The sequence below is a fragment of the Diceros bicornis genome, chromosome 31 (genome assembly GCF_020826845.1).
Source record: "Diceros bicornis minor isolate mBicDic1 chromosome 31, mDicBic1.mat.cur, whole genome shotgun sequence".
NCBI classification, from domain to species: Eukaryota; Metazoa; Chordata; class Mammalia; order Perissodactyla; family Rhinocerotidae; genus Diceros; species Diceros bicornis.
In genome coordinates, this window is record NC_080770.1 from 25,415,371 (window position 1) to 25,485,434 (window position 70,064).

At 56.8% G+C, this 70,064-nt stretch overlaps 1 protein-coding gene and 1 long non-coding RNA gene across 2 annotated transcripts; one reads left to right on the forward strand and one right to left on the reverse strand.

Annotated features, from left to right (window-relative positions):
• Window positions 1-3,051: 3,051 nt before the first annotated feature.
• On the reverse strand, window positions 3,052-53,394 carry CD82 (CD82 molecule). Its single transcript, XM_058527103.1, has 10 exons — window positions 53,305-53,394; window positions 31,819-31,878; window positions 25,691-25,773; window positions 20,585-20,657; window positions 15,679-15,803; window positions 15,444-15,518; window positions 7,128-7,229; window positions 4,555-4,755; window positions 4,223-4,306; window positions 3,052-3,957 (listed from the first exon to the last, which is right to left on the reverse strand). The coding sequence occupies exons 3-10, from the start codon at window positions 25,751-25,753 to the stop codon at window positions 3,880-3,882; spliced, it is 801 nt and encodes a 266-aa protein (XP_058383086.1). The 5' UTR covers window positions 25,754-25,773; window positions 31,819-31,878; window positions 53,305-53,394; the 3' UTR covers window positions 3,052-3,879.
• Window positions 53,395-54,062: 668 nt separating this feature from the next.
• On the forward strand, window positions 54,063-55,921 carry LOC131395206 (uncharacterized). The gene is made up of 2 exons (XR_009216287.1): window positions 54,063-54,354; window positions 55,282-55,921. It is a non-coding gene; the product is annotated as an uncharacterized LOC131395206 (long non-coding RNA).
• The last annotated feature ends 14,143 nt before the right edge of the window (window positions 55,922-70,064 follow it).

The window sequence follows — 70,064 nt, forward strand, 5'->3', positions numbered from 1 at the left end:
AGGAGGAGGGAGGGGGAGCTGGGCTCAACCCCAGGCCCCTGGCTCCTGATGACAAGAAACCGATGAAGAGCCACCCTGAGGACTCCCTGAACCCTCCCTGAGGGTGCAGCTGGGAGGGGCCCCCACACGAGGACAGGACCGTGAAGACAGGCCAGGGAGAACCTTCCATACTCCCCTCCCGGCCCTCTGCCTGCCCGAGACGGAGGTGGCCAAGGCCCTGGAGGGGACCTGCAGCTGACACCCCTCCCTGGTCCCACGTCAGCTGGAGGTCAACAGGTGGCTGGGACAGCAGTTACCTCAGGTCTCCCTGGCCGCACACCTTCTCAGATCCCTAGCCTCAGCCCAGCGGCCCGCGCATCGGGGCCTGACCCACCGGATTTCACCCTTGGTTCTTGCCCAGCTAGCACCTACTGCTGCTGTCTGGGGAGAGGGCTTTCGGCTTCTTGGACCATCCCGGCCCCCCATTCTTCCCACCTCCAAGGCCTCGGGGGGTTGCGGAGGAGAAGTGTGCATGGGGGAGAAAGGGGCCCCCAGTTTCTCTGTGCTCATCTGATTGCTGGCCCTGCCCAGGGTACTGTCCCCAACTCCAGGGCCTGATGGAACCTCAGGGATGGCCAGGCAGAAACCCGTCTGGAGCACCCAAGGCCCCTCCTGCCTACTTCTCCCCGGGTGCCACGCTGGGGGCTCCCAGCTGCAGGTGTCACTGAATGGGATGAAGGCTCCGCCATGCGGCAGCCAGACTCTCCTGCCACCCACCCCGCAGGGCCCTGTGCTCCTCAGTCCCCACCTCCTGTATGACCCTCATGCCCTCCGCTGCCACGGACAGAGACCGGAAAGATGTCTGCTCAGCTGGGAGCACTGTGAGATGGGCAGAGCCAAGGGGAACAGCTGCTCACTCTGGTTTGGGGTTCCTGGGGGGCCGGGCACCTAGCTGAGGGCTCCACATCCTCCACGTCACCTGAGTCTCACCAGGCCTGTCAACGTCCCAGCGTTCAGATGAGGAAAGGGAGGTCCAGGAGGTGAAGGGGCATGCCAGGGGTCGTGCGGCTGTGAAGTACCAGAGCCTCCATTTGAACTCAGGTCTGCCCGGCCCACCAGCTGAGCCCTTCTCAAGACAAAGAGGGGGGTGGGTGGCCTCGAACCCCGCCCGAGACCTAGTGATGTGGGCACCGAGGGACCTCCAAGCTGAGTCAGACCCATCCCCACCGCACACAGCTCCAAGTCCAGCTGAAGACCCAGATTCCCCTTGTCTGCAACCAGATGACCAAGGTATGGCTCCCAGCTCCTCTCAGTAACAGCGGAGTGTTGGGGAAATGATTTAACTTCCTGTTCTTCATTGTCCCGTCTGTAAAATGGGGATAACAATGAACACGCGCCTCATAGGATTGTACTGAGTAAATCAGTTAATACATGTCCGTGGGACTAGTCCAGAGCAAGTGCAGAGTGCCAATAGCTGCGTAAAACTGTCACCTAGCTGTTGCACGTCTTCCCAGTCCCTTCTCGGCAGACGGCACAGCTTCTGCCATCACTGCCAATAACCAGCACGAGGCCAGGCACACGGTAGCTCATTTACGCTTTTCGCTCCAGTCATGAAGGGCTATCACGTTTGTGCGTGTGAGGGTGGTCTTGAACCCTAGATTCCAGATAGCCACATTCTTCCCAGTAGCTAGGCATGAGGGAACCTTGGGAAATGAGAGCTATACAACCAACGAAGGTTTCCTTTTTTGCTTTGACCACCAGGAAGCTCAGAGGCAAAATTATATATGGTTCAACTAAACAATGAGAGCTGCTCAAGGATGGTAACTGCTTTCATTTTGTATTCCAACCAGATGGATGGATAGATAGTGCTGAGTTGAGAAGGATTCTGAGGCTGCAATGAGTGATATCAGCCGCAAGCATGGCCAGGGTGCATTGGGGCTAAGGAAATGAGAGCAAGGATCCATTAGTGACGTCTTCTGTGAGCACAGCCATGGAGAGCACACTATGGGCCTAGCAGGCATGGGCCACCACCCGGGTGGGCCACTCGGCTGTGTTTATTTCATCCACGTTTACACTTCCTCTCACATGTATATTTTCTCTGTTATGTTTTATATTTTAGTACATCTACTGCCTTTGGGGAATGAGGCAGGCTGTAGGTAAAATCAGCTGGCACGGCTTTACTGGGAGCCCTCAGCAGAGAGTTCCTGACTGGGGCAGAGAGCAGCCCCGGAGCTGAAGGCTTCCTCAGCCCCCAGTCTCGTGCCCAGTGCCTCCCGCAGGCCTGAAAGTGGACGTGCCCTGGATTTCAGCCACGGAAAGCTTCTTGCAAGAAATTCATTAGGTTCAGACCGAGAGTTAGACCGTCACTAAGGTTTGCCCTCTCTTTCCTCACTGAGGACAAGCTGTCTGGCCCGGGACGCCCCCCCAACTCCTTCTCTCTTTGGGGAGCGTCTGTGGCTACATCTTATCAGGGCCTAAGGATCTAAAGCAATGTTTGTCCCCAGCCAAGATCGGCCACCTCAGAATTCCTGAGCCCTGGAATCTGCATTTTCACCAGCGCTCCCACTGGAGTGAGACCCACAGGCCTGGGGCGACCGGGAACAACTTTGGGGTCCTCAGGCTCTTCGGCTAGGGCTGCAGCGCCACCTGGTGGTCCTGCTGGAACAACTCACCTTACCCCCTCACATTTCTTTAATGCATAAATGTTTCCTTCCTTTGTACAAAGTGGATGCTCTAGAAAGAGGCCACGCTTATCCTGTGGCTTCACTCATCCCCCACCCAGCCCACTTCTGTGTCCCTTCTGGGGACACCTGTACCCTGGTCTCAGAGGCAGGAACCTAGAGGTACGATCGACACCTGGTTCCGCACACAAATCAAACTGCAGCCGCGCCAGCAGCCAGGCAGACGGACCAGGGCCGGGCATCACACTCCCCAGGGCTGAACAGGGGGCCGGAGATGCCGAGAAAGGGCGCCCCCCTCTCCTGCAGACCCAGCCACTCTGCTCACCCCGGCTCCCTCCGCTCCGCCCCTCCTCCACCCCTGAAGCAGCGTCCCCACCACAGCAGGCTGGATTGTTACAAAGCCTCTTTAATCAAGTCAGTTGTCAAATCTCCAGCGTCTTTTACAGAACTCTGCACGGAGCCCCTCCCTGCTACAAGGCACAGCCTCACCCACCCACTCCCGGGGGCGGAGGACAGGAGAAGGCTCGCTCCCTTCCCTGGACAGCTCGGGGTCCAGGCGAATGCAGGGCCAGCTGGGTGCCACGCCCTGAGGGTGCGCCCCTCTGACTCCCTCAGCAGCCCAGGGCCAGGCCAGACCCCTTCGGCCCAGCTCACCCGGACGCTGCCCCCACGTGGTGGCCAGGCGCATCTGAGCTGCCTGGGTGGGCCCGGGTCAGGCCTGGAGAAGGGGTGTCTCTCCCAAGTCAGGTAAAGCCCACCCTCTCCCACCACCTTTAATGAAGATGTGAAAACCAAATACATAAGCATCAAAGTGGAAAACGAGTTGACCCACGCAGTGGGCAGTCCCTGATAGCCCCAGGCGCCTGATCCACCCCCACCCCGGTTTCTAATACATTTCCCCTCCACACTATATACAGCCCTGAAAGCAGGTAGAAACCCAGCCCACCTGCGCAGGGGTGCTGCGGACAGCATCTTCTCGGAGCTGCCAAGAGAACCCTGCAGGCGGGGAGCAGAGGAGCCACAGAACAGCCGGGCTCAAAGCCGGAGGCAGACAGACAGGGAGAGGGGTCCAGGCCCCAGAAAGCCCCCCACTTCCAGCCAGCACAGGACGGGCAAGGGGCCTCGGCAGTGAGGGGGGAGGCGGGCCTGGAGGAGGGAGCCTGGGAGCCCCGGCGCCCGAGGCTGGGGGACGGGCAGGGAGCTGGGGACAGCGACTGCCTCAGTACTTGGGAACCTTGCTGTAGTCTTCGGAATGGATGTGCCGGCACAAGCAGACAGACAGGAGCACCCCCAGGAGCTGTGGAGGGAGAGGGCGAGTCAGGCTGGTCCCCCAGAGGCCCCGGAGCGGCATCTCGCCGTCCAGGTCCGCACACAGGTTTCCTCCAGATGAAGCGGATCCTCAATGAGGGCCTCATGACCAGCCTGGGAGTCGGGCGGCAGAGGGGCCAGGGAGGGACGGTGCTCGGGCCGGGCTCGCCGCAGGGCCTCAGCCTCCCCAAGAACATGAGCGGAGCAGGGACAATCCGAGAGGACGGAGTGTGGGGAGGGCGGGGGGGACCCACCTCAATGACAGCGATGCCCACGCACACGCCCAGGATGACGCCCAAGTTCTCCTGCAGCCACTCCTGCACCTTCTTCATGCAGCCCTGCGAGGGACGACACGGCCACGTCACCCACGCCACCCACGCCACGTCGCCCACTCCACCCAGAATCGCCAGGAGGGGCCCCCAGCCCAGAGGGCCCGCGGAGAGGGGTCTGCATGCTCCTTGGATGGATAAACGATAAGGAACAGATGAATCAAAGGCAGGACAGCTGAGTGGAGGGAGGAAGAGAGGAGCGGCAGGCCAGGCCAGCCTGGGCGTCCCGAGTGTCTGAACCCCCGGCCCCCACACACCTCCCTGTACACGGGCCACTGCTCGGGGTCGTTGCCGCTCTGGCTCGTGTTGCTCGGGACCTCGCAGAAGCCCTTCCTCTCCAGGAGGTTGTCATCGCCCTCGCTCTTTTTGCAGGAACAGGGGAAGGTGACGTTGGTGCGATTCATCAGCTCGGCGTTGTCCGTCCAGTTGTAGGAGCTCTCCCAGCCGCAGCACTGTACCTGCAGAGCGGGGACAGGCTGCTCGTGCCAGGCCGCTCCGGGGGCCGCCTCCCGGGTCCCAGCCACACGGCGGGATTAGAGTCGGGGTCTCACTCCGGCTTTTGTGAGCCACAGGAATTTACAGGGGCTTTCAGGAAACACGCACCATAAACCATGAACATGGTAGGAAGCAAAAATCAGGACCACAAAAATATAAAGCAGAATAGGAGGGAAGTTCAAGTGGAAAGACAGAACGGAGGGGTGCGGGACGCAGGGAGGGCAGACGGCATCTGGTTATGATGGTGAGGTCTGGGGTCAGGCTCCTGGGTTCAAATCCCAGCTCCGCCACCAGCCAGCTGCTCAACTTTGGGCAAGTACTAACCTCTGTTTCCTCATCTGCAAAATGGGGGCAACAAAGATCCCTAACTCACAGGGCTGTTAGGACTAAATGGGTCAAGGCAGGCAAAGTGCCCAGCCCAGGGCTTGAGAACAAGGGAAGGCCAGTCCTACTTTCAGGTGCCAGAGTTGAGATTTGGCTCTGAGCTTCCTGGTGGCCAAAGCAAAAAAGGAGACGTGGTCAATTCTGCCTTTTTAGCAGAGAAAACGCTCTAGTTCCAGAGGCAAAGAAAGCCTTTCTGGGCTCCGTGTGCTAAGTGGGGTCTCCATGGGTCTCATGAAGGGGACCCCAAGAGGCTTCAGATCAATAACATCTGGGCTTGAATTCCGACAGGATTGGGATCCCAGGGGCTGGGCCTGGGCTGGAAATGCCCTGGAAAGGTGAAGGGGAGGCGGGTGCCTTCAAATCCTGGCCCCGCCCTGTGCGTGGGAAGCCGAGGCACTTCTCTGAGCCTTGGTTTCCTCATCTGGAGAATGGGATGATGCCAGCACTATGCTGGGGGCCCTGGAGGATCAAGGGGCCAGCGCGGGTGAGCTGGCGCCCCCACCTTCTTCCTCCCCATCTCAGGGCGGCGGGCGGCCAGCAGGGGGCATGCCAAGCACGCTCAGGCTTCCCGGCTGCAGGCAGTTCCCAGCCCAGGTTTCATTTTTGATGCTGCAGATGCCCAGCTACCTGGTCTCTGGCAGAAAGGCTGGCCCTCTGGGGGGCACTCCCAGCCCTCCCGCACCCCAGCAACGCGAGGCAGCTTTCCCTGGCCCTTCCCCACACAGGCAGAGCCCTCCTCTCCAGGCCCTGCCCTGACGCGGGCCAAGGTCGGTGCCCAGCCACCACCCCCGGCCAGTGCTTGTGTGACTAATAAAACACCACCGCCAACGCGGCACACGGTCATTTATGGACTCATCCCCGTGAGCGCGGAGCCGTGGCTCCACTCTGTAGAGAGGAAACTGGGCCCGCAGGTCTGGACAGGGCGCGGCGGGTCGGCGTCCCAGCCCTCGGGGCCTGCGCACCTTCGGCCCCCAGCCGCCGTCTCGAGCAGCGTCCGACAGGCGTCAGAAGCGTCCAGAGGCCTTGCCTGCTCAGGATCCCCCAGCCAGTCCACTACCTCCCACGGCGGGGCGCTCACCACCTCCCAAGGGACCCCTCTCCCCCAGGCCCCTTGCAGGGTGGCGCCTGGTCATCCCGGGACATCCGCCTCCACCTGAGCTTAGCAGTCGTGGGTCAAACCAAAGGTGTGACGGGGCGTCTTCCCGTGTGCGCCCAGCCCCCGCCCCACGGCCCTCCCCCAAGGCAGCAGGGCCTCAGTGACCACTGTGCCCAGCGCCCTCACGGGAGAGAGGACCAGGCCGCGGCCCAGAGAGGGCGGGTCCCCGCCAAGAGCACACAGCATCTGGGACCACGAAACGGGGGACAGCCAGGACAGATCACACACACAGTGTGTGTGGCGGTGGGGTCACCACCAAGGCCGGCTGGGAACCCAGTGGGACAGTCAGTCCGTCCGTCAGTCGGTCTGTCTCTCTGTCACTGAGGTGGAATACACATACACTAAGCGCACTAATTCAGCCTGATGAGTCTCTACACACATGCGAGTATAACCTCCACCTGGATCAAAGTTTGGATAGAACATTCCTTTCACCCCAAAAGGTTCCTCCCCTAGAGGTCACCTCCACTTGGACTCCCGTCAGCACATCAGCCTGGCACCCAGTCCCGTAACCCCCAGGGCGGAGCCCCCCACTCCCCCACCCGGCCTGAGATGAGAGGGCTGAGAGCTGCCCCCTCTCTGGCCCCAGCTGGGACACCGTGAGCCGCGGAGCAGCGTCCAGGTCCCTGGGCCCCGAGCAGGGACTCTGGTGGCGGCCGGGGTGCCAGGAGGGGACTGCTCAGGAGCCCCCGCCCCATCAATCACGCGCTCACGTACAAACCCGCTAGCACGTCCTCCGTCAGGCGCATCTGGGCCCACGGACGGCCAGACAGACACGCAGACACACGGCCACCCTACCTGAGCCTGCACGTAGTCCCAGGCCTCCTGCAGGCTGTCATCCTTGTTGTCCCTGTAGTCCCGGATAAGCTGGATCACGATGTCGCTCATCTGCTGCTTCACCTGCAGAGGGAGAGCAGGAGCAAGGTCAGATTCCCCGGACCCGGCTCCACCTCCGGTCACATCTCCTGAACCGGTCCCCAGCCCTGGGGACGCGCTCACGGCATTTCACCGTCCGTTCCAACCCCTTCCCTGGCACTCCCTGGGTGCCAGCCCCCTGCTGGTCCCCATGCTAACCCAGTGCAGTCAGGGCCATCCCCTCCCGCCCTGCTGTCTGTTCGGCACTCAGTAGCCATGTGACTTTTTAAACACGAGTCTTTCCATGTCGCTGCTCCAGTGGCCTCCTACCATCCTCAGGACAAATGCCAACGTCCTCTCAGTGGCCCACAGGCTCTACTTCATTTGGCCCCTGCTCTTCTCAGACCTTGTTTTCTCTGTTCTTGCTTCCACTGCTTCAACTACACAGGCCTCCTTGCTGTTCTGTGCTAGGCACGCTGCCTCAGGGCCTTTGCACTTGCTGTTCCCGCCTTCTGGGATTCTCTTTCTCGAAATATTACCATGGCTCTCTTCTCCACTTCCTTCAGGGCTCTGCTCAATTGTTACTGCCTCAGAAAGGCCTTCCTGGACCACCCTACAGAACACCAGCCCTTCTCCATCCCCTCCCAGGCCTCCTGATCCCGCAAGGGTTCTTCGTAGCATCGGCATTACACGCTCATCTGTTCTCAGGATTTATCGTCTTTCTCCTCCACATCCCCCACCGTGCTCAGGACGAGGAAGAGTGAAGTATCTGCTTTTCCCTAATTCCACGAGAAAACACTGATTCACAAAGAAGGCAGACGAGGGCTGCAGGAACAAAAGGGTTCTGCCCCAAAGGCCCCTCACTGGGGATCTTGGCAGGAAGCAGTCAGCTGTGCAGAGGGACGCAAACCCGAAACCTGCCGAGAGCTGCCGAGAGCGGAGAACAGGGCCTCCCTCGGCCCGAGAAGCCCGGCCCCAGGTGTGGGGGCCTCGGAGAGCCAGCCCCAGCCGGCCCCCACCCTGGCCCCTCCCGTGGACTTTGCTCAGGCGCCTTCCCCTGCATGACAGACTGGTCACCGCCACCTGCTGGGGCTGTGGATCCCAGGGCGAGGGGCCCGACAGGGGCAGGGGCACCCAGGGGACAGCCGCGCCCCTGCCCCTTGGTTGCTGAGAAAGGGGAATTGGGGAGACGGGACAGGTGCTTCCAGGCTCAGAGCCTGGCTCGGAACCCTGCAAGCAGGGCTTCCGCCAGCTCCCCACAGGCTGCCCGCGCACGCTGGGCTCACAGAAGCCACATCCTCCGGATGGACCTGCAGCCCCGGCCCTTCACTCACCCTGCGAACCCAGCCCCCCTCCCGGCAGCCCCGCCCCAGGACTGCTCTCTGCCGGCTCCCTCTCAATAAACTCTTGCATGATCATTTTTGTGTTGCTGGCACAGTGCGCTACAACTTACAAAGCCTTCCCATCAGTAACAAATCACAATAGTGGCTAACTTTTATCAACAGCTTGTCGCTACCAACTCTGTGCTGAGCACTTTTAATGCATTATCTCCCTTTAATCCTCACAGCAGGCCTGTGGTCTATGTATTGACTTCAGTCCCTCTTTATAGAGATGCAGAAAACGAGGCCCAGAGAGGTGAATTAACTTGCCGCAGGTCACACAGCAAACATCCGGAAGAGCTGAGGTTTGGACCCAGGCTTGTCCGATTCCAGAACCCCAGTTTTTACCCAGGAAGCTCTATCAGCATTTAAAGCACATGGCCACACCTTGAAGGAGGTGGGAGAAGTTTTAAGGAGGGCCGAGAGAAGCTAAGTGGTTTGCCCGTGTCACACAGCTAGGGCTGTCCACCTGCAGGTCTTGGGTCTCTCTGCCCGGACCACCTCTGCTCCACCTCTAACTCCCAGTGACAGACGATCCCCGAGCCGTGGAAAGGGGGGGGTCCCCAGAGGCACCAGCATGCAGAGCCGCCTCCCTCACATCCTCCCCAGCCACCGTCCCCCGCCGACCGAGGCCCTATTTATACCCCAGTGTGGCTGCCACAGCAGCCCAGACTTCCTTGTTTCAGGCCCCCTGAAATGAGAAGGTGATGGAAGCTGGGTGGTTTCCTTTGAGGCTGGGTGGTTTCCATGGAAATGCCACATCATCCTCCAGCCCAGAATGTGGCTGAGAGGCACAGGCAGGCACGGGGAGCAGGGCTGCAGGGGCTGGGTCAGCTTGGGGCCGATGCCTTAGGATCCCAACGCCCAGGAGGCCGTGCTGGGAGCCCAGGGAGGTCACCCTGGCAACAGGAAGATGCTGAGACCAGGAGGAGCAGGGAGGGAGGGCGGGACGATGCTCGCCCTCTCAGTGCATCCCTGCAGGGGCCGCCTGCGGCATCTGCCTGCCCTGCACCCACTCTCTTCTTCTTGAAACAGGAACTCCTTTCCTTAGAGGAAAGCCCCCCTCCATCCCTCCCTGTGCCTGGGAAGCCCTGTCCCCTCGCTGCCATGGGCAGGCAGAGACCCAGGCTGCCACTTAGTGCCTTCCACACCCTGGGCTCAGCGAGAGGTTCAGGGACGGGTACGTGACGCAGGGTCACACACATGGCCTCTCTTTCCGCTAATCTGGCGGGATGAGGGAGAGGTGCTGGTGGCTGCCTCCGGCTCCACAGGGGACAGCCTGCCTGAGAAGGGAGCCAAGGGAGGAGAGCAGGGCTGAGGGATGGAGAGGGACAGAGTTCTAGTGGCAGCCTTTGGAAACCTGGAAACCTGGATCCAGCTGAGCCTGCAGCCAGCCTGGCCAGTTTCAGTCGGGTTATTGTCACACGCAATCAAGAGTCCTGCCCTGGACCGGCTGTGTAATTCACAGCCCAGTGCAAAATGAAAACACAGGCCCCCTTGTTTAAAAGCGGTTAAGAATTTCAAGACAGAAGCAGCAGAGCATCAATCGAGCATGGGACCCTTCTAAGTGTGGCACCCTGCGTGACTGCTCGGGCTGCACGCCAAGGAAGCCAGCCCTGGTCCTGACCGGTACCATCCTCCCCATTTCCCAGAAGAGAAAACTGAGGCTCACCGAGTCAGAACTTCCCAAGATCGCATAGCTAGCAAGCAGCAGAGATGAGCGTAACCCCGATACCTGCAGCTCCAGAAGCCTGAGATCTCAATCACAGCAAGCTACTCACTGGGTGACTTTACTCCCCCCACCCCCCCAAAGCTGTGCTTGTATTTCACTGGTGGTGTGACTTTTCACAGAGAGGCAGAATTAGAAGCGAGTGTTGAATCCAGCGTTATCACCCAAATGTAAGAATCCTTCCCATACTTTTCCAGGCTCGGCTTAAATGCTCCCTGTGATGGGGAACTCAGTACCTCACAAAAGAGCACATGGCAGGGTTGGGAAGACTCTGGATACAAGCAATTCACTTGAAGCTGAGCCCAAATGACTTCTACCCATTAGTGTTGGCTCTCATCCTCCCCTCCTCCCAAGTCCCAGCGGGGACCACACAGAACAAGCAGATCGCTCTCTCCCAGGACAAACACTGTTCAGATATCTGAGACCAGACCACGTCTCCCTCTACGCCCTCCTCCCCCGGGTAGCCCCCAGGCTCCTGTGACGGCTCTCTGGGACGGTGTTCAGACCTCCCTGCATGCTCCGATGTGTCAGGCTGCCCCTTATAATGAGTGGCCCGAGTGCCATGTAATGGACCCACATCTTCTGTCCTCTCCCCGGGTCCCCACAGGAGCTGTTTCCAAATGCTTTGAGCCTTCATTCCCGGAATCCTGTTAGGAAGGTGGCCCTTGCCATGGGGAACGTGAAGGGGGTGGTGTATTCACTCTTAGTGAGTCTTTCCTGAAAGCCGGGCTGCTGTCTACACAACCAGTGGCCCAGGACTCAGTAGGAGGCCCCCTCACGTCCCCTGAGCCCTAAGCTCCCTGAGGGCAGGACCTCAGTCAGGCCAGCGCCCAGCAGGGACCCCAGAGTCTCCGTCCTGCCGCTCTCTGTGATCCCTTCCGGAAGGCCAGCCTGGACGCCTCTTCCCTGTCCTCAAAGGACGTCTCCCGTCCCCTCTCTGTCCTGGGTCTGGCCGCCTCCCCCAGGGCCGGCAGAAACTCAAGCCCGTGGACGAGGAGGTTTCCATCGCGGTGACCAGATGACTCACAGGACCACACTGCCCTCTGGGAACCCGTTCTGCCACCTGTGCCTCAGGGCGTGTGCACGCTGGGCATCTGGGGCTTCCTGGTGGGACAGGGAAGGGGGGTCCACCTCTCTGCGGAGCACACAGCAGTCCAGCCCGGCCACCGTCAACGCCCCCACCCCACTTCCCCCCAGACCCCGCGACCCCCTTCCCCTCCAAGCTGCCAGCCCTCAGGCCTTCTGCTCAAGCCGCTGATATGCCTCTCAGAGCCTCACCGCAGCAGGCTGTTAGCGGAATGGCCAAAGCCAGTGCCCAGAGCATCGTAGGAAACATACGCCCACTCCCTTCCTCCTGACCCTCTCCCCTCTCCACTGTCTGGAGAGGACAAGTCAGCATCCCAGAGAGTCAGAGCTGGGAACGGCCCAAGAGGTCACCCGAGGCTCAGAGAGGATGGGTAACTTGTCCAAGGCCACACAGCAATCAGCGGCAGACCCCCCCAGAACACAGGGCCCGTGAATCCCAGAGCTGGGCTTTGCCCACGAAATGGAGGCTGGAAACGGCCAGAGGAATCTTAACTTCACACCCAAATCCTGGTCCCCACAGCCCTGGCTAACACTCACGTTAATACTGATGATGACAGGAGTGCTGCCATTTACTGGGCCCTTGCTAGGCATTAACGAAGTTACTAATGGCGACAATGACAATCACTTGCAGTGATGCGGGCCAGCATCTGCTCGGGGCCAGGCGCCACGTCCGCTGCGCCCTCCCCTAGGGCACTGCTCGGCATCCTGGGCACAGCGCTGCCGGCACCGAGGAGCGCTGCCATCTGAGGACCGGGCAGGGGTACGTGCCACACCCTGCCGCCTCTCCCGTTTATAACACCCGAGGGACCCTAAATGGGGTTTAAAAGGCCGTAAATCGCCTCGCTTCTGTTCAGGTTGGATTTTGCCACCACATGAGCGGCAGACGGTGGCTGTGGTTTTCAGAGTGGTCTGTGGAGCTGAGAACTGCAGATAAGGGTGTGGACCTGTACGGTTACCGCCATTGGACAGAGGGGGCCACCGAGGCACAGAGGGCCGCGGAACGTGCCCAGGTCTCAGAGCAGGGCTTCCAGCACGGGCAGCTCGGCTCTGGGGTCGAGGCCCCGGCCTCGCTCTCTGTTTTATAAAAGTGGTGCGGTCGGTGCTCACTGCAGCCCTGGCCGGGCTGACGGGGACCTGGGCTCGAGAGGGCACGGGCCTGGCTCAGGTCCCAGCCTCCCCCGTCACTGCCCTGGGACAGCAGGGCAGGAAGGACAGACCACAGCCCGGGAGACCACCTCAGGGGAGCCCGGGGCTCAGTCCTTCCCACCTGCCCAGGAGGCCTGGAGCGCGGGAGAGAGCGGCCCACGGCCTGTAAAAGGCCTGTTTCCTCCAGGCTCCAGCGAGTCCCACCGCCCCAGCTGGGCCCCATCTGCAGGAATAAACACCACCAAGGGTATGTTTAGTCTTCCCCTGGGATTTACAATGTGCTGGGAAAGAAAAAATAAATCATTCACTGCAACTCGGGCAACAGAGTGGCGCCAGGACTTCCCCAGCAGCCAGGAAATTTCCCCCTGCCTTCCAGAAGAGGAGCCGGGCGGAGGTGAGGTGGGCTGGGACCAGGGGCATGAGGGGCGGGGTCTGGGGGTGCAGGAGGCAGAGGAGAGAACAGGGGGCCAAACAGTCTGGACTGGAGACCTGGTTCTCCAAACAAGGCCCGCTCGGGGCTGGGGGACGCCTCTGAGGCGCGGCTCCCGACGGTCAGCCAAGCAGGGATTATACCAGCCGGTGGGGAGCAGCGCGGGGCAGAGGGAGACGGGGCCCCGCGTCAGAGGGATCAGGACGGAAATCCCTCTGTTGCGTCGAGTTGTGTGTGACTGGCCAACAGTCACTTTGCTGTCCTGGGCCTCAGTTTCTTAAACTGGAAAATGCTCGTAAAACTGAAATTTGTGTCAAGTTCCTAGCTCTACCCCTGGCACATGGTTAGTGTCCAAAAGATGGGCGCCTTCTTTATTACTGTGAGATGGGGAAACACACAGGGCGTGAGAAGGTGGGCTTCCCAAGACCCTGCAGAGTCACAGAAACCTGCTCACCGGGGTCCAGTTCTTATCCACCCGGATTATAACGTACCACTGACTGGGTCCCAGATAAGCTCCAGGCACCAAAGGGCAGAAAGGAAGACCTGATCCTACAACCCTTCCACCGGGCAGCGAGTTTCCCTCCCCTCAACACTGCCGTCCTGTCTCATAGCCAAGCGAGGTTCCTTTCATCTACTGAAACCACCATTTCCTCTTTTGCCTTGGCAGCCAGGAAGCTCAGTGTTCAAACTGACCCTTAGCTACCATATCTCATCCCCTGGCTTCAGGAATAATGGTCTCTCTCTCTCTCAGTGTGCATTCTGATCTCTCTCATTTTGATTTTAGTTACCCTGTGCTTATGTTGGAAGTCAGCTCCAACTCTCCTGGGAAACAGGCTGAGTGTGGATTATAAATAAGTCAAGCAGATTCAGGTGGGAACCACCACAATGAAAATTTCATCAGCATGAACCCAGAAGCCAGGCTGCCTGGGTTCAAATCCTGGCTCTGCCGCTTACCAGCTGTGTAACCTTTGGCCAAGTTGCTTAACCTCTCTGTGCCTTAGCTTCCACATCTGAAAATGAGGGTATCCACACCCAGGATCCCAGAGGACTACTGTGAGGAACAAGTACGGGGAATGCAGTCTGAGCGCAGCATTTAGTACCAGCCTTGTTCCAAGTTCTAGTAAGCGGTGGTCGTTGACGTTGGTGGAACGTTTTCTCCGCTCCCTTCTAAGAGGGATCTGGGCAACTTGACCTTCACGTGGTGAAACGCAGGAGCCCACCTGGCCGCCAGCTCCGCCACCCCCATGGGGGGACAAGAACGGTATAGCGCTGGGGGACGGCTGGGACCCGGGCCGCGTGCAGTGGGGTCTGGAGTGGGTGACCTCCGGGCTAGCCTCGGGGAGCCTACGCTCACCTGGCCTGGCCACTGACTGCTGGGTGCCCCCCACCCCACCTGTCGGATGGGGACTCTCACCCTGCCTTGCGAGGGCACGGGGAGGGTCAGCAAGAGAATGAAGTGAAGTGGCCAACGCCGTACTCAGTACACGGTGTGGGCAGAACCCCCCTTAGGGATGCTGGGCTTCTAGGACTATGACTGATGTTGCTATTGTTATTCATTTCTCTGAGCATCTGGTTCCCTGTCGACTGAATACTCACAGTGCAGAGCTGTGTGGATGGGACGATGTGTGTAAAGCTTCTAGAAGATACCACGTGCACACAGTAGGTGCTCCATAAATGATAACTGTGACAGTCACAATCAACTGGCTCACCCAACAGCCATTCCCGGCTCCCTTTTCTCTTGTGCCTCTGTCTTTCCAGTCTGAAAGCTGGATCCTCTCTGTTTCAGCCTCCCTTGAAGCCAGGGGTGCCTCTGTAACCCAGTCAGGGGAAGATGTTGGAGGACTTGCTTCTCTGATCAGAGATGGCCATGGCTGGCACTGCCCCTTTCCCTTTCTTCTGGCCACAGCAGCACGGATGTCGTGCTGGTGCTGTGGCAGCCATCTTGTGACCATGAGGTGAGTGGCATGATGCAGTGAGTGGCACGATGAGGATACTGAACAGCCAGCCAGAAGCACAGTCTCTGAGCTTCCAAACCCTACTTCTGGTTAAGCCAACAACACATCTCCTTAGAGTTTAAGCCACAGTCAGCCTGATTTTCTACTCCATAAACCAAGCACTTGCTGTGTTTTACTAAGATAACCTCACTGGATTCTCACAGCAACCTTGAGAGTTAAATTTATTATTGTCCCCAGTTTACAGAAGGTGGAACAGGCACAGAGAGGCAAGCAACTTCCCCACGGCCACACAGCCAGAAAGTGGTGGGGTAGAGGCGAGTTCAGACCCAGCAGTGACTCGACCCACAGACACTGCCTTTTTCTCTAACATTCCACACGTGATCCCAGGACACTGGAGGCCCGGGAGGCTGCCTTGGCACCCACTGGGCTTGTCTGTGACAGCTGAGAGGCTTTCTGTCCATCCCCCACCCTCAGAGGCAATGCCCTGCGTGGCAGGTCCAGTCCAGGCGGGGGCGGGGAGGGAGGGGTGCTTACCTTGCCCATGTTGAAGTAGAGGAGGACCCCAGCCGTGACCTGGGCGACGAAGATCAGGAGGAGGAAGGTGATGTACTGGGGACACAGAGCAGGCAGAGTCAGCTGCGGGTCCCCCACCAGGTGCACCGCCCCACTCGCCTGGGGAGATGCTCCCACCCCGTCTGGGCCAGTGCGGGGCTCAGGCCCCCTGGGCTGGGTGCCGGGGCTGGCGGGCGGTGTGGAGGGCTGTACTCACCAGGCCCAGCAGACAGCGGACCTCCCTGACCGTGCCGAGGCAGCCCAGGAAGCCCATGAGCATGGTGACGGCCCCCACGCTGACGAAGACGTAGGCCACCACCTTGAGCGCGCCCGACGAGGTCTCTGCAGGACGGAGGGAACGGCGGGCGATTCAGCCATTGAGCGCAAAATCAGGGGCAGGGCCCCGCGGTCTAGAGCGGCTCCCGAATCCCCTCCTGGGCGTCGGGGCACTGGGGTCAGACCCTGGGAGCGGCCTCCCCGGATGGCCCCGACTCCCTCTATCCTGACGCATGCCTGCTTTAGTGTCTCTCCTGAGCACTTTCAGCATTGAAAAGACTACATTTTGCTGATTTTTCTGGCTTGTTGTCTGCCGCCCCCACAAGAATGTCAGCTGGACGAGGGCAGGACTTTAGTCGCTGCTGGACCCCCGGCCCCCAGAGCAGATCTGGCCCAGCGAAGTACAGCACGAGCATCTGCTGAATTCACGAACCGCAGACTGGCCGGTCCTGCCGGGCCACAGACCTGAAAGGCTGCCCTCCTCCTCGTCCGTGTAATAATAACCGCCAGCAGCTCTCGCCCACTCTCGGGGCCCCGGGGGCTTCACACACCGTCTCCCACTCTGGCACGACTCTGCCTGGTGGGCCCATTTCACAGAGGAGGAAACTGAGGCCCAGGGAGGTGCATGGGCAGGGCCAGCGCTGGGATGTGGAAATGCGCAGACCTCCAGCACCACGCGCCTTCCATTGACGCTCGGGGCACACATGGTGACACAGGCGTGATACTTGTTCACTGAGTCAACCAACAAATCCACACCAGGCACCCACCATGTGCCAGACACGGTGCCAGCGGCTGGGGACACAGAAGTCAGACTGATGAGGTCCACACGCCACGAAGCTGACAGCTGGTGGGATATGCTGGGGGGACAACAAGTCAACAGTACGGATCTTCCGGTGTGAGGAGGGCCATGGAGACACCGAAGCCACTAGTGTAGAGGACTGTGGGGCAGGGAGGGGGTGGGGAAGGCTGCTCTGAGCAGGTGATATTGGAGCTGAGACGAGAACGGAGAAGTCGACCAAGTGAAGATTGAGGGAACAGCATTGCAGGCAGGGGAACAGCAGGTGCAGAGGACTGCGGAGGAGTGAGCTTGAAGCTTGTGTATTTGAAGAACGGAGAGGAGGCGAGGAAGAAGGGACCAGCGTGAGGGAGAGGAGAGTCTGACAGGCGATGTGCTCGAGGCGTAGAGAGAGGGGCTTGAGGGCAAGAGACCCTCTTCAGGGCCACAGGCGGACAGAGCCTAGAGGGCGGAGGTCAGGAGTTACGTCAGGGCCCTTGACCAGCATCTCCCATTGACCAACAGATCACACAGGGCAAAGGTCGTGTCCACCTCCAGCCCCTCAGGCTGGGGTACACTCTAGCCAGGAGCTGACACGCAGGGAGGGCCGGTGGCTGAGCACTCGCGGAGGTGGCCGGGCCGGGATGTCTTCAGGAGGCTGGAGACAGCCTGGAGCGCATCCGCGATCAGAGGCCTCTCTCAGGGATGCAGATGCCGGGTCCATCACAGCCGGACAGATGTCCCTGGGCGACCGCCTGGAATCTGCATTCTGAGTGTGCTTCCTACTGACTCGGGCACGGCCGGGGCCGACACAGCTGGCCCTCAGCAGGGAGAACATGGGCCGGCTCTCCGGGCCACCTCGGAGAGGATCCCCGCCTTGGCCACCAAGGGGGCGTCAGCGCCCTTCAGGAGTAACTACAGAGCTGGAGAGTGGGCCGGTAGGAAGGCCTGATCCAGTCCACTTCCTGCTCACACACAGAACGTTCTGGAGCTCAGGAGGAGCCCCGGCCAGCCCGCCCCACCTCAGGGCGCCAGAGCAGGGCTGCCTCAGCCCGGATCCTCACAGGAGCCCCCAGGATGCCGGGCAGAGACCCCCTGGGGTGAATGTGGGGGTTCCTGGCCCTGAGCTGCCCTTTCCTTCCAGCCCTCCCCGGCCTGGCTCTCAGCAATCACCAGGGCAGGCGGCGGCCGGCAGAGTTCGCTTCTCCTCAGCTTCCTGGGTTGGGGCTCCAAGTCTGCCCAATGACTACGCCCAGAAAAACAGGACTGGCAGGGCCCGGGAACCCGCTGTGCCAGCCCGCACAGGGCCCTTATCCGAACCGTCCTGCTTAATTTCCACGACAGCCACAAGGGTGGCTTCACATCCTGACGTGCCCCTCAGGGCCCCGAGAGGCTAAGGGGCCACCCAGGTGCCCAGCAGGCCCTTCCCTTGGAGGCCAGCGAGCGGGGGGGTCTCGGTTTCTCAGAACATTTCGTCCATACCAGTCCCTGTCCTCAGGGTCTCAGCCGGCCCTGGTCCTGACTCAGGAAGGGGACACGTGATCTCCCGAGGCAGCCTACCCACGGTGCGTGGCAGAGACATCTCCGTCTGACTGGGCCTGGCAGGTTCCAGCCAGGTGGGGAGGAAGTGGCCCAAACTGAAAGGGACCGAGCACCACGAGAAGTGGGTTCTAATCCCAGCTCTGCTGCTCTTGGGCAGGCCATCTTCTGGCCCCTATTTCTTTCTCTGTAAAATGGAACTAAATCCTACTTCTTAAAGACGTTATAAGGATTAAATGGTATTAGAAACTTCTTAACAACCATTATGCAGGGTTTACTATTCACTAGGAGCTGCTCTAAACTCTTTCCAGATATTAACTCATTTAATTTCTCGCAATAACCTTATGAGGTGCATTCTGTTACATTCCCCTTTTACAGATAAAGAGGCACAGAGAGGTGAAGTGACTTGCCCAGGGTCACACAGCATGTAGGTAGCAGAGGCAGGATTTGAACCGTGGCAGTCTGGCTGCAGTCTGTGCCCTTAACCACTGCGCTTGCTTCCTCTTGTTAAGGCAGGATTGCGTGGCATGCCACAGAACCCTGCAGTACAGGGGTTTGGGGTATGGGGTGCTCCGGAGCTCTGCCACCCGGTTCACACCCCAGCTCCCCGACCTTCTAGCTGTGTGCTCTTGGACAAGTGACTTGCCCTCCCTGTGCTTCAATTTCTTCCACTGTACATGAGGATGGTAACGTCTAGCCCGACGGTGAGGATTCCATTAGGTAAGGGAAGAGCTGTCACGCAGGCCTGGCACACAGTAGGTCAGGAGCCCTGGGCCCCAGCTCTGACCTCACTTGCTGTGTGACTCTCAGCAAGTCTTTTTCCCCTTCTCTGAACCTATAGTGACTAGGCTAGCAGATCGGTGTTTCTGAACCTGGCTGCCTAGGAACCACCGGGGCAGCTTTTTAAAAACCACAGTATTCCTGGCCCCCACCCACACCGATGGAATCAGATCCCTCGGGGGCGGGGAGGGGCGGGGGGGGCGGGGGGGCCGGGTCCTGGTATTTATCAAAACACCCCGGGTGCATCTAGGGGCCTCTTAAGTCAGGCCTGATTCTCAGACCTAAACAGGGAACGGGGAAGGCACGGCAGGCGGCTCCTGGCGCCCCGGGGCAGGGTGCAGAGGGCACAAAGGCTGCGGGCAGGCTGGGCCTCCAGACTTCGCCCTGTGGCACCGTGCCTGCTGGGTGTGGGCCACGGCCCAGGAAGCAGGGATCCTGGGCCCGGTCAGAGCCGAGGAGGATGTGTCCCGTGTTCGGAGGGTGTGGGGAGCACGGGCACCCAGCCGAGGGAGGAAACCCACACCCCAGCCCCAGAATGGGGGAGCAGTTCACGGTGCCCCAGAAGGAAGCAGGACTGACAGGTCTGAGGCTGCATCGGATGTGGCTGGAGGGTGGATCATCCTTGCCTCCCTTCACATCTGAGGGGAGGCCAGGTCCCCTGGGAACACAGCGACAGGTGTGGCCCCTCCGTCACTCGTCCTAGCCTGGTTCCGTTTTATTCAAATCGAGCAGCTGTCCTGGGCCTGAGTCCAAACCTGCTGCTCTGGGCAGCTGCTGCGGGGGAAGTGAGCCGCGGATGCGCTCCCTATGAGGCGTGGCGTCAGGGTGCCAGTTGGGGCCCTCTCTCTCCCACTACAGAGGGCCACGAGAGATCAGTGCTGCAAGCCTGGCAGGCTTCCTGGAGGAGACTGTGAGTACACCTGTAAGGGCTCTCATCATCCAGGCACGAGTGCCTTGGGCTTCTTTCCTCCTGCTTCTACAGGGCGAGAGAAGGGGCTTCCATGCTGTGGCTCACCCCACCACTGCAGCATTTCAGACCAAAGCTCTCAGGGTTCAAGTCCCACACCTGTCCCTCAGGAGCTGTGTGAACTTGAGCAAGGGCCGTAACTTCTATGAGCCTCCTTTCTTCACTTGTAAGGCAGGAATAGAATAGCTCCGACCTCACAGGGCTGAGGTGGGATTAAGACAATTTATATGTGCAGAATGCTCGGCCCCGGGCCTGGCACATAGCGAGCATGCACGATGGAAGTCGGGCCTGGTACCCTTCTCACCAGAGCACAAGCCCGACCCACCTCACCGGTGCCGGGTGCACAGTAGGCGCTTCATCGACACTTGACATCTGTCGATCCCGGCCCTGTCTTACACCTCTCTGAACTGGGAAGGAGAGGGACCATTGCCCGCATTTTGCTGACCAGGCAAATGGAAGGGGCGAGAACGTAAGAGGCTTTCACAAGGTCAGGGCTGAGCGAAAGGCAGGATGGGGGAACAAGCGCCCCTCATGCCCCAGGGTTCTCCAGACAACAGCAGCTTTGTTTGGGGAGCGAGAGAAGATTCTTTCCGGAAACCCCTGCAGAGGGGCCCACAGCAGAGCGGTCAGCAGTGGGACCTGGGCAGGACCCTGAGGTCAGCTGAGAGAGTGACCAGCTTGGAGGCTAAGGCACTTGTGGGAGGAGCCGTGCCTGCTGCCCCGGCTGTCCCCGTTGTCCCCCCACCCTACAGAGCCAGCCAGGGAGGGGGGTCAGCGGGTCCTTACGCAGGACAGAGATGAAGCTGCTCCTGTCGGCCAAGATCCACACCCCGAAGCCCAGGATGACCACGCCCAGGATCTGCAAGGACAAGGGAGCAGTTAAGGGGGGCCCGAGAGTGGGTGGGGTGAGAGGGCCCCGCCTAGCTGCCCCTGCAGCCCAGGCCAGGGGGACCCAGGGGAGCCACCTCCATCCTTGCCCAGCCCAGGACGTCAGGGTGGCCTCAGGCCCCGAACCCCAGTCCTGGCACCCCAGAAATCCAGACAGTGTGAGGAGTCCCCCCACCTCCCATCTCCCCCCCCACGCCCATGCATGGTCAAACCAAGCCTGCGGGCTTTGTGGGGCGCCGCCTCCTAGCAGGGTACCCTCCTACTTCATCTCCTGGCCCTTTCCCATGTCATCACCTCCACCCCAGCCCAGCTCGGGGGCTGGAACTTCCCAAACACACTGGGGAAGACCCTCCGTGGACTTGAACATCAAGCCCACTTAGATGTCCCTCAGAGCTCAGCTCCCAGGCCTCCGTCTGCAGGAGCCTTCCTGACGGGAGGGCTAAGGGGCCCCCACTCTGCGGCAACCACGGTGGGGCCCTCTCAACAGCCATTCCCGCTGGGTTAACTCTGCCGTGTGTCTCCCCTGGCTGGACTGTGGGCTCCCTGCGAGCAGGGCCGGGTGCGTGCAGCTCTGCAGCACCAGGGGCTGAGGGCTCAGGGAATGGAGGAGTTCATCAACCCCGCTGGAAATGCAGGAGGAGAAAGGTAAGCAAATGAGGGGTGGCTGGCGGAGGCCCAGGCCCAGGACTCCCTGCCTCCTCCCCCTCCACCAGGGGCCACCACCGGAGCCTCCCTGCCCAGGTGGAACCCCGGTCGAGACCTACCGTCCCACCAGGCCAGCTAAGGCGGGCGAAGGCCTGCAGTCTGGGCACAGGCACACGTTCCCCCTGGGGGTGGGGCCCCGTATCACCCCACAAGGTTGGCCTTTCCCTGGGGCCTGGCCTGGGCCAACCTGGGGAATAACCCACCTTGAGAGTTGCTGCGTGTCACCACCCACCTCTACCGCCAGCCCCGGGTTCCCACCTCAGCCATCATCCCCTGAGCTCAGACGCAGCCTAGATCCCCTAAGCAGCTGTGGATAAAGCCCCCGGCCTGGGCGGGCACCGGCCCCAGGGTCCCGACCAGCCTCTGCTGTTATCACAGCCCAGAGCTGGGACCCGAGGAAGATGAATGGGGCACTTGCCTTGGGTGTAAAAATTAAGGGGACACCAAAAACTCAGTAACCAAGATAAATAAGAGTTTACAGCAATTCTTCTTAAAAAACCAAAATTAATGGGAAAAAATCCATGATGAACAAAATATCAAACTTTTAAATAAAGTTAGGATCTGTATTCCTGGTTTTTCCCTTTAGAAGAGGAGCGGAGCCCCAACATGGCGTGGCGCTTCTCACTTGGAAGCGAGAGCCTCAGTCGCCTGACCCTAGTCCCGGCCCCGGAGGGACAGCGGCAGAGATAACACAAGGAGGGAGGCGTGATGACCACCCTATACTTGTCCCCACTGTCTTCCAGCAGCTCACTCGTCCTCTCCTCTCTCCTTTCAGATGGGCCCTGTCATTGTCCTCATTGTACAGTCGGGGAAACTGAGGCCCCAACCTTGCCCGAGGGCACCCAATTACTCCATCAGGGGCTCAAAGCCGGGTCGGACTATTCACCTAGGCCAGATGGTGCACACCAGCTACAGGGATACTTGGATTGTCCTGGGCCTTGGCCTAGAAAACCAGTCTCTGGGGACAGGGAGGCCACTGAGACCCTGGGGAGGGGAGGGTCCACCCTCAGGTGGCGGCACCTCACGCAGCACAGCTTGCTGGGAGGAAAGGGGGCTTTACAGAACCCAGGAGTTTGGTTCCCAAAGACCCCTGAGCCCCTGCCTACCCCGACCCTACACTTCACAGCACAGCTGGCCAAGGACCAGTGGTCAGGCTCACGGCCTGCTCTGTCCCCTCAGACCCCACGGCAGAGCCCTGTCCTGCTCACCTCTGCACTCACGGGGCAGGGCAGCGGGGAGAACCGCCCTTCCAAAAAGGGAACGGGAGGCAGGGCAGAAAATTCCCTCTGGGCAACCGTAATCCCAAGCAGATCAAAACCCCGGCCTGCCAGCTAAGCTCCTCTGCTCCCCTCCGGGAACCACGAGGGAAGTCCCTGGCACTGCTCGTGTCGTCCCTCTGTGGGTCTCATGACCACAGACTGACCATCAAGTATGGCTGCGTCAGCCGGGAAGGAGGCCCGCGCAGTTGGCTGCCCAGAATGGGGGAGGTACCCTGTTCTCTGTGAACCAAGCCTGGGGCCGCAGAGCACTCCCCCACATCAACCACCCCCAGCCCCACCAGAGTCTCCCAACAGGACCCAGCCAGAAGCCGAGACCCTCGCAGCCGGCGTCCCTCCCCCAGGACAGCCAGGGCGCCAGCAGCCTCTGGGTGTCTCTGGACCTGAGAAAAGCTGACTGGGCCGTCTTCTGGGGAGTTTGGGGTCAGGCGGGAGCCAAGGCAAGGAAGTACACAAGTACACGCGTGCACGGGCAAGCACACACAGCAGCGGAGTGACGTTTCCAAACCACAAGTGCCATCACGTAACCATTTCCCAACATGCATACAGCAAGAGCAGGATGCTTCCTGGAGGCCTGCACGGCCGCGCCCTGGGGAGGCCCGCTCTGCCCCGCTCCCCGCCGGACCACCTGCTCTCCTAGGGGCCGCATCCTTCATCCCCAGCACCTAACACGATGCAGTGTTACCATCCATTTGAATAAGTTTTTGATCGGAGTCCCCCGCCCCCAAAACATCAGCCCCAGGAGTTCAGACGCCACAGCTCTTCTGCGGGCGAATGTCTCCCTGACACCCACGACAGAGCCTGAGTACACAGAGGTGTCAAATGCAGATATGGTGAAAGAGTGAAGGAACAAACACACTGTCCCTAAACCGTCTCCCTTCCCCTCCCCCTCCTGCAATAAAAGCTGCCCCCCCTGCCCCACATCCCGCTGGGCCATCCCGGGCCCCAGCACACAGGCAGTTAACACCTGACTCCCTCCAGCCCTGGAGCAGCCGGGAAGAGGCTCTGGCCAGAGGGAAGCTTTCCCAGTCTCCCGCTCCAGAGGGCAGCCTGGGAGAGTGGCGGGAAGGGACAAAACCATCAACCTGGGTCCCTTTCTCCACAAAGTCTCTACCCCCTCCTCCCACTGCACGGGGGGGAGACGGGGTGTCTATGCCCTGAACCCCAAGCCCCACTACCTCCTAGGCTATAGCCCAGACCCCTCTCTCTAGTCTCTCGAGCCCCCAGTGATAGAACCACAGCACTCGGACCCCTTGTCCCCCAGTCCCGGCCAGCTGGCCCTGGAAGCCAGGCTGAGGCCCAGGAGCCAAGCGCTTGCCAGAGAAGGCCTGGCTCTGGCTGCGTGGGCAGCTGCTCTCCAGAGGCCTGGGTCGCCAGGAGGGGCCTGAGCGCCAAGCAGGGGAAACCCAGGTGCCCAGGCCCTGCCCAGGGTGGCTTCCAGGCCTGGCTGCCATCAGCGGAGGGCCAGAGCCACAGCGGGGCCTCAGACCGTCCTCGAGGAGGGGCCGGGCCTGGAGTCAAGGTGGACAAACCGTAGCGCCAGGGCTGTCTGCGCATGCGTGTATGCACGTGTGCGTGCATGGACGCGCACGCATGTGTGTGCTTGTGTGTGCCAGGAACACCCTTGTAAGTCTCTGCGTGTTGGGTTAAAGTTATGACGGAGAATTTAGAATGGTTCTTTATTTTCCAAACTTTCTACAAGCCTACGTAACTAGTAATGTCAAACTATTTTCCCCCCACAAGTAATTCATATCTATTGTAAAAAATCTGGAAAATGCAGAGAAGCATAAAGAATAAAACCCAACTTCCCAGGAGTCCCAACATGAACATTCAGAGGTATTTTCTTCTCCTCTCAAAAATATTCACATATGTGTACCAGTTTTAAAAATAAAATTGGATCATAATAAACATTCTTTTGTACAACTTGATTTTTTAACAGTATACGGGGCCCAAGAACACAGGGAGGACACAGCCCCAGCACCCCTCTGGGCCATGAGGGCCTCTCCAGGCACTCGCTCCCTCATCTCACACACACACACACACTCACACACACACTTTCACGCTCTCACACTCTCATACACGTGCACTCATACACACATCCTCACACACATTCTCTCACTCACACATACTCTCACACAAATGTACACACCCACACTCATACACACAATTCCTCACACACACACACACTCTCACATACATACACTGTCTCACACGCCCACACTCATACACACACGCACCTCTCACACACCCACACTCATTCACACACACACACATACACACTCTCACACACATACACACACTCACATGCTCTCTCGCACACATACACCCCCCTCCATACACACACACCATCATCCTGGCAACTCCAAGGCGGGAGGAGCCGCTGGTGCCAGGCCAGAGGGGAAGATCGAGGCCCCAGGAAAACCAGCTCCAGACGTGCACAGAGCTTCCATCTGGGGGCCCTGTGGCTCGGGGACCTGGTGGGGCCTGCCAGGGTGTGTCTGGGGGAGGGGGACTGGGTCCCCCTCTGGCCCTGAAGCCCAGACTCTCTTGCCCACCCTCTGGGAGCTCAGGGGACACCCCCACAATGGGGGTGGGGTGCAGTGGGGGCTGAGCCCTGGAACTATTAAGGAGCAGTTTCTCCAGGGGGGCGCAGGAGGGCGGGGGAGGGGGGATAGGACGAGAAGATTCCAGAGGCTCCTCCCAGCACCCCCCACCGACGAGTCAGGGGATGCCAGGGGCTCTCCTCTCCCCACGTCCCCCTGCAGCCCTGACCGGCCTGGGCCTCGGTGCTCCAGGAGAGGGCAAGGCTGGGGGAGGAGCCCGGTGTCCCCAGCGGAGCCACCGGGAACCTGGGGACTCTCCTCACCGCCCCCAGCTGGGTCCATTTGGAACCGTCTATCCTCAGCCCCCACTAGCGACCCCTCCACCGTCCCCAGCCTGGCATCTCGGAGGGTCGGGCTGGGATGCCCCCAGCAGGAGGGTCTCTGTTGGAAGCGATCAGGGCGGCGCTGGCCATACTCACAAAGAAGAGTAGGTTGAAGAGGAAGAGAAAGTACTTGGTGACTTTGACACAGGCTGACCCCATCCTGCCGGGCCTGGAGCTCCCTAGGGAGAAGAGAGAAGGCAGGTGGGTCACTGTAGGGTGGGAGAGGGCTGGGGTGGGGGAGGAGAGGGAACCAATGTTGACGGGCACCCGCCCAACACCAGCTCGCCCTCTCAACAACCCCATGAGGTAGGTGCTAACATGAGGGCCCGTTTTACAACACCCTGAGGCCCAGAGAGGTTAGACGCCTGGCCCAAGGCCGCACAGCTAGGAAGTGTGGCCCTACGGGCAGTCTCGGCTGCGTGATGCTTGGCAGTTAGGGTCTGGGCCAGCCACTCCCCCAGGGCCGGGCCTGGAGGGACGTTCCACAGAAGACCCTCTGGCTCCGAAACTTGCCCAGATGGACGCTGGTCGAAACTGGGAGGCGAGCAAGTTAGTGAGCGACTGCTGGAGACCAGAGGCGAGACCTGTGGCCTGCTCCGCGGATCTGCAGATCCCCCCTGGGGCTAGGGGCTGGACCGCGGGGGCTGCGGGGCAGAAGGAGAGCTCTCGCTTCTCAGAAAGTGAACTGAGTGCTCCTTCCACCTCATCACCAAGGAACAAACACGCATTGCAGACTATCCAACAAATACAGAAAAACACAAATTCCACACAAATTTTTATCTCACCCCAGAGATAAAAACTGCCATCACTTTAGCAGCTATACTTCCAGCGTGTGTGGTTTTAAACAAAATTGGGCTCATACTGTACAGAGCGATCCGTAGCCTGCTTTTTTCATTCTACAATAGACAGCCTCTGTATGCTGATAAAATGTTCTTCCACATCATAATCTCACATGTTGCACAGGAGTCCACGCTATTGACCTGGGTTTATTAACATTTGGGGTAGTCACATACTCCCCCAGAAAACTCATGTATAGGCAGCATTTTGCAAATAATCTCTGGGGGTTCACAGACCCCATGAAGCCCGTTCAGGAACCCCCAGGGCCCCCAGGTTAAAGTCCCAGATACAGATACGCCACAGAGCGTTTATTGGGTGCTCTGAGATTGGACACACAGGTTGTTTTCAATTTTTCACAATCGCCCTGGGTGACACACTTGTGCTTCTGAAACAACACAAACCACGCTTGAGCACTCTGGTTGGGTCCCTTCACACCCAGGGACTCCAGGCAAGGCAGGACGCAGGCAGGAAGAGAGGAGCTGGAGGCTGGCTGCCCTCACCCCCTCCCTGCCGCCAGACAACCCAGGAATGACAATGGCCAACCCTCAGCCCCTGTGGGGCCAAGGCAGCCAGCGCAGGGCAGCTGGGGCCAGGACAGCTGCAGGGCAGAGCCGGGCTCGGGGGTGGGGAGGCAGGCACCAGCCCCAGTCATGTCCCCACTGCCCTATGGAGGTGGGGGCACGGAGCAGAGCGAAGGGAGGGCCGAGGCGTGGCTTCACCCCTCCCTCCTCGTGCAAGTGTGCAAGGCAGCCCTGAGTCTCGTGAATCTCCCCGTCCACATGGTGATCCCCTCAGCCTTCTCCAGACATAACAACAATCTCCTATCATCCTTGCCAAGTGGGAGCTCAGCTTCGACTCCCCTCACCTCCAGTGACGGGGGAAGGGGAGGGGGAGGGGGAGGGCTCACCTCCTCCCCAGGGGTCGTGCTCAGTGTTCTGACATCTCTGTTAGAGAAAGCTTTCTTTAGCTGCCTTTCTGTGGTCAGATTTGGGCGCGACATGAGGCAAAGCCACCCAGAGAAGGACAAGACTGCCTGGGTGGCAGTGAGCGCCCCGTCACCAGCGGCACGGAAGCAGTCTGATAAAGACTTGTGGGGGACTCAAGTGCTACATGGGGCGACGACACGGAACAGTTCTTCCAGTCTATCAGGGTCCTGGGCCTGGGTCTGAGAAATGCAGGGAGAGCAGTGACGCAGGAGCTAGGGAAATCGGGCCCCCCCAGACCCAGAGGGGAGAAGACAAGGGCGCCCCCACGTCAGAAGTCCAGAGATCTGAGCCCCAGAACCAGGCCAGGCCCGAGTGGGGCCTGCGGGGGAAGGCCCACACAAAGGGGAGCTATTGTGTCCCTCCGTCTCCTCCCGGCACAGCGCCTGACCGACCACAGGCACTTCATAAACTCACGCTGGACAAAACAGCAAGAGGGGAACGGTCCTCGCACGGAGGGAGGCAAGCTTTTCTTTCCTACCAGGACCTGCTTAGTCTCCTGCCAGGAACTGACACGGAACGCCCCGAGGGCTGACCGGGCTCAGCCCCCAGGGACAAGTCCTCACGTCCCTGGAAGAGCTTCACTGACTGCACTCGAGCAGCCTCCCTGAGAGCAGGGGAGCTGGCTGTGCTCTTGTGAAATCAACAAGTGTGGAAACACTCCTTTGGCAACTCCGGCGGGCCTGCGCTGTTGCACAGTTCTAGAAATTCCGGGAAGAGAGTTTCTACATTTTCCGGCTCCCATAGCGGCCGCTCCTGGGCTGGGTCTCCAGGGCAGCCTTGCAGAGCTAGGATGCTCAGACAGGGGCAGTCTTTAGACAAGAGTAAACACCGGGCCTGCCCAGGGAGAAGGTGCGGCCACCCTTGAAGGGCACCTACTCCAGGTGGCCATTGGCATCTGTCATCCCCTTTGTCCTCACAACCAGCCCGGAAGGTATTCCTGTCCCTGGGGCCGAGGCTCAGAGAAGTGAAGCAACTTGCCCAAGTTATACAGCTCGTAAGCAGTGGTGGCTCCAGAGCCCAGACCTTTCCACTGTGAAGTGCTGTCATCCGGGCAGTGACCACGACTTTATAAGGGGATCTCTGGGGAGGGCTGGGATTCTGTCTCCAATTAGGTGGTGAGTACCAAGGTGACAGCTCAAAGGAGCTCTGGTTCAGGGGGCAAGAAGGAGGCAGAGGCTGCCAGGCTGGTATTCCCTGATACTCCAGACCCTGGGCAACCTCGCTGGTCTCCTGGTGGCTCACACAATTGTAGAGGCCCTGGGCGAAGCCCTTCAGTGTCCTGTGAGCAAACTAAGACCCAGAGGGGTGAAAGAGCTCGCCCAAAGTCACCAGCATGTGGACCAGCAGGGACAGAATCCAGGCCGCCTAGACCGGTGGGCCACCCCATGCCCTCCAGGAGGCAGCTGGGGGGGTTCAGATGCTGGAACAGGAGCCAGGCAGCCCCACGATGGGCAGGCAGATTGGCCAATCAGCATGGGACCTGAGAATCGCCTGAGGGAGGAGGAGATGCTGAGAAGCAGAGCCCGGGGCAGGCGGCTCGAGGGCACGTTGGCTGAAACCCAGGATACTGAGTCTTTCTTCAGGGAGCCCACGACCACCCCCAAGCCCCGGAGAGACCCCAAAGTTGGATTCAGAGGGCCTGGGGTGACATTCCAGCTCTGCTCTCCCACGCTGAGGGGTCTGAGCCTCGGTCTCCTCATCCATGAGATAGGAGTAAGGGCTGGAGGAGGGCAGGGGTCGACCAACTTGGGTCTGTGGGTCCAATCCAACTCACTGCCTATTTTTCATACGGCTTGCGAGCTAAGATCAGAGTTTACATTTTTAAATAGTTAGAAAAAAGTAAAAGAAAAAATGTTCTGTAACACACGAAATTCAAATTTCAGTGTCCATAAATAAAGGTGTGAACTCCACCCACGAGATTACACGTTGTCCTTGGCAGAGTGGGGCGGCTGCGACAGAGACCATTTGGCCCACAGAGCCTAGAACATCTTCTGTCTGGCCTTTTATGGAATAGTTTGCCAGCCCCTGGTGTAGGAGATCAAACGGTGTACACGCCAGTGTGTAAGAGGCAGCCAGGGTCAGGACCGCCCTTAGCCTGGGATCTTGGGGGACAGCAGGCTGGGTGGCAGGAACCAAATTGTTGGGAGAGAGAAGACGCAGGATCCTGGGACAAGGGTTCACATACCGGCTCTGTCAACACATGGCCACAGGGAAGGGACTTACGGGGCCCCACACTCCTCACCTCTAGAGTGCGGGTCCTAAGTGAACCCACGGTTATAGAGAGGGAGGTCAGCGCCTGGCAGAGCCGGGGCTCAGTGAGCGGGGCTGGGGTAAGCGTCTTTACCATCGTCAGTACTCTCGGAAGAAGTAAGGGGTGAGAGTTTCACTTACAGATGAAATTAAGCACAAAGAGTGTCTCCCGACGTTATGCTTTCGCGTACACACTTTCCGTAAACACTGGAGGTCTGCCCACGCTTTCTTACGAGGGTGTATTAACAGCCACAAAACAAGGAAATGAAATGCAAGCACGCCTTGTCGGAAAATTCCAGAACAGTCACTGACAGCTGTGTGAGCAGTAGGGAGGGGGTGCTGATTTTTATGTTATACTTTGTAGCAGGTAAATTAACCATTTCTAAGCAACCACAATTTAAATTGACCAAATATACAATTTTACGCCAAATCAGTTTGTACAAGGAAACTATCATACTAATATTTTACTAACTCCTACTCACCCTTCAGTACTCACCTCAGACGTCACCTCCTCCAGGAAACCTCCTACTCCAGCCAGGCTTGTCACCATGGCCACTGCCACCCCCTCCCCATCGACACGCGTGTTGGTTAGGGGCACCCTCTCTGCTTCCTTCCAGTGGCACTGGGTCCTGAAGCCATTCCCAGAACAGGCTCTGATATCAGACCTCCCGGGTGTGAATGTAGTTCAATCACCACCTAGCTGTGTGATCTTGGACAAGTGACTTAACGTCTCTGAGCCCCACCTTACTCATCTGCGAAATGAGGAAAATAAAAGCCGGCAGATTTGTCCAGAGATTAAATTAGATAATGTGGGTAAAACGCCTGGCACGTGGCAGGCTTTCAGTAAATGGAGGTTATATTGTAACTCACGATGCTGTGCCCTTATCCTCTACTCACTTGTCCATCTCCCCTTGGGACTGTGATGTCTTGAGGGGAAAGACTGTGTGTTATTCATGAGAACCAACTAAGCTCCCAGCAAATGTAGCCAAATGAAAGACTGGATGGGTGGATGGATGGAGCAATGGGTGGATGGGTGGACAGGTGGATGGAGGGATGGAGGGATGGAGGGATAGAAGGATGGAGGGATGGAGGGATGGAAGGATGGATGGATGGATGGATGGATGGATGGATAGAGAGATAGAGGGATGGGTGGATGGAGGGATGGAGAGATGGATGAATGGATGGATAGATGGATGGAGGGATGGATGGATAGAGGGATGGAGGGATGGATGAATGGATGGATAGAGGGATGGAGGGATGGATGGATGGATGGATAGAGGGATGGAGGGATGGAAGGATGGACGGATGGATGGATGGATGGAGAGATAGAGGGATGGGTGGATGGAGGGATGGAGGGATGGAGAGATGGATGAATGGATGAATGGATGGATAGAGGGATGGAGGGATGGAGTGATTGATGAATGGACGGATAGAGGGATGGAGGGATGGATGAATGGATGGACAGAAGGCTAGAGGGATGGAGGGATGGATGGATGATGGATAGAGGGATGAAGGGATGAAGGGGTGGAGGGATGGAGGGATGGAAGGATGGATGGATGGAGGGATAGAGGGATGCATAGATAGAGGGATGGAAGGATGGAGGGATGGGTGGATGGAGGCATGGAGGGATGGAGGGGTCAATGGGAGGGACTTCCACATAGAACACCAGGACTTTCAAGTGCTCAGTCAACCGAAGCGGGGTCTGAGATCCGCTGCCCCAGAGTCAGCTAAGACTATTTTCAGGCCTCTTCTGTGCTCACCCAAGGGGTGGGGTGGAGGTCGTGTAAGGTGAGCACCTGGGCCAGCTCTGAATGCCAGGACCCACTGCCAAGGCTCCCTCGCCTTCCCTGGAGCCCCTGGGCACAGGAGGTGGGACCGGGGAGGAGCCTGTGTCTTCACGAGAGTCCCTTCTGTGTTGGGCCCTGTGAGTTTGCACCTGTAGGGTAGGAGGCCTGGTTTGTCCCTCACCTGAGGACGGGGAGGAGCCTGTAGCCCGACTCTAGAACCCGGATGTCCCCGTTCAGCCTTGGGGAAAAGAGTTATGTGGTGGCGTGGCAGAGTCAGGAGGCACGGGCCCAGCCCCTGCTCTGGGACAGGACATGCGGTACGAGGCCTGGCACGGGGACTGTCCCCCCGGGGCTGCCTCCTCACCTGTCAAATGATGGGACCCGAGCAGCGTTCTCCGGAGCGGTCCTCAGAACACGAGAGGTGCTGTGAAGAACAAAACATCTTGCCGTCACTGAGTTTGTGGGGCGCCAGTTCTCCACCCCGTGAGTCACTGTACACGAGGCTACTGTCGTCTCCTAGACGCCTGGCAGTCAGCACTGCTGACTCGAAACCATTTGTCACTTAACAGCCCTTAACACTGCGTGGAACACGTCTTAGGAAACGCCACATCAGAGCTTCGGTAGGGTGTTCTTGGGGCCGGTGCTGCAGGATTCGGAGGAAGGGAGGAGATGGCCCCACCAGCTGCCGCAGACTAACACCTAGGAGCCACACTCCCATCTCTTCCACATCCCCCTCGTCCCACAGCCCACGTGTCTCCCCCAACCCACCGCCTCTGCAGGCCCCATGCCTCGCCTCCCTGGCTGGTCATGGGTTCCACCCCCGCCCTCACCAGTCGGTTATCCACACGTTAACTCTCCAATGGTGATGTAGCTGGCAGGTTCACTATAAAATCCGGGCTCCTATGCGGCCGGCGGGGCCCTGCCTGGTTTGCCCTGGCCCGCCTCTGTTCTCAGCACCTCCCTCCTCCCCATACAGACACCCATCCCTTAAGGCACAAAGGTCACTCTTTCCTGTTGTTCCAGTACAGCAGGCCCTTGCCCACCTCAGGGCCTGCACCTCATGGCTCCTCTGCCAGGAGCTCTCTTCCCCTGAAGCCCCCGGCGGGCTCCTTCCCTTCCCACAGGCCTCGCTCAGAAGGCGGGGTTCCCTCCTCCCAGAGGCCTTCCCTGAACACCCCGAATACAGCAGGCCTCACCTCCAGCTGCACATTTGAAGCAAAATATGCCAGTGCCCAGTCCTCTGTCCCTGCCCCACCAAGCCATTAGCATCTCTGGGGAAGGGGTGCCCCCCCCCAACCCCGTGACTCTGAGGAGCAGCAGCCTCAACACTGGGGCCTGTCACACAGCCCCTCTCACTGCTGTTATCTTGTTGGTTCACTGGTGGGTCTGGAGCCCCCATTAGAATGTGGCTCCTTAAGGGACGAGACTGCGTCTGTTTCATTCTCCCTGTATCCTAGAGCCTAGAACGTGCCTCGTACACAGTCGGCACACTCACATGCATTTGCAGGAACAAAGATAGGAAATAGACTCTGGAGAGGTCAGGAAAGGTTTCTTGGAAGAGATAAGATGAATGATTCTGCATCTGGAGGTTTCTGGTCCTTAAAAATGACATTGTTGGGGCCGGCCCCGTGGCTTAGCGGTTAAGTGCGTGCACTCCACTGCTGGCGGCCCGGGTTCGGATCCCGGGCACGCACTGATGCACTGCTTGTCAGGCCATGCTGTGGCGGCGTCCCATATAAAGTAGAGGAAGATGGGCATGGATGTTAGCCCAGGGCCAGTCTTCCTCAGCAAAAAGAGGAGGATTGGCAGATGTTAGCTCAGGGCTGATCTTCCTCACAAAAAAAAAGAAAAAAAAAAACAAAACATTGTTGGTGTGGGGAAGGGGGTTACTTCCCTGGAGACTGGATTTTAATCTCCTTTGGGTCAGGAAAGCTGATGGAGGCCGTGAACTCTCTCCCTAGGAAGATGCACACAGAGGGCAGGCACGTTTTCATCTGGTTTCGGGGGTACTAACCCCAGAAAGCCTGGAGCTTCTTACTTCCCCCATCTCCCAGCTGTTCAGAGCGGTGGTCTCCAATCTTAGCTGCACACTGGCATTATCCCAGGAGCTCTAAAGTTACCCCGGCAGCTCTTGCTGGGGCTGGGCACCCTCCCAGAGATCCTGATTTAATTGGCCTGGGCATCAGGGATTTTTAAAGATTTCCAGGGGATTCTAAGGTGTTGATAGCCACTGCCTTAGACCCCAGCGTGGCCGGGTACCTCTGCTCTGAGTGGGGCCTGGCGTTCCTGGTGCAGCAGGGCCTGGCCGGGGAGAATCTCACACAAAGCTTAACTTCCTGGAGGCTGCTTGCTCCTGGGGCATTTAGCCCAGAGCAACATCCGTGTGCCAGAGAAGACCTTTGAGATCACTGGCTTTCTCAGAGGGGCCGGAGAGTAGGAGTCCGCAGGTCGCACAGCAAGATCAGGGCTGAGCACTCGGGGGAGGACCTGGAGATTCCTGGGCCAGAGTTCTCTCTCCACCTGCTGCCCTGTCCTGGCTCAGTGGGCCTTCCGCAGAGAGGGGAGGAGAACTGGACTCAGAGTCCCACAGCGGCCCTGCGATCCCCTCCCTGGCCCTGCCACATACGAGCCACCGACCGTTGGGAAACACTGCAGAGTAGCCTCCTAATCTGTGAATGGGGATACTAAAGCCACCCGCCTCACACAGTGTGAAGGTGAATGGTGATCAGGCCAGCGCACAGTAGGGCTCCACCCATGCTGGCAGCCTGGCCTGCTCCTCCCACTCTCCCGCCTGAAGACGCCGAAGCTGCTGCATCTGCCCAGCTGTGTGGCCTTGGGCAGTCACTTCAGCACTGTGCCTCAGTTTTCCCACCTGTAAAACGGACTTAATAATGGGTTATGGTGAGGCTCATATGAGTTAGTATCTGTCAAGAGCCTGGCACCCAGTAAGTATCCAATAAAGGCCATCAATCATGCTCAGGATGATTATTATCCAGAAATTGCTGATTTCCTGACTGACAGTCCGAAGCCCTCTGAGGGGCTTGATCCAGCCTCTAGATCTGTGCCCGGCCTGGAGGCCTCCGTGCCACAGGGTGACTCCTGCTGCTCCTGGGTGAGGGGGTGGGGGTTAAGCAGGGTGGGCTGGGCCGCCCCAGGAAGCAGGGCCTCTGGCCTCCGCACGGGCGGGGCCTCTGTCTCTGAGCCTCTGGGCTGTGCCTCAGGGGCCTGCCAGAGGCCTGGAGGGCCAGCCAGTTTGGTGAGTTGGACAAATGATCCCGTGGGAGCGCAGTCTGCCCACTGGGGCAGAAAGCGGAGTGGGAAAGCCTGGCCGTTCTGCTCTGGAAGCCCTGCTGTCCGCTGGCGTTCCACCTGCAACCTGGTTCTTAGCCACCTGGCTCTCCAGTTCTCTGGACTTTGTCCTGATCGCCATGAAGAGAGGCTGGTCGCAGGTGGCTGTGTTTGTTTTCATGCGGGACAGATGATGAGTTTCCTGAAACCCCAGCTGACTCCAGGGTCTGGCTCTTTGACCTCCCCACTATCTTATTTTTCAATCTCTGATCTTACCCTTTATTGTTGTTAGAACACACAAAAAAATTAAAAAGCGGTTACTTTGGACAACAGGAAAATCGTGAGGCCGTAAATTAGGATTAGGATCTCAGGTTTCTTTCCAGACCCTGGTTTGAATCCAGTTCTGGTTCCTACTAGCTGTGACCTTGAGCAAGGAGTTACTGCACCTCCCTGAGCCCAGCGCCTCATCTGCAACACGGGGACGCCAGCAGGAGCCCCGTCTCACAGGACTGTGGGAGGACTGTGATGAGATGCGTAAAGAGCTTTGGGGGCACTGCCACCTGCTCGCACACAAGTGAGCAAACCCCACCACCACCACCACCAGGGCCTGGAAGAAACACATCCAGGTCAGACCCTCCCAGGAATCGCAGGATTTTGGAGCCCCAGGGCCTCCTGCTCGTCTTACAGATGCGGAACGCAGGCCCAGTGAGGCACAGCTCCTGCCACCTGATTTCACGATTCACGAGCCGCTGTGACAGGCTCCCACTCTCCTGAGGACTTGACACCCTGGAGCTGGGACCGACTCCCGGCATTTGGGCCACGGAGGCCAGGGGTCCCTGAGGTGCACAGGCCAGCAGCCAGCCCTGGCCAGACTGGGGCAGAGGAGGGACAGAACTTTACAGTTAGTATCACGTCATCCCAACTGTCTCTCATCTCATCTCTATAACACACACCTTCCCCCCTGAGATATTATTATCCCATTTAACAGACGAAGAAATTGAGACTAGAGGCTCAGTGACTTGCCTAAGGCCACACAAGTAAGTGGCTAAGTAATGGTTAAAATTCAGGTCTGACTTGACACCAGAGCTCCTTCCTCCTCACCTGCTGCCTAAGTGAATGAGGGGGATGGTGGAGCCCACTCACCCCAGCCTTCTGCACCTCTGCCTGCCTGCCTGACCCACCCATCCTGCCCAGCTCCAAGGCCTGACTCTTGGCTTCCTGGCAGGAAGGAAAAGATCAGCCCCACCAACCCTGGCCAGGGTGTTCCTTCAGTGTGGCTGATGAGGCTGACAGATGTGGCCCTTCCCAGCAGGAGACCCAGGCAATGAGACTGGACGGCCTTCAGCATGAAGAAGGGGGCACTCTGATGGAGGGTGCAGCATGAGGGAGAACAGACAGCCGGAGGCTTCTAGCCTCCCCACCTGGCCACCACGCAGCCAAAGACTCAAGTTGAGGCTGAGCCATAGCCTCTGACCTCTCCTTTTCCACGGCTCCCTTTCTTGGCTGTTTCTGGCCGTCTTGGCAGGCTGCTTGGGCCCCATGCAGACCCCCCTCCCTGGCAATGCTGGGTTCTAAGGCTCATACACTCAGATTCACAGCGCCAGAAAGGCCTTTGACATCACCTACTTTGGCCCACATTTCTCAGATGAAGAGACTGAAGCCCAGAGAGGACCATGAATCTCCACCCTTTTGAGGAAAATGTGTGTTCAGTGTACGGTGGGAGCAAGGAAGGAACTGGTTAGAGCCTCAGTGCTTCCCAACCTGTTTCACATTACAATACATGTAGAGAAGTATACACACTTGTTCAGCACACTGGGGTGCCCAAATGGGACTGCACCTGGTCTCAGAGGACTGGCCCATGGCTCTGCCCTAAGGGCTGGAGAGATATCTCAACACATCTGTAACCCATTGGGGCACATCAGTTGGGAAGCTCCAAATTAGAGGGCTATTTAGGACTATATGAGAGGCTGTCCAGGAGCCCCAGATTCTAGGGGCCCTAACAAGAGGACCTAGAGTCCCAGGTGGGCTCTCAGGAGTCAGCCACCTTCCAAGGACCCCTCCCCTGCCCCTTGGCGGGAGGCAGAATAATGCACCAGGTCATAGTACTGACTTTGAATGGAGACAGCTAAATTCCAACCCCATTTCACAGAGCTGTGTGACCTTTGACAAGTTGCCTACCCGCTCTGAGCCTCAGTGTCCTCATCTGTAAAATGGGGATATCAAGGCTTGTCCAGTAAGACGGCAGAATCAGCTCTCCAAACCCCAGAATGTGAGCGTGACAGAGGCAGAAGACTCTAGGAAGAGGTCATGGGAGGCAGAGTCCCTTCCTCACACGGCAGGAGGAGGGGATGCATAAAGGTTGTCCCTTGAGATGGGGGACACACACAGGTTCCTACAAACTGCCCCAGGAAGGTTACTGTCACCTAAGAACTTGAAACAGAAGTTGAGTAGAGGGAAGACTGATGGATGAAATGAACACATAAGAAAGCACCCCCATGTGAGTGGTGTTATCACAAATCTTATCTCACTTGACCCCACACCACCCTGCCAGGAGGAGAGCACGGCTTCATCATCCCCGTTTTATAAGTAGGATCTCTGGGGCTCAGGAAGGCGGTGGCTCTTGCCCCGGTCACATGGAGGACAGAGGGCCAGCTGAGCTTTGCACTCCAGACCTTCTGACCCAGGAGTCCAGAGTCCTGCCTGCTTTGTAATACTGCTTCCCGCCACCAAAGGCCAGAGGGGCTGCCCGCCCGGGGGGCTCCCAAGTGGCCACGATTTGCTCAGAGCTTCCGTCCTGAGCCACTGCCCTTTGCAGTGCATCGAATCCCCACTCCGGGTGGGCCCCGAGCTGGACACAGGAAATGGATGAACAAAACCCATCCCTGCCCTCAGGGAGTGCCCAGTCTGGACAGGCACAGACATGAAAATGAGCAGTTATACAACAACACGATCATAAAGAGCAGTGTCTCCAGCTGCCTCCGGCTCTCCCTCTGAGGGACACGACGGGCTCTTTAGAACATAGTCTCCAGTATTTAATAACAAAAACTAACATCTCGCAGTTCCTCCTTGCCAGAGATGGTGGTGAGCGCTTCCTGTGGCTCAGTGTATCCTTGTAAGGGCCCGATGAGGTACGCACAGCTTTTAACCCCATTTCACAGTTGAAGAAACTGAGACTCGGGTAGTAAAGGGACTTGCCCAAGGTTACAGCCAGTGGAGCTGGGAGTTGAGCACCTACAGTCTGACTGAGCATGTGCTTTGCTGTCATGCTAGGTTGCCTGCAGAAACAGAGTTATAAGCGAAAGGTCACTAAAATAACCTCGCCAAGGCCCAACCCACATCAACTGGGTTTCACAGCCCAACCTCTGAACCCAACCAACTGAAGACACTCTCGGGCTGCGCCAGGCACCAGGGACCAGCTCGCACACCCATCTCAGAGCCCGGCCAGCTGAGGACAGGTGGCTAACAAAAGGTTAACCTCTGGGCCAGGGCTGGGGTCCCTAAGAGACCGAGGCGGGGGGCTGGGTGTGGGCCCTTGGCAGGGCGGGGTGATTAGGAAGGAGGGGTGATGCAAATCAGGGATGTCACATGGCAGCCGACAGGCTCCTCCGTCACAGCATACCCTCCCCAGGTGCTGGGCTCAGGAAGGAAGAGATGGGGTGGCTGAAACGCCCCCTCCTCCAGAAAGCCTTTCCAGAACATCCTCTTGCACAGACCCTCACAGAGCACTGTCTGGCAGCCCTAACTATCTCGGCATGAGTAGCTAGGGTGGGCATCAGACAGATGGGGCTTCAAACCCTGGCTCTGTCTGGCCCTAACTGTCACTGAATTTTCCTGATCCTCAGTTTCCTCATCTGTAAAATGGGCTAATACCTCCTACCTCCCAAGGCTGTAGTTCTCAGCACCTCCCTAGGCCTGAAAGCTGTTTGGCTTTAGGGATATTTGATGGAGAGAGAGAGACAGAGAGCGGGGTGAGACAGACATGGCAAAGGCAAAATGCTGCACACACAGGGATGGGGAGTCGCTCTCATGGATCTTTGGGGAAGACACAGACAAGAGGAGGTGAGGGAGGATGGCAGGGGCAGGTGTCTAACTCCAAGAGCTTGGAGGTGGGTGGGGTCTTCCTGGCTGAGAGCCAGCTAGAGTCAGCTCCGTCCAGGTGAGAAGAGCAGAAGGGCTCTCCAGGGCCTCACCCCTCTGTCCCCCAGTTCCTCCCTCTCACCTGTCTCTGCCCTCTGTATATGTTCCCACCTCTGTCAGTGGCTTCCTCTGAGCCTTCCCCTCCGCCCTGTCTCTCCCTGTTTCTGAGACCATCTTGCACAGCCTGAGAGCCTCTGAACATCCAGAGTGTCCAGGGCAACCTCCCCCAGCACAGAGGCCCCGGGCTCCAGCCTACCCAGCCCGCCCCGCTCCACGGAGGGGTGGCATGGAGAATTCCGTTTCCACAGTCAACGGCAGGGATCCGGGCCCTCTGAGGCTGGGAGGAAGGGCTGCACCTCCCACGTGGTGGTAAGGCCAACCCCCTGGTTCCCAGATGGGCAGTGGAGATTTAACCAGCCCAGACACCTGGCAGTTCAGGCAGGTGACAGAGGAGATCAGCACAGCCTGTCAGGGCTCCCTGCCCAGGGGGAAAGAGGCCTGGGCCTCTCAGGTCCTCTGGGATTGCTGAGGAGCAGGAGGAGTCCCCTCGGGCTGGACTCAGCCAGGTGGCCTCAGGCCCTGGCACCTGCTAATCCCTCCAGACACGGTCTGGATCCAGAGGCGCTTGTAGGGTAAACAGAGAGGGACTGATGGGGGGCATCGGGAGGAGAGTAAAAAGAGAGGTAGGGGAGGGCGCAGAGGGGAGAGTGAGAGACAGAGAATGACAGGGACATCTGCGGCCCTTGCAGCCCCCTCTCTGGTGTCATCCTGGGATGGGTTTTGACCCCCAAATCTCAGACAATATGCTGGATTGAAGTATTCATGAGAAATTAAAAGAGGGCTATAGCTCTCTGGATTTGATACTTGGTATGGCTTCAATCTTTTTAAATTTATTATGAATGTTTTGTTTCTGCACATTTACTGGAAATAGAGTATGAACTGGACATAGTTCCAGTTACAGGACAAGGAGACTGTGTACAGGGAGACAGATCCCAGGGGGGGCGGGGAGCCCCCATGTATCAGGGATCCATCCTGCAGACCTCAGGCCCTCTCTGGTCTCCATGGGAAGCCCCCAGGGGAACCTGGGCAAACCCACCAGGGAGCACAGGCCCTGCTGCGCAGGCAGGATCCCACCCTGGGAGCCAGCCCAGCTCCTTCTCCCGGACCACCGCCCCAATACTCATCCCTCAGCCTCTTCTGGAGCCAAGAGCCTGCCTCCTTGGTGGCCTCCTTGAGGGACCAGGGCCCTGTGGTTGTCACCCACAGTGCCCATCCCCCTCCAGCCCATTCTTCTCAGTCTCCGCACCCCCCCAGGTTCTGGGAGTGCCAGGCGATGCCCTGGACAGAACCCCCCTCCCCCACCCCCCTGCACTGAGATTCCTGAGCAGTCTGGACCTTTATCACCAGAAGGGGTGCTGCAGCCACTCACAGACCCTCAGGGAGCGGAGGCAGAGAGAGGGGACTTGACCGCGGCTAGGCCAAAATGAGCACCTCGGTCCCAAACAGCCCCATGGGCCTCCCCCACCCCCATTAGAGGCCTCAGGGTCCTGGAGAGGAGAGAAGCAAGGGCGAGAGCACAGCCAGCTCTACCCCATTGTCACTCCCCCTCCCTAAACCTCAGCTGCCCTCTCTGTGCAATAGGGACGGTCCCTATGCCAGCTCCTAATGCAGGGTGGATACCTAGGACCCTCCACCCTGATCCTGGAGACCTAAGACTCTGTCATCCTCACCTCCTGCCGACCCACTTCCCTGCCCATTCGACTGACACGCCTCTGGAAGGCAAAATTTAGCCAAGAGTGTGAGCATCCGCTGAGAGTTGGGGAATGGGGGTGGGTGGAGAGGCCGTGAGTCCCAGCTGTGGGCCGTGACAAGCCCCTTCCCTCTCCGGGGTAACAACGGTCCGTTCCTACCTTACAGGGAGGTGTGAGGTTTGCGGAATAAAACTGCTCTAGCACAATAAAGGGAAGCTGGTGATGATTATCACCATGAGAAGGTTCTGGGCCACAGGGAGTTGGGAGGAGGGGGTTGTACAGACAAACAGACAGACAGAAATGGACAGGAAAGGTGTTTGGCGCTACAGGAAGGGGTCTACGCCCCCAGTGGGCCCCAGGGGCCGGGTGTGGGGCTCCAAGAGTTCTCAGCACAAGCACCTGCAGTGACACCACCTCAGTCTCAGAGTCAGGCTGGGCCTCGGGCCTGGGCTGGCTCCCCAGCTGCACAGGAAGAAAGGAGCTCAGAGACATGCTGCTCCCCCAGAGTGACCCAGCACACCAGGCCCAGAGCCAAGAGCACAAGGGCCTGGTGAGCCTCCCGGTGTCCAGAGGGAAAGGGAACTGTTTACTTCCAGTAGGAAAATAGATATGTAAATGAGCCTGGATATGTAGATGAGCCTGGATATGCAGATGAGCCTGGATATGCAGATGAACCTGGATATGTAAATGAACCATGCCTGGCCAGCCTCCAGGCTCCTGGGAGGGAGACTTGGGCTTCTCGTCACCTGGGTTCCCACTCCTCCTAATTGAGCTCCACCAGGAGGCCTCCCGTGTGAGCCTGAGAACGCAGGAGACAGGGGTAGCCCTCTTCTACAGATGGGCAAGCCGAGGCTCAGGGAGGTTCCGAGCCCAGGGTCACAACTTGCAATTGACAGAGCCTGTCTGGAGCTGACTCTGTGCCTCTGCCTGATCCTTCCCCATTATCAGTCCTGAGCATTCCTACCTAGGGCAGATATAGTTCAGGCCCCAGACCAAGGCCCAGCCAGACACCCGACTCAAGGGGGGCTGGGCGGGTGGAGGCGAGACGAAGCCAGAGCTGACTGCAGGGAAGGGCAGGGATGGGAATTTCCTGAGAGTCTTGAACCCACCAGACACCAGTGGTAGGTATTCTGCACACTTTCTCTCTTGCAAGCCTTACAAGTAGTCACCAAGGAAAGGAGCTTTCTCCTACTTAGGGGAGGGAGGCCAGGGGTCAGAGAAGATGAAGCACTTTCTCCAGATGACAGTGTGAGTCACAGGTCTGAGGATGACCCTGAGTGGGTCAGCTGTCCCAGCCCATGCAGACCCAGCGGCCCGAGCCCTGCCGGCCTGGCTTGGACCCACAGAAGCCACAGCCCCCGCTCTCATGGCCTCGTTGGGAGGTGACTGACCCAGTTAGCCAGCTCACCCAATGGACAAAACCCAAGACAGCTGAGTTGGCTTGGCCAGAGGATCAAGACTTCCCTGAGGAATGAAGGTGGCTGGAGCTGGGCCTGGGAGGATGAGCAAGACTCAGGTCAGGAGACAGGGGAGGAGGCGAGGACAGCCAGGCAGAGCCCCAGGGCCCAGGCACCGAGATCCAGGAGTCTAGAAAATTCCGTTCCATGCATTTGGAGGCCAGGCACAGTACCCAGGGAAAGCCAGGGGCTGAGGGGGGAGGGGGACGTGGGCCGAACCTCTCCTCCTGCCACCACCAGGAGCCTCAAATGCCCGGGCCTGGGCAGGAGCTGGTAACAGGGACAGCATGGACCACCCTATCTTCCCTCCCCACAGTTCCTGACCCAGAGCGAGGATCCCAGGCCAGCCTTTTCTGGAGTCCTGGGCCCCCTGCACCCAGGACCCTCCAGCTTAACGAAGGGATCCCTAATCCTAAGGCTGAGAATAGAGGGGAGCCCGAGGTTCTCCCTCCTGACTTAGGAGGCAGCTCCCGGTAACGGGCCAGGCTCAGGATGGGGACAAATCAACACAGCCTCTGTCATCATCTGTAGAGTGGGCTCAGTAATAATGCCCTCCCTCCCTATCTCACAAAGCGCTGGGAGACTTACAGGAATAAGTACGTGAGAAAATGCCCACCGTCAAAGCCGTAAAGCAGAAGGCATCACTACGAAAAATGAGGACTCGGACGCCCCAAGTGGGGGAGTCACTTGCCCAAGGTCACACAGCCAGGTGGCAGCAGAACAGGACCTGAATGGGGTCTCCTGATGGCTAAGCCAGGGCCCTCCCCCTGCAAGACCCTGAATCCCAGGGGAGCCCCGCTCCGGGGCTGACCTTCTTCCAATGGGTGGTGGGCGGAGAACAGGCTGCCCCCCGACATCCCGCGGGTCCAGGCCCTGCTGCCACTCCAGACTAGGGGCCCAGCCTTGGAGTCTGGGATTGAAAGCCCAGCTCTGCCCTTTCAGCTGTGACTGTGGGCGAGTCGCTTCAGCTCCAGGACCCTCAGTTTCTCCGTCTGTAAAACGGGCTGATGATACCTCTACTTGGCGGGGCTGGGGGGAGGACGACCTGACATCATGGCTACAAAGTGCCCAGGGCAGGGCCTGACACACATTAGATGTTCACAGATGAGGGTTCTCTCTGCCCCTCTGCTGTGCCTGCCAGGCAGCGCCAGCTCGGCAGAAGAAAGTTTCCGGCCTCCCAGAAAACCTGCCCAGAACAATAACTGGAAACATAAACTGGCTAGAGAAGATGAGATCTTGGAAGAAGATCACGTTACTGAATGGCTAGTGGGGAGTAGAAATTAGAGCAAGACTCTGGCTCAGAGACAGTGTAGAGGAATCTGCCTTTCCACTCTCCTCACATGGGGTGCCCTGGGGCAGGACAGTGTTCCGGGAAGGCACCTCTGCTCCTGCGCCAGACCTGCATGGGGGAAGCCCGCAGCGTGTGAGGGGAGGGCAAGGAGAGGTGACAAGGCCAGGGTTCCTGTACCAACGCTCCTGCTGGCTTCCAGGGCATCCTTGGACATATCAGGTCACCTGTCAGAGCCTCAGTTTTCCTTTCTGTAAAATGGGGATGGTGACAATCATCTTATCCTCCTGCACATCGATATATAATAGCACATACTGGAGAGGGGGTGATGAGGTGGGTGTTGGGAGGGAAGGTGAGTTCAGGCCTCACACAAGGCTTTCTTAAACAAGGCATGGTTCCTACTGTCAGCAGCACCAGGAGCTGAAATTCACCACACAGCCTGCCCTGCCCCATCCCGCTACTCATGAGTTCTCAAAGCGCGGTCCCCGGACCAGCAGCAGCAGCAGCAGCATCTCCTTGAAACGTATTAGAAATGCACTTTCTCGGGCTGCACCCCAGACCAAGACAGAGTCAGAAACTCTGGAGGTACCATCTGTGCTTTAACAAACGCTCCAGGAGACTGATGAATGTCAGAGTCTAGGAACCATGGCACCACCCCTGACCCACCTCCCACTCCAGAGAAACTTCCTCCCACGGACTCATCTTCCCATTCCCTGGCTCCCAGCAGGCTGTTGGGGAGGAAGGAGTCACCATGGAGAGAGGTCATTAAATAGTGAAGGGATCCCACAATTAGTTAATGACACCGCAGGCTCCTAGAGAGGAGGAGGGTCAAAGCCAGACTACAGTTGAAGAGACACACACACATACCCCAAGAGAATGCCCCCTTCCTTCTGTGAGTTTGCTAATTAGCACTGAGGGACAGTCAATGCCCTGTCCCCCGAGTGGGGCTGGAGCTGGATGTGGGGGTCCACTCTGGTGGGTATCGGGGAAAGGGCTTTTCCCTGAGAATCCGGTCCTCAGACCTTGAGTTTAAAAGCCATCAGACTGGAATGCCACTTCTAGGAACTCACTCCGTGGAGATCATCAGAGTTGAGCACAGAATACACGTCTGGACGAGGCGGTACTATGGCAATGTGGATACTAACGAAAAATTCAAAACGGCCTAGATGTGTCACAGCAGGAGGATGTTTCACTGGGTCATGGTAGATCCAGGGGGCGCGATACTACGGGGCCGGGAAGCATGCTGGGGACGAATATTGAGTAACATGGAAAATTCCTCCCTCTGCGATATGAACCTAAAAGCCGCAGCACAGGAAGTGGTTCATACGGTACGATCCCAATCTTGTATGTGTGTGTATGTGTGAATGCCAAACTGTTCGCAGCACTTCTCTCCGAGCAGTTACTTCCTCCTTTGCATCGGCTCTTTACCCTCCAAATTTTTCCACACAAACCATTTCTTCAATAACTAGAAAGTTGTTTTTTTTTTTTTTTCAAGTGGCTCTTTGGTTCAAATGGAGATGAAGTTTTTAAAAACGTTGACAGAGACGTCTTTTCTCCATCCAAATCACTGGCTGGGGTGGGGGCTCTGCTACAAGGGAGCCTTGGTCCCCCCAGGGAGTGTCCACATTCCACGTGGTCCCAACCAGCATGATCAGGACCAACGGGTGGAAGCTAAGGGACGCTGGGTTTGCTCAAATTCTATACCATATTTTTAAAGAGATCTGTCTAGAGATGGAAGAGAGTGAGCTCTCCGAGCCTAGAGGTGTGCAAGCAAAGGCTGGATGTTGTCCATGCATCAGACTGGGTGGGTAGATTGACTCAATGAAGTACAGAGATGCTCACAAGACCAAGATCACGAGCGCCCAACTTTGCCCCCAACTCTAAGGCGACAGCACCCAGGTCGAGGCTGGGCTCAGTCTGATGGAGGACTAAGCCCACAGAGGCTGAGGCTGTCCTGACCCCTAGGGTTCCAAGCAGCCCTGGAAAGCTCCTTCACTCCAGAGCAGGGTCTCAGCCCTTGGGGAGGAGGACTCCTTGTCATTTCCGCAAAGGAGTGGCAAGCGCAGGCCTCGTTCATCATTATCACCCTTACCCCGCTCTAGCTTGTGCAGAGGGTGCAGCCTGCCACCGCTAAGCATCTAACCCACACCCATCGTCTCCTCTACTCCTCAGGCCAGCACGGGGGGGGGGGGGGGGGGGGTACCACCACCAGTCCCCATCCCACCGATGAGGACACCAAGGCCCTGAGAGGTTGTGAACTTGCCTGAAGGTGAGCAGATGGGGGAGGAAGAGCTGGCTCACACCTGGGTCCGGCCAGCATCAAGGCCCAAGGGGCCGGAAGGGGCCCAAGCTGTAAGCACAGCCCTAGTGGGCCCCTCCCTGCAGCTGGCCCCCAGCCATTTCTGAGCTGCACAAGTTTTGAGGAGCAGGGCCCCAGCTGTACAGTCTCCCCACACAGAGGAGCCTGCTGCTGGGCCCCGCCGGAGAGGGGGCAGGGGCAGGGTGCGGGGGCACGGGACAGGGGGCAAGGGGCTGGGGCAGGGGCAGAGGCAGGGGGCTCTCTGAGAGCCTCACACTGCCCAGGACACCTCCTCCCCGCCCCAGTGACGGCCCCGCGGGGTGCTCCGAAAGGCCAGGGCTCAGGCAGGCGGCTGTCTAGGCGACAGCGACGTCAGGCCTGGCCACCCACTCCCTGGCCGCAGGACCTCAGAAAACCAATCCGCCCCCGCCCCCGCCTTTCTATTTCCTCTACTCATGAGACAGCTCATCAGGCCCATTGCAACAACATTCTAATATTCCACCTCCCAAGGCAGTGAGTGCCAGAGTGATTTTCCAACTGTAGTAGTAGAATTACTCATTGTTATCACCATTATTAGCGACGACAAATGAGCGTTTATTGAGCGCTTACTGCATCCCAGGCATCTTTCAAAGTGCCTTATATGGATGAGTGGGAACGCATATGCGCCTCTCCACTTGTTTCCCTAGCCACGGACCTCTACCTGGGGAACACCGCTGGCCTCGCTCCGCCCCCTTCGCGCCACGCCTACAGCGGCTGATCTGATTGGCTCGTCTGGGAGACACGCTGGGCATGCTCAGCGGGGCCCCGCCTCTCACAGAGCAGAGCTGCCTGCAGGCAGCATTCCCTCTGGGCTACTGCGTGCTGCTGCCACTTGCGCCTGCGCGGAGGCTGCCGCCTGTCCAGCGCCGCCTGTGCCCTGACGGCTCACTCTGCCAGTTCCAGGGCCGACGGTTTGCAAGCCCTCTGGGCCCTGGATCTAAGCCACCTTCTCTGGCCGGCCTTCTCAGTAATGACCCCTCCATCTGGAGCTCCATCTTTGTGAACTGTTTTCACTTGGTTCCAAGTTGAGGAGGAGAAGAGGGGTTCCCTGGGAAGCCTCAGCATGTGTTAAGCTCTTTTACCCCTCACAGCCCCCCCACATTAGCTATTATTATTATTCCTATTTTACACATGAGGCAATTAAGCCCTTGGTGTCAACGACTGTTGAAAAGCTTTCTAAACACCACGCAGCACCCCCACCATGGAAGGTGACGACACTCCCATCCATATCTGACTCGGCTCTCCAGGCTCCCAGGCCCTCGCCACGCCCTCCGTCTGCTGAGACCTGACAAATGGATATTTACTTCAAACCAACACCCCACCCCATTTTGAAAGAAATAAGCCTCAATATGATCCCAAGTTCACATAATACATTTTTGTTTAAATATGTAGAGGAAGGTTTTTGATAGCTTTATTGTATAAGTGTGTTCTTTCTTTCTTGAGCGTGAACATAACAGGGGCTCACTGCAGAAAATTCAGAAAACGGGAAAGTAAAAACACAAAGGTCTGTAATCTGAGCTATATGATCCCATTGTTATGTGTATATTTAAATATATTCTACTTTTCAGCCTTGTGAAGTCAGTCCTGGGTGGGGGCAGCTCTGCCATTCCGTGTCTGCAGGGCCTCCGTGGCAGCGCCAGGCCAGGCGCAGTCCACCTACAGTGGCTGTCTCAGTGCAGGGGAGTGGGCCGGGCACCCAGAAGTCCTTCCCCTGAATAAAACCCTGCCACTGCCCGCTGTGACACTGCGTGTGCCTCGCTTACACAAGCCAAGTGCAGCAAATGCAGGATAATCGTTATAATTTCGCAGCCAAGAAGGGCTGTAACTTGCCCAAGGTCACATGGCAAGTAAGGGAGGAGCTGGGATCAGAATCCGGTCTCCTGATCCCCAGACCCAAGCTGTTCACCAAGCTTTCCTGCCCCAAGGATTTAAATCCTGCTTCCTATTAATAATGGCAACACTACCAAAAACAGCGGGGACATAGATACCACTTACTGTGTGCCAGGCACGTCACAAATGCTTCACGTACATTAATTCATATCATTCTCTAACAGCCCTACGAGGTAAGTACTATTATCATTTTAGATGCTGAAACGGGTGCGCAGAGGGGTTAAGACACTGGCCCAAGGTCACGCCCAGCAGGGAACTAGCAGAGGCAGGATCATCCTCAGGCAGTTTGGTTCCAGAGTGGGTGACACCACCTGTGGTTCCTTCCCCACTCTCCTGGGCCAAGCCCCGCTGGACCCCAGACAGGTTTCTGGAGCACCTGCTGCCTGAGGAGGAAGAAAACCAGCCTAGGGGGTCACCTCCCTGGACAAAGTCCCTCTGCAACTTCACCGCAGAGCCTGAGCTGAACCCAGGCTTCCTGACGCCCAGCCTCCAGCACTGAGTCCACTTCTCTGCATCGGCTCTAGGAGCCTAGGTCCAGAATTCGCAACAACTTCCACCCCGCATCACCCCTCGACTCAGCACGGAAAGGCAGGGGTGCGGCCAAGAAATGGCAGAAGCCCCCACTGCAGGGAAGGAAGGGAGGGGAGAAGGGAGGGCCTCCCAGAGCCGCCCAGCCACTGGTCTGCAGGGATAATGTCCGGGCTGGGCCCCCATCCTGAGCCTGAGCCCTCATGGGGCAGCAGCACGTTCTGCAAATACATGCTGACTTGTGGGTGCCTTTTCTGGCTGAGTCAGGGTTCACAAGGCAAGAGTGACCCCTCGCCAGGCTGGGGCTGGAGGAAGTCGGGCTGTTCCCCTCTCAGGAGGGGAAAGGCCAGGCCTCACGGGGGAAGCTGGAGCCCGACAGAACCAATCCCAGGCCAGCCAGCCCATTCCCGCCTCCCAGGACCCAGCTTCAGGCAGGCAGGTTTGAGGGCAAAGCAGGGGCATCCAGACCCTGCTTCCCAGCGCCTCTGCCAAGGAGTCACCGAGGAGCTGGCACCGAGCTGGGTCCTGCTGGGCCGCCCTGAGGAGAATCACTTATTCATTCAACCATCACTTCCTGAGGGCCTGCTGTGTGCCAGGCCTTGGGCCAGGAGTCAAGGACACAGAGATGGACAGGGCAGGGTTCACGGAGACACTCCATATGCCGCAGAACAGGAAGAAAATACTTGGTGTAGACAGGGAAAGGAGGGAGTTTGGAGAAGGTCTGCCATCGCTGTCAGACCTACTTCCCCTCAGGAAGCTTCGAGTCATGCTGGGGAGACCCAGCCAACCCCAGAAAGAGCAGGGGAAAACCACACAGCCGGAAATGACTAGCGTCTTGGGGCACACACACACTTAGGTTGGAGAGGCGCAGAGGGCCCATTCAGAAGGTAGGCGCTCTGGGGAATGTTCCAGAAGGCCTGAGAAGCAGCCTGGTACAAGCTTTGAAAGACAGGCCAGATGCAGAAAATAGCAACGGCAGCAGCACCTCTCATTTATGGAGCATTCAATGTGTGCTGGGTATAAAATTGCTGAGCAATTTTATATTATTATATTATGACCCCCAATTTACAGATTAAGAACCAGAGGCTGAGAAAGCGTCACCTAACCAGGAAGGGGCAGGGCCGAGATTCCAGCTCCAAGTCCAACTCTTCACACCAGGCTCCACTATCTCCCTAGTCTGCGCACAGGCAGAAGGTAGGTGTGGTGCCTCAGGTCGGGCAGAGGCAAGGTTCAGGAGGCAGCACCAATTGTCATATGTTTGAGAGGAGTCGCCCAGTTCCATTCTGTCCTGAGACCCTGTGCTGTGTGTGTGTGTGTGTGTGTGTGTGTGTGCGCGCTCACATGTGCCCTGCTTCACAAACGACAGATCCCAGGTCACAAAGCTCCTGAGAGCCAAGTAAAGAACAGGTCTTTAGCAGAGCAGGGAAGGGAAGCCCAGAGAGGGGAAGGGACTTATGGAAGGTCACACAGCAGAGCTGAAACTAACTTGGAGCACCAGGAGACAGGCCTCTTCCTTCCCCTCAGCTGCTCCTCCATGTCAGGACGGAGTGAATCAGCTGCTGACAGGAAGACCACGGTATGGGGGATCCCCAGTGGTGAGTCAGGAACCAGCCGGCCCCAGACACCAACTGGGCCTGTTACAGAGGCCTCTGGCCAGGCTGTGGTTGGCCGCCTCCTCACAGGCAGCATCGGGGGCGAGGGGAGGAGGGAAGGAACATGTCCCACACCACTCGGCCCGTGTTTACCTCTGGACTTCCCTCCCGGCTCCTGAGACCCGGGCTTAGAGGAGGGGAAGTGGGTGGGCAGGGCAGTTCCTGCTGAGATTAAACCAGCCCCCCACCCCTGGCCCCTTCCTATCCCACAGCGGGGCCCGGGCTCTGCCCTCCCGCCTGCCTCTCGAAGAGCGAAGTCCTGACGGTTTGATGCTCTTGATTAAATCCTAACCGCCCCTCCGAGCTGCCTTTGAGGTGGAGGAAGTGGGTACAACGGTTTGGAGCCAGGGGGTCAAGGCCAAGCCAAAACCAGGGGATGCCAGCTGGCCGCAGATGCTCCAAACCCCAGGGAATGCTCAGGGCTTGGGTCTGCTCAGCCCGGGGCCAGGAGGGGGCTGTCTGGTCCTCAGGGGGACCAGGGAGGCTCCCCAGGGTGGAGGGCGGGGGATGAAGAGGAGGAACTTCAAGCCAGTGGCTCAAAGTCTGAGGCCTCAAGAGAGAGGGGACTGCCCCACACGGCCAACTTCAGAGGAGCCGGGGGGAACCAAAACCCACCCTCCATGGGGGAAACGTGTGCCCCTTCTGGCTGACCTCTCACCCCTGCTCGCCCTGGGCTGGGGCTGGGACGGGGAAGCCACAGGCACAACTCCCACCCAGCCTGCTCGCAGACCTACCGCTGCCTCGCTCAAGCTCCTGCCCCATGGTGAGATGCCGCCCTCCATGGGCAGACGCAGCGCCTTCTAGGGCGGCTCCCTCTCTACCGCTCTGAAGTGCTCGTCTCCCCCCCCAGTGCCCCCTACCCCCACCCAATCCAGCAGTTTCCTGAGGCCCTGCTATGCACCAGGGCCTAGGCTGGCTGGGCAAGAGAAAGAACAAGGGGCATCCACTCGCTCCTCTCCTCGCATCGCCCTGGCTCCCCGCGCCCCTCTGACCATGCCTTTTCCATCCCCACGGCTGTTGCCTCTTCCTTCACTACCAGCCGCGGACATCCACGAAGCCCCCAGGCCCCTCCTTCCCCACCACCGCAGCCATGGGTTGATTACTCCTCGACCACTGCGTCCTCCACCCCAGCACGTCTGGCACCACTGCCTTTCCTAAGGGCCGCTCTGATGGTGTCACTCCCCTGCTCGAAACCTTCAGTGGCTCTCAGTTTCCACCAATGCAGTCCAAACATCTCACCTTGGCATTCAAGGCCCTCCACGAGTGGATCCAACCCACCATCCCCCCTTCACATCCTTGCACAGTCCCATTCTTCAGCCAGACTGATCAGCCTAGCAGTTCCTTGAAAATTCCCTGAACACTCTGACCCCCCTGGCTTGGCCTAGGCCTTTTCCTCTGCCCCAAACACCCCAGTCTGTGCTGCGGCTGCTGAAACCCTCCCAATCCTTAAGGTCCACTCAAAACTCCCACCTCCCCCACGGAGCTTTCCTGAAGACCCTCTAATCCTTTCTTCTCCTATCAGACTCATTGGTGTCCTTGTCTAAGTCCCTGACCAGCCGGTAAGCAACCAAGGCTGGGGTCAGCGTGTCATCGTGTGTCACTCATCATGTGGGCTGGAGGGTCAGCAGGGAAGACTTTCTAGGAGATGCTTACTAAGCACTGTTCGAAATGAACATCTCTCCCCGCAGGCACCACCAACTGACCCCCCTCCCTCCCCACCTTACCAAACTCTACTCTTATGAGCTCAGATGCTTGGAGAGGGGAGTCTGTGGCCCCAAGCTGATCCAAGCCCAACCAGGACTTGGGACCCAGGCAGAAAATCCTGCTCAAGTCTCTCCAACTCCAGGAAGGCCCCTCACCCCGCTCCCTGGTTTCTCCAGTGTCTCATTTCTTCTAAGCACCACCCCCTCATACACACACATAGTGCAGCCTCCAATCAGACTTTGTCCCATAGAACTTTCCAGCTGGTTCCAAAGTGTAGTGGTCATCTCCCCAGGAGATGCAGGGAGCCAACATGCAGGACTCCCAGTCTCCTTTGGTGCCCAACCCTGATCAAACAGATAACCGGTGCCCACTCTGCCCCTCACCTCCACCCCAAGCCAAGTGGACAATGGAATAGCTGGACTCCAGCCACCAGGGCAGGACAGACCCATGAAACCCTGTCTGGCCCCAAGGCCCGGGTGTGAGTTATCCTCTCCAGCATGGGCATGGTGGGGATTGCGGAGCCCTCACTGTCAACAACTCAGAATGCGGGCAGAGCCCAGGTCTGGCTAGCTCACCTCTGTATTCTGTTGCTCCATCTAATATATAGTAGGTGCTCAGTAAACATTTTTGGGTTTATTTAATTGGACACCCACCATCCTCACGCACTATTACGGAAAACTCAGCCACCCTTTGGTCCAGATGACACCCTCCCCAACCCCAAAATGGACAAAGTGACGCTGGTGGCAGGTGGCAATTTCTGGCTCTCACAAGGTCAGGAGGGGCAGCGGCCAGCCTTCAGCCCTCCAAAGACCGTTTCATTCCCACGCAGGAAGCCAGCCCATCACCTGCCCTTCTCCATCAGAGCAGCTGTCACGTCGCGAGCCCTCACTGGGTGCCTGGCGCCTTGCTAAGCACTATACCCATGTCATTCTCGTTAGTCCTCACCACTGCCACTGGGTACTGTCATGACCCCCATTTTACAGATGGGGAAACTGAAGGTCGGAGGGCGAGTGGAATCCAGGTTATTTTGCTCCCAAAGCCCAAACCCTTGGCCACTGAACCAGGCTGCTCAGCTACTATGGCCCTGGCACACAGCACCCGCGACCACCAGGGACAGGAAGCTCCATCTGAAGAACTAATCCTGGGCATGCAGCAAGAGCCCCAGGCCCTGGGCTTGGGTCCGGGCCCAAGGTTTGGTGGGGAAATCCCCAGGCACCCGGATAAGAATTTGTCCCCTGGTTTCCGTCCCGGGCCTCCCAGGCCAGCTCACCTGGAAAAGCCCCAGGAGCAGGACAAAAGCCCCGCTGAGTTTCCAGCCTGAAGTCTCACTGGCTCCCAGTGTTGGGGGGAAAGGGAGACCAAAATCTCCCTGACTTGGGCTCCCCTTCCCCAGGGCCTGTGGGCCCAAGTTCCCTCGGTGCCCCTCTGCAAGGAGAGGAACTGCAGCCTGGGCAGCGCGATCCGAGCACCTGTGGCTGAACTGCAGCCGGCTCTCACCTGCCAGCGATCACTTTCCGGGATTTTAGTGAGAAAGGGCAACCAAGGAGTTCACCTGGTTCAACCTCCTCCTTTTCCTGGAACCCGAGAGGTCCAGAGCCGGGTACAGGGACGGGCCCGGGGTCACACAGCTGGCGCATGGCGGAGCCGGAGACCTGGGCTCAGGACTCGGGAACTTATGCTCCTTTTCTCCCACCAGCTGCCTCCGTGGCCCGACCTGTCACTTGTTCCGAGAAAGCTGCCTGAGCTGGCTCTGGAAGCAGGGCGGAAACTAACTTTGCCGCTGCTTGTCCGGCCGGCCTCCTCCCGGCCCCTCTCACCTGCAGGCTCTGCTCTCTGCTCAGCGCTGCAAGCCCCGCGTCGCCGCTCGCGCCCGGTCAGCGTCTGACTGCGCAGCCCCGGGCTCAGTCCCTCGGCCGGCCCCCTCCCGGCGGCCGTCGGGGAACGCAGCGGCCTCCGCCAGGCCCCGCCCCCGCCCCGGGCCCCGCCCCGGACACGCCCCTCGGGCTCCCCGCCCCGGCCCTGCAGGACCGCGGCGCGGCTCCCGGCCCGGCCAGGCTCCGCCCCCTGCCCCCCCCCCCGGACACGCCCCTCGGGCTCCCCGCCCCGGCCCTGCAGGAACGCGGCCCGGCTCCCGGCCCGGCCAGGCTCCGCCCACCACGGCCTCGCGCTCTGACCCGGCCCGCCCCGCCCCGCTGACGCCCCCTGATCTATCCCCGCCAGCCCGGACCCGGCGCCCCGCAGGGCATGAAGCCCGCCCCTGGACGCGCCTCCCGGCCCGGTCTCCTGCGCCCCTCCAGCCCCCGGCCCTGCCCCGCGCTCGAGCGCTGCCGGGGGCAGCCCGCTCGCCGCCCTCCCGCACCGTCCCGCCCCTCTCGGCCCTCCTCCTCCTCCTCCTCCTCCTCCCCAGGCCCCTCCCCGGCCGCTGGCCGCCCCCGGGCCCTCCCTCCACCCCGCCTCTGTCACTTTCCCCTCCCGGCCGCCCCCGGCCCTCCGGGGTGAGGCACGCCCTCCCCGCCTCCGCGCCGCCCCCGTGCTGCCCTGCAGCCCCAGCCCCGGCCGCCAGGCCTCGCCCACGCCGGCCTTCCCGGGCGGGCGCGTCTGGGCGCAGCCGGCAACGGCGTGGGAGCGGCTCGCGTTCCCGTCGGCCTTTATCAGCAGGCGGCATGGGCAGGCGCTTTCTGAAAATGCTAGCGGCTGCCGCCGGCGGAACCCCCGCGGGGGCCGGGCTCGCCGCCAAGCGCTGTAGGAGCACTGGCCCTTGAACTGGCACAGCGCGCTGCAGGTGGTACTCAGGTGGCGCCCACGTTCCCGATGAGCAATCTGAGGCTTAGAGAAGGGACGTCGTGGCTTCTGAGTCTTCACTGGAGGTGAGCCAGATCCAGCCCCAGGTCCTGAATCACAGGCTTGAGCTGCCCCAGCTTGCCTGGACTGGCCCTGGAGAAGTGGCCCGGGCCAGTCATCCGCGGGGGCAGTGCTCAGCAGGCTGCAGGAGGTGGGGGGGAGGCGTGGGCCGATGAGGGGGGTGGCACGGGGGGCTGCTGGCCTGAGCCCTCCGAGGCTGGCTTTCTCCCTTGAGAAGTGGCTCAGAACTAAAAGGGCTGCAAAAGATCTGCAGAGGGCCGGGGTGCCCCCACACGCATCCCGGCCCTCTGCACTCCGCCCCCAGGGGCCAGCCTCGGGCGGTCACTGAGTCCTGACTGGGCCATCCACCTGTGCAGCTGACACAGCTCTTTCGCTGGCATTATCTCCCTGGCGTCTCACAAGGACGCGTTGTGGGGAGGGGATGATTATGCCCCATTGGCATGGGTGGAGTAGGGTAGGGCGCTGGATCCCAGCCCAGCTTGGCGGTTCCCAAAGCGTGGACCTTGGCCTGGCAGCAGCATCTAGGATCTTGTTAGGAATGTGTGTTTGGGGGCCCCATCCCAGACCTACTGAATGAGAAACTCAGGGGGAGGAGCCTAGGGATTTGTCTTAACAAGGCCTCCAGGTGACTCCGAACCACACTCCAGTCTGAGAACCACTGTTGAGCATAATGGTGAAGAAGAGACGGTGGTCCGAGAACCACTGTTGAGCATAATGGTGAAGAAGAGACGGTGGTCCGAGAATGCCAAGACCAGGTAGCCTCCTGGGAGCCTTGCGACCCAAGGCAAGGCAAGGCACTTAACCTCTCTGGGATGAGGCGGTAAATTACCACCACCAATCTTGAGAGGGCTGTGGGGATTAAATGTGATAGTGTTCATGAAGTGTCTGCCCCGTCTTGGACACTGCATGCTCTGTACATGTTCTCTTTCCAGTAAAAGTCTGCTTCACAGAAGCTCCACACCAAGTCGGGGGAGTGTGGCTGGAGAATCTTTGAGCCAAGCAGCATCCCACTCTGCTGTCCTCCCCACAGAGGGTCACCATCTTTCCTGGAAGGGGCCACAGGCCTAACCAGCTCCCCGATGATGTCGATGCTGCTGGTCCAGGGACCACACTTTGAGAACCACCGTGCTGGTCTGTGTTGGGCTGCGATCCTAGTCAGCCCATGAAAAATGGGCACAAAATACCCTCCTCTTCTACCCTGCCGTGTCCCTCCTCTCCAGCTGGGGTGTTTGTGATGGTGACTGGCAGAACAGCTGGATCCCATCAGCCCCCCTCCTCCAGGCAGATATCTGGTCACATTAGTCCCGCCTGCTACCCCTTCCAGTCCCTGTCACTCCAGATTAGAGGTGGAGGCAGCTGTGGCAACGCGGAGGGCAGTCTGCAGGCAGCTTCTGGAATCTCTGCCGTGCTCCCCTGCCATCTTCTGCAGCCTCATGAAGGTCTTCCCATATGAGCTGGGGCACTGGTCCTATCCTGCAGAAATACCCTAACATGTTCATAGTGAAAATTAAGGCCCTCGTACCTTCTATCTAAACATCTAACAGACTAAAATAAAATGTTTGTTCTCCTGTCTTGAGACATATTCTTTATAATGACCAAGAAGGCCGTGTGCAAATTTAGAACCCTTGGGCTCTTTGGAATTCTGTGCAGGAACGTGGTGGTGTTGGGTCAGCCGTGACCCCAGCCCTCAGCCCACCCGACCTGGTTTCTTTCTAGCCCATGTCTGTCCTGTGTCACAGTGGCCCAGGACTCAGGCATGTGAACACGCCAGCCCACAGGCCCACACTCTATCCACAGGCCTTGCCCACAGCTGTCACTCGGTCACTCTAGGAGTGCACATGGGGGCGTTGTACCCTCAGAAGGATGGACCTGGGAAAGTTGCTTGTGTAAGCCCTAAAACTGGACTCGGAGCATTTAGGAAGAGATGTCCAGGGTGTTAGAGACTTGAAGCGTGATGGAAGAGGAGGGTGGGGTGCAGGCTCTGAGTGGGCACGGGTGGCCCTCTTGCCCAGGTCTGTGGGTGGAGCTGCTGTTGGACCTTATCTCCCCAGCACCTAGCGCAATGCCTGGTACACAGTGGGAGCTTAAGGGCCCCATCGTGGAGTAGATGTGTGTCTAAGTTATTTGCTGAAATATCCAATGCGGTTGGTTCTCCCAGCGTCCCCTCTCTTCCAGCAGGAGTCAGGCTTCGTCATAACTTACCTGGGGCATTTTGCCAGGCAGAGAACAGAGCCGCCTCTAGTCAGAGCCTACTTCCATCTTTTGTGAAATCCTTTGTCCATTCCAGAAGTGAAGCTGGGAATTCTGGAGGTGGGAATAGGGGCAAGAAGAGCCACTCTAGAAAGCCTTGAAAGAAGAGATCAAGTGGCCAACTTGGAGGTAGGGGAGATGGTGGTATGGCCAGACCTCAGAAGGGTATGGCCACGGGGTTCCCAGACTCTCAGAAGATTCCCCCACCCCAGGTGGCATAGGAGCTGCAGAGCAAGAGACCTGAAGGTCCTTGTGGGCAAGAACATGGGTGTCAGGGACTCCTTGGTGCCTGGGCCAAGGTAAGCCCCGAGACTTTTGCACAGCTCTGGGTGGAGGTAGAGTGGTGCATCTATTTCCTATTGCTATGTAACACACCACCCAATCATTTGTTTAGCCCATAAATCTGCAATTTGGGGTGGGTTCCGTGGGGAAGGCTTCTCTCTGCTCTGTGTAATGTCAGCTGGTTCAATTGGAGGTTCAGGATCCATTTTCAAGATGGCGCACTCACATGGCTAGCAAGTTGGTGCTGGCTGTCAGCTGAGAGCTCAGCTAGAGCTGGGGACCGAGGCCTCAGTTCCCCTCCATGAGGCACCTCCACAGGCCTCTTGGGCTTCCCCCCAGCAAGATGGCTGGGTTTCCAGAGTGGACAGAGAACAAGGTAGAAACCCATGGCGTTTCATGACCTAGCCTCGCGGTCCTGTAGCATCGTTTCCTCTGTATTCCGTTAGAGGAGGCCATCACAAAGGCCCACCTGGTTCAAGGGAAGGGGACATAGTCTCCCTCTCTTGATGAGGGGTGGCAAAGTTCTAGAAGAGCTTGCGGGATGGAAGATACCGTTGCAGATATCCTTGCTGGCCCGAGACTCAACCTGGAAAATATGATCTGCCCCAAGCAGGTCCTCAGAGTGACTGGAGTGGAAATTCCTCTGGTGGGAACTGAGAGTCTGAATTAAGCTGATTTAAGGAAAAAGGTATACAATATTTCTCACACAACCATTTGTGCACGAATGAATAAGTCCGGTAGTGGCCAATTAGCCTTGAGATTTTCCTTCTTCAGAGTCCTCGGAATGGAGTTAGCACCCCCTCCCCTCGCCCTGCACTGTTTCCTTAAAGTTGTAACCTTCAGTAGCCCTCATTGGATCCTCATGCGGCGACCCCCTGAGGGTCATACTATTATGATGCGCATTTCCAGGATGCGGCAGAGGAGGCACTGAGAAGGTAAGTACCCTGCCCGAGGTCAGGCAACCAGTAAGTGACGGGAGGAAAGAGAAATGGCAGTTTATAGCCAACCCAGTTTTCGGTTGCAGAAGCTGAACCCCAGGAAAAGGGCCAAGTTGAGCAGGATGCAGACACCCAGATTCTGAGCACCGACTCTGAGCCTTGTAGTCTATCCCTAAAGACTCACGCTGGTCAGAGAGCTCCTCCCAGGGCCTTGAAGGGACCCGGCTTCCCGCTTGAGAAGCGGAAAGAACTCTGACCCTGGAGAGCTGGACTCCGGCCCTTGCTTGGCCAAGTCTGCCCCATGCTCGGTCCTCTGGCTGAGTCTCGGGCCAGGAAGTGTTAACAGCAGTTTCCTGAGCCTCAGTCTATTCCTCACCACATTCGAATTCCTGCATTCGAATGGGCTCAGCAGGACCACAGCAGGACCACGACCTTCACTTTCTTCTCCGAAGGACTGCGTGAGGATCTGAACTCTGAGCCCCTCATAGCTGGGACGGGACCCAAGTTCCCACCAGAGAGACTGAGCTGTTGGTTCCTTCCCGTCTCAGGCATTTCACAGAGATTCAGACCCCTGCTCTGATCTCACCCAGCCCCGGCCTCCCGGGAAGCTGACCCATAAACCACTGCAGTAGTGCCCTGCGGGGTTACAACACCAATAGCAATGACAGCAATAACAGCAGCCTTTGTTTTTTGGGGTTTTTATTTTTGGGGGAGGAAGATTTGCCCTAAGCTAACATCCGTTGCCAATCTTCCTCTTTTTGCTTGAGGAAGATTGTCCTTGAGCTAACATCTGTGCCGATCTTCCTCTACTTTTGTATATGGGTCACCACCACAGAATAGCGTGGTGAGCGGTGTGTATGTCCACGCCCGGGATCCAGACCTGTGAACCCAGGCCACTGAAGCAGAGCGCACGAACTTAACTACTACGCCACCCTGCCCTGGCCTCTATTTTTAAAGTAAGCTGCTACCGTGCACCAGAAATTTTAAAAATGACCTTGAGTATATTTAACTAATTTGGTATCTAGCCTTTGTGTAGCGCTTTACATACTATGAAGCTTTTTTTATTTTTTAGGAAGATTGGCCCTGTGCTAACATCTGTTGCCAATCTTCCTCTTTTTTTTTTTTTCCTTTTTTCTCCCCAAAGCCCCAGTACATAGTTGTAGGGTTGCACCTCTTCTACGTGGGACGCCGCCTCAGCATGGCTTGAGGAGCGGTGAGTAGGTGCGTGCCCAGGATCCGAACTGGCGAACCCCAGGCCGCCGAATCGGAACACGTAAACTTAACCGCTGTGCCACGGGCCCGGCCCCTATGAAGCTCTTTAAAATTATTGTTTACCAGCTGTGGCACTTGAGTAACTGGAACTATTAAATAATGTCTCCCCACCCACAATTCCCTGTTACACCTGCTGTTTGCCCCTTTTGGGCATCAGCTCCACCCCATGGCAGGGGTCGGGCACCCCAAACACTCATGAGCCCATACCCCAATATATGTTGTTTATTTATAATTGAGATGTATGTACTAATTTGCTGGCCATTTTGCATATTCTGAACCATACACAAAAAAATTTAAAAAGATGACAAAAAATTATTTAAAATATTCAATATATACAAAAATAAAAATAAATAAATACAAAGCAATGTATTGATTTCTCCTTGAGCCCCAGTAGATCCCATGGAGACCATCTACCATGGCCTGTGTGCCCAGAGGGCAGAGTGGTTGGAGCAGCAAACAGAGAGGGGTCCTCTGGAGGAGCCTTTTTCAGTGTCTCTAGGTGCTCAGCCGTCGGAGGGAGGGATGGGGAGATGCTGCAGAAAGGGGAATTCTCACACCTGCCATTGGGTGGAGCTAAAGTCAGTGTGAGGGCCTTCCCTGAATCAGGCCCAAGATTAAAAAGAACACTCCTGTGGCCCAAGAAGCCACTGGTGTAGACATTCTTCCCGTTGTATGGCTGAGAACACCAAGGCTCAGAGAGCTGAGTCGAAAAAGTTTTGAATTTGTCGCCAACATTTCAAAATTGGGGAATTTTCACATTAATGTTTGCATGTACAGCTGCTGTTGAAAAGCAGAAGAATCCAAACATCCTGATATGCATTCTGACAGGGCCACAGCTGGCTGGACCTGAGTGCAGCTGCCCCTTCAGTTGTAACGTACACCCTCCAGCTGGCCACGGTCCCCACCACTCCCTACTGCACACCCAGCCTGCTTCCCTCATTTCTATGAACTGCCTGGTCCCTGTGGGCAACTGAGTTTGCGATCTTGAACCCAACAGATACTGTTTGAATTGGCGTTTATTCTGAGAGCTTTCTGAGTAGCAGCAGTGCCACGCAGATCTCTGCAGGAAGTCAGGGACACCACATTCTTTCCTTCCCTTCTCTCCAGGGCCCTCCCTAAGAAAGCTGCAGTGTTAGCACGGCCCTCCCTGTGAGAGACGGTTCAGGCTCACGTCCCTGCTCTGCTAACTTTCTAGCTGTGGACCCTAAGCACACCTTCCCTACTCTGGGTCCGCTTCCCGCCTGTAAGCTGCAGAAAATGCACATGCGACATTTGCTATTTTAGGGCCATAAAATGTTCTAGTTAGTTGTCTCCCTGTCATTCCTTTCACCAACAGAAATGGAGAGAGAAAAAACAAAAACAAAAGCAAACTTCTCCACACACTTCCCTCCAAAGTGAGCCTTTGTTGCCCTCTGGTGTCCACAGCGCTCAGTGCAGCCTGGGGAGAGAAGGAGAAAGGCTGGGGCTGGGGCTGGTGGGGGGGTGGGTGGGGGCGTGGAGGGGGTTCCTCCTGGCTTCAGGTCAGTTCAGGCCCCCAGGAGCAGAGTGGAGCCCTGGCCTGAGGGCCAGGTGAGGGCGGACGGGGGCAACTACAGATTCCCCCGCCAGCCCAGACAAGGAAACGTGGTGTGGGATCCACAAGCCAATGCTGGCTGGCCTACAGTCCCCTGGGTGTCTGGAGGCCTCCAGGACCCCATGACTCTTATTTAATAATGGCGATGAAATAATATTAACTACAGTAGGAGTTATAAGCATAGAAAGTAGAGTCTATGCAGTCTAGTTTATGCAGAAAAATTTACCCAAAGGCACTTATAAAGCCCCCTGAATTGTTGAGTGGCGAGTTGGGGTTGGCTGGAGAGTCAGGCCCAAGCTCATTTCCCAGGAATAAGGCCCCAAACTCCACTGCAGAACCGGCCTAATAAGTCACCATCCTCTGCCCCAGGAAGTCAGCTCCGCAACCCCTGGGAGACACCACCAGGAGGTCCCCTCTGTCACACCGCTAGGCACAGAAGCCCCTCGCAGAGCCTGTTCCCTCCGAATCCAGGCCTTGCGTGGGCCTAGGCCATTCTGCAGGCTGGCTGCCGGGGTGGCTGGGAGTTAGAGTTCGATGCCCACTTAGGGAGGTAGAACTCGTGACGGGGGAGTTTCCTCGAGTATAGGAAGACTGCAGAGGACGCACGGCAGCTGTGACCAGGACCAGTGTCCACCACGGCTCCTCCTGACGGAGGGCACACAACACGCCGGACCCTGGGCATTATCTCGTCTAACCCTCACACCGACCCTCTGAGGTGGGAACAGTGACCATCCCCATTTATGGAGAAGGAAACTGAGGCTCAGGGAGTTTAGATAATTTGAATAAGATCTCGCAGCTGGTAAGCGGCAAGGCTGGGATCAAGCCAGGACTGCCTGACTCTGAAACCTCATAAATATGCTATGTGGCCTCCCCAGCGCGCCTCCTTGTTCAGGACTCACGTCCAGTTCACTGAGAGAGAGCCAGGGAGTCCAGAGGGAGGGCCTAGAAGGGACTTCAGAGGTCAGCTAACTTGACCACTTGCCCGGTGCTGCCCCTTAGCCCCATATCAGTCAGCTCTTGCAAGGTTATGCTGCAGTAACAAAGAACCCCCCAAATCTCATCGACTTATAACAACAAAGGCTTATTTCACTTTTATGTCAAATGACCCCTGAAGATGGCCTGGATCAGGTGAGGCTCTGTCCCTGTGTCTTCGTCATTCCCAGGTGCAAGATGAAAAATTGGCCCCTATTAGGGATACACTCTTCTCCGCAGCCCAGCTCCGTGAAAGGCTCTCAGAGCTTCTGCTGAGATGTGGAGTCTGTCCCTCCTGCCCCCATTTCCACTGGGTAAGGCAAGTCACAGGGCCGAGCTCCGCCTCAGTGGGCAGAGCAGTGTCCTCCCTCTGGAGGGGCTGCGGGTCACATGACAGTGGGCAGGGCTGTCTAATCCCGCAGGGACGGGGAGGGGAGGATTGGGAACAAGAGGACACTCCACCGCCAGCCCCTCCAGACTGAGAGCTGGACCCTCGGCAGCGGAGTTACCTCACACACCAGCTACAAAGCAACTGAAGGAATAAATCCTGCTTCATACTCTCGTGTGACTGTAATTCATTTCTTCGTCTCACAAATATTGCTGAGGGCCTGTTGTGTACTGGGCAATATTCTAGCATGGAGAACACCAGCAGTGAACAGAACAGTCAAGGGCCTGCCCTCTTGGAGCTTCTTACCTTCCTGAAGGACAGACAATTATATATAATATGCGGGTGGTGACAAGTGCGCTGGAGAATATTGAGGCATGGTAATGGGCAGGAAGTTTCTGGAAGAGGGAGGTTGTTTCCTATAACAGGTCAGGGAAGCCCATCTGAGGAGATGACACGTGAGCAGAGACCTGAATGAAGTGATGGAGTGAGACCTTGAGGATACCCAGAGGAAGAGCATCCCGGGCAGAGGGTTGCATGTGCAAAGGCCCTGAGGCTGAAGCAAGGTTGGAATAGGGTGCATGAGGGCTAGTAATGGGAAATGAGGCAGAGAGGTGGCAGGGGCCAGGTGACGGAGGGCCTTATGGGCTTGGGTTTCTACTCAGAAGGAAGGATTTGAGCAGGGAAATGGCATGATCTGACTCATGTTTTAACAGGATCCCTCGGGCTGCTGGATGGAGAAGAGAGCCCAGGGAGGCAAGGCTAGAAGAGGGGGACCAGGAGGAGGCCACTGCAGTAACCCAGGCCGGAGATGTTGACCTGGGCCACGGTGGCCCAGAGGGCATTCAGAAGCACATCTATCAATTTGTTTATATCCCCAAGAGCAGCCAGCAATGACCAGGAGAAGAGATGAGAAAACATCACCAACAAAGGCAAAAAGACAGAGTCATGACGTAAAGGGCCAGGGAAGTTACATCTGTAAAAAGCCCAGCTGAGGAAAGCTCCAGGTGAGCACAAAACTGAGGACGGGAAATAATCTGGTTCTGTGCTCTTCGGAGCACGCTGTAGGATGATGGACATCTTCACACTGTGCGGACGAGCCTGGGGTCCGCGGTGGGGGCTCAGTGGAGGGGCTTCGGGCCCCCGACCCCCTTCCTCTGGCAGCTCTGCTCTCAACTGTTCAACTACATATCAGAATAAGATTTCCTCTGAAGAAAGGGTGATACACACACACAATGAAAAAATGTGAACATTGTGAAAAAAATATTTACCCAAAATCCACTCTTGGACTAATGAACGAAAAGCCTGCTGTAATGACTCTGCAGGCACCGGCGTAAGAAGGTTCCCGCCTTCTTACGGGGGGATCTGGCAAGAAGACCATGCGAGTGGTGGTTACATCTCAGTGGGTCTTCCTGGAGAGCCACATCCAGTGTCTACACTGTGTGACAGGCCAGAAACCACCACTGGCGTCCTCCCCATGTCTTTAAGTGTAAATGTTTTCTACGAAAAAGGAAAAGCCTGGGAAGAAAGAAGTTGAGCCAGGAGACCTGGAAAATCTCATCTAGAAAATCTAATCTGCTGATAGAAAAGTTTGGTAATGAAAGAAATGACGGATGAAACCATTCATTTGGCCACACATCTACTGCACATACGTTTTTTCATGTATAAGAAAGTAAAGAATGATCATAAAAGTGTTGTTCATTCTGGAATGCATTACCACCTTTCCAGAGCATGACATGGTGTTGTTGAAAAACCTAGAGAAATGGTTGAGTGGTGGACTGACACCCTTCATCCACCAAGGAGCCCCCGATCATCGTGTCCACACAGTGTGCGCCCAGTGGACAAACAGACCCAGCAGTGTCAACTGTTCTTTGACAAAGGAGCAAAGGCAATACAATGGAGCAAAGGTAGTCTTTTCCACAAATGGTGCTGGGACAACTGGACACCCACATGTGAAAAAAAAGGAATCTAGACACAGACCTTACACTCTTCACAAAAATTAACTCAAAATGGATCACAGACCTAAATATAAAATGCAAAACTCCCATAAAACTCCTAGAAGATAACATAGAAAACCTAGATGACCTGGGGTATGGCAATGACTTTTTAGATACAACACCAAAGGCGTGATCCATGAAAGAAATAATTAATTGATAAGCTGGACTTCATTGAAATTAAAAACTTTTGCCCTGTGAAAGACAATGTCAAGAGAACGAGAAGACAAGCCACAGACTGGGAAAAAAATATTTGCAAAAGACACATCTGATAAAAGACTTATCCAAAATATGCAAAGAACTCCTTAAACTCAACAATAAGAAAACAAACAATCTGATTAAAAAAGGACCAAAGATCTTTTTTTTTTTTTAAGATTTTATTTATTTATTTTTCCCCCCAAAGCCACAGTAGATAGTTGTATGTCATAGCTGCACATCCTTCTAGTTGCTGTATGTGGGACGCGGCCTCAGTATGGCCGGAGAAGCAGTGCGTCGGTGCGCGCCCAGGATCCGAACCCGGGCCGCCAGCAGTGGAGCGCGCGCACTTAACCGCTAAGCCACGGGGCCAGCCCCTGGACCAAAGATCTTAACAGACACTTCACCAAAGAAGATATACAGATGGCAAAAAAGGATACGAAAAGATGTTCCACATCACGTGTCATCAGGAAATGCAAATTGAAACAACAACAAGACACCACTACACACCTTAGGATGGCCCAAATCCAAAACACTGACAACAGCAAATGCTGGTGAGGATGTGGAGCGACAGGAACTCTCATTCATTGCTGGTGGGAATGCAAAATGGTTCAGCCACTTTGGAAGACAGTCTAGCCGTTTCTTACAAAACTAAACATCCTCTTACCATACGATCCAGCGATCACATTCCTGGTATCTACCCAAAGGGCTTGAAAACCTACAGCCACACAAAAACCTGTTCACAAGTGTTTATAGCAGCTTTACTCATAATTGGCACAATTTGGAAGCAACCGAGATATCCTTCAGTAGGTGAATGGATAAACAAACTGTGATACAACAAAACAATGGAATATTATTCATTGCTAAAAAGAAATGAGCTCTCAAGCCATGAAAAGACATGGAGGAACCTAAATGCATGTTACTAAGTGAAAGACGCCAACCTGAAAAGGCTACATGCTGTATGCTTCCAACTATGTGACATTCTGGAAAAGACAAAACTATGGAGACAATAAAAAGATCAGTGGCTGCCTGGGGCTAAGGGGTTTGGGGAGGGAGGGATGAATAGGCTGAGCACAGAGGATTTTTAGGGCAGTGAAACTGCTCTGTATGATACTCTAATGATGGATACAGTCATTACACATTTGTCCATACCCATAGAATGTACACCAAGAGAGAAGCCTCATGGAAACCATGGACTCTGGGTGATAGTGATGTGTCAATGTAGGTTCATCAACTGTGACAAATGTCCCACTCTGGTGGGGGATGTGGACAAGGGGGGAGGCTGTGCCTGTGTGGGGGCAGGGGTGTATGGGAAACCTCTGTACCTTCTCCTCATTTTGCTGTGAACCCAAAACGGCTCTAAAAAAATTAAGTCAATGAAAAATAAAGTAAGAGAAGAAAAGCGAGACTCAGAGAATTGCCTAAGGCTGTGAAACAGGGCGTGCAGGCGCCAAAATGAGGAAATATGTCTTCAGGACTCCTAAGTTCATTGTCTTAACGGGTACTCGAAACAGTCACATCGAATGTTAACTTCAGTCCACTAGGAACGTGTTTTAAGGAGCAGAAGCAAAAAACGCTTTGTGCCAAGACCTGTCCCTGACGTTCTAGAAACCTCCCCTAGTCCTCGTTAGGGCGCCAAGTCTACGCTGCTGGTGCCAGACCCCAGCCTGGCCCCACCGCCTGGTCCAGTCGGGAAGCCAGTCATCTGTCTCTGGAGCCTGGGCCCTTTGCTGCCTCTAGTGGAAGAAAACGTCTAGTTCATCACGAGAGACCACCTTTTTCCTGGGTCTGAGAGGAATTTGTTTGCAGGTCTTTCTATATTTTGACATGGGGCCATATAATGAACTTGATCCGCGATAAAGCAGTGTTTATAAAGAATGTTGTCTGATTTCCATTTCAAAATTTCTAGGTCATGCCCTTAAAAGGGCAGGAGAGTGCCTTTCCCTCCTCCTCCCACCCCCACCCCCCACATTCCCACTGGCTAGAATACAGATGTGATGGCTGGAGATGCAGCAGCCGTCTTAGAGCTCAAGATAGCAGCCAGACGTGGAAGAGGCTGAGCAACAAAGACAGGAGGCACTGGGGTTTCAACTGCATACTCAGCTGGGTCTGCCAACCTGAACGTTCACATAAGAGAGAAATCAGCTTTAGCAGTAGCGTCACTATGACCACCATCACCATCACCAGCCACCATCATCAAGGTCACCAGTGATGTCATCAATGTCACCACCAACATTCTCACCATTCCCATTACAATCCACTATCACCACCCTCACAACCCCCACTACCAGCCCCATGACCTTCATCATCATCACGATTGTCATCATCTTCGCTCCCCCGTCACCACTGCCACCACCATCAGTGCCACTATTAACACCGTCCTCACCATCATCACTATCGTCTTCCTCAACACCATCAGAGTCACCATCAGCATCTTTTTCTCCATCAGCCGTAGCAGCATTAGCGTCACAGATCAGTGCCCCTCGTGGAAGGACTCACAGTAGAGGGGCTGTCAGGTCACAACCCAGGAGGAATGACGTCCGCTGAGAAATACTGTTGCTGCTGCTACAACTGGTGTTATTATTACTGCTTAATATTCTCTCAGCACTCACTGTGTGCCGGGCGCTGTGCTGAGGGCTTTTCATGAATTATGTCATCCTGAATGGCCCCATTTGACAGAGGAGAAAACTGAAGCATAGAGAAATAGAGCCTAAGTCACGTGTCCAAGGGCGAACAGCCAGGAATTGGCCGAGTTAGCGTGTGAAGCCAGGCGTTCCGTCTCCAGAGTCCTTTTAACCCTGACTAGATGGATCGGCAAATGGACACGGCTGAGGTCTGGCTGTCCCGGAGGAGAGTCCGGCGAGTACCTTAGGGACCTAACCTCTTTGAACAGCATTTCTCTCACGTGTACAATGAAAAGAGCAGTAATACCTATCTCACGAGATTAAATACGGTATGTGTGAAATTTTTGCATAAAAGTTAACATTTAGTCGTGACCTAGTAAGCAGCAAATTTTATTAATATAACAATTAGTGATAATGGAATCCAGATCCTTATCTTGGTGGACAGAGACCCCTCTCTCCGGCCAGTGGGTGTGCACTTCTGAGTCGAGTCCTTACGGGAGAAGAGAGTGCCCTTCTCGTCCCTGTCCCGCATTTCGCTGCCTGGAATGCGGACACAGCAGTGGGAACCGGGCAGCTTTCTTGGGCTAGGAATGGAAGCTGCCTGCTGAGGATGATGGAGAAATGTATAGAAAGCCTGGGTCCCCATCAACCTTGAGCAGCCGTGCCAGCCTGGCCCAAGAGAGAGAAATTTCCATCTTGCTGAAGCCGCTGGATTTGGAGTCTTGCTAACAGCAGGTTAATCTGTACCCTGGCAATTTCTCTTGGAGGGATTCACTCAGTTTATATGGATTCTGAGGGTGACCTTTTTTCTAAAATCATCTTCAAATTCTAGGGCCCCTGACTCAAATTCATTGCCTGAAGCAAAACTTCCATCCATCATTCCGTGGCTGGTTCTGAATAAGGTACCGCCTCTGTTTGAACCCCACCCCCACCCCCCAACCATCTGTCAAGTGGAAAGAGTGAGCTCAACGTCACTGAGGAATAGTGCAGGTGAGTGAGGTCACAGGTCAAGGGGGTTGGGCTTTACAAGAAGGATGGAATTCCAGAACAGATGATGATGACGACAATGATGGAAATGGAAATGGTGGTGGTGATGGGGGTGGCGATTCTGCTGTTTCTGATGGTGATGGTGATGATGGGGATGATAATGGTGGAGATGATTATAAGTGTTATAGTGAGGATGGCAATGGTATTGGGGGTGTTAATGGTGACACTGATGGTGGTGGGGGCCACGATGATGATGATGGCAATGCCAATAATGCTGATGATGGTGTAATGATGATGATGGTGATGGTGATGGCTGTAGTGATGAGGAGGATGGTGATGGCATGATGGTGAGGTAATGGGGGCGTCGGTCATGATGGTGATAATGATAGTGATGGATAGGGTGGTAATGGTGACACGATGCTGCTACTGCCGGTGATGATGGCGGTGTGATAGAGACAGTGATGGTGATGATGGGAATCGTAATGGTGGTACTGGTGGTGATGTTGGTGATGGAGATGATTATAGCACTGCTGATGGTGATAGTGAGGATGGTGATGCTGCAGGTGGTATTAACAGTGAAACTGATAGTGGTGGTGGTGGGGATGGTGATGATTTTGATGATAGTGGTAGTGATAGTGATGATTGCAATGGTGATGGTGATGATAGTGGTGATGATGATTGTAATGGTGATGGTGGTGGTGATGGTGATGATGATGATGGTGGTGATGATGATTGTAATGGTGATGATTGTGGTGATGGTGATGATGGTGATGGTGGTGATGATGATTGTAATGGTGATGATTGTGGTGATGGTGATGATGGTGATGGTGGTGATGTTGATGATTGTAATGGTGATGACTGTGGTGATGGTGATGATGGTGATGGTGGTGATGATGATTGTAATGGTGATGACTGTGGTGATGGTGATGACGGTGATGGTGGTGATGTTGATGATTGTAATGGTGATGATGGTGGTGATGGTGGTGATGATGATGATTGTAATGGTGATGATTGTGGTGATGGTGATGGTGGTGATGGTGGTGATGTTGATGATTGTAATGGTGATGATTGTAGTGATGGCAATGATGATGGTGATGGTGGTGATGATTGTAATGGTGATGATTGTGATGATGGTGATGATAGTGATGGTGGTGATGTTGATGATTGTAAGGGTGATGATTGTGGTGATGGTGATGGTGGTGATGGTGGTGATGATGGTGATTGTAATGGTGATGATGGTGATGGTACTGATGGTAATGGTGGTGATGATGGTTCTAATGGTGATGTTGGTGGTGTTGGTGGTGATGGTGATGGTGGTGGCATTGATGACTGTAACATACTGACATTACCACTGATAATGATATGGTATTGACACTGTTGGTATTAACAGTGATATTGATGGGAGTTCATTACATGTCTGGATGTAGAATTATCAATATCTTCTCCCAGTCCATAGCTCTCCTTCTCTTAATGAGATGACACCACCATCTATCGTTCCTGATCTGATCTGTTCAGTATTTCCCAGATTAATATATCCATTAGTTTATGTCTCATCTCTTCTTGTATAACCACGTGTAGAACTCTCGTTCCCCTCAGCCTCCTGCCCATACCTGTTCCTCCTGCCTTCCTCATCTCAGTGAAGTGCAGCACCGTCCATCCATGGTCCAAACTCTAGAACATGCCTTTGATTCCTCCCTTCCCGTGACTGCCCCCTATTTATGGCCTGTCAGCAAACTCCACCAATTCTACCTCCAAATACATCAGAATCTTTCCCTTTCTTTTGATCTCTGCCACTTTCACTCTACTCCAAGTCACCATTCACCTCTGTCCTGGATGAATATAATCACCTCCTAACTGTTCTCGGACAAAAATCCAAGCTTGTCACCATGCATGGGATCTGACCCCGGCCTACTTCTCTGACTTCCTCCCCTCCATGCTTCAGTCACACCTTTTGTTTTTCTCATGCCCCAAGCACTTTCTCACCCCAGGGCCTTTGCACTTGCTGTTCCCTCCACCAGAAGCACTCTGTCCTCAGATCTGTACAGTCAGTGGCAAGAATTCATACCAGCTGGTCTGGCTCTGAAGTCTCTACTCTAAATTGCTACAAATATTGCTCTCTGAGCACATTGCCCTGCTTTATCTGCCCCACGGCATTTATCACCATTTTCATTTATCTTATTTACTTTTTAGATTATTGTTGGACTCTCCCCATACAGTGTAAGTTCTACGAGAGCAGGACCTTG

What these genes read in the sequence shown, in the direction of transcription:
- CD82 (XM_058527103.1), bottom strand. Translation starts at nt 25,753, where the DNA reads ATGGGGTCAGCCTGTGTCAAAGTCACCAAGTACTTTCTCTTCCTCTTC. An exon ending in TCTTCAACCTACTCTTCTTT is followed by an intron (nt 20,658 to 25,690) that starts GTGAGTATGGCC and finishes TTGTCCTTGCAG; the next exon opens with ATCCTGGGCGTGGTCATCCT. An exon ending in AGTGGCCCGTGTACAGGGAG is followed by an intron (nt 4,307 to 4,554) that starts GTGTGTGGGGGC and finishes CGTCCCTCGCAG; the next exon opens with GGCTGCATGAAGAAGGTGCA.